This window comes from Symphalangus syndactylus, chromosome 23, assembly GCF_028878055.3.
Source record: "Symphalangus syndactylus isolate Jambi chromosome 23, NHGRI_mSymSyn1-v2.1_pri, whole genome shotgun sequence".
NCBI lineage: Eukaryota > Metazoa > Chordata > Mammalia > Primates > Hylobatidae > Symphalangus > Symphalangus syndactylus.
In genome coordinates this window covers 15,122,584-15,192,873 of record NC_072445.2, presented here as the reverse complement: position 1 = coordinate 15,192,873, position 70,290 = coordinate 15,122,584, and the positions used below count along the sequence as shown (strand labels likewise).

The 70,290-nt window shown below is 45.2% G+C and overlaps 3 protein-coding genes across 6 annotated transcripts; 2 read left to right on the top strand and 1 right to left on the bottom strand.

The window, feature by feature from the left end:
• Positions 1–14,093: 14,093 nt before the first annotated feature.
• Positions 14,094–28,508, bottom strand: NCR2 (natural cytotoxicity triggering receptor 2). Of its 3 annotated transcripts, none has more exons than XM_055263710.2 (5): positions 26,966–28,508; positions 26,468–26,809; positions 21,282–21,417; positions 21,062–21,175; positions 14,094–14,305 (listed from the first exon to the last, which is right to left on the bottom strand). In XM_055263710.2, exons 1-5 carry the CDS (start codon positions 27,015–27,017, stop codon positions 14,119–14,121), a joined length of 831 nt encoding a protein of 276 aa, XP_055119685.1. In that variant the 5' UTR covers positions 27,018–28,508; the 3' UTR covers positions 14,094–14,118. The 3 variants fall into 3 exon arrangements, with proteins under 3 accessions (XP_055119685.1, XP_055119687.1, XP_055119686.1); XM_055263712.2 differs by lacking the exon at positions 14,094–14,305 and adding an exon at positions 20,192–20,297; XM_055263711.2 differs by lacking the exon at positions 14,094–14,305 and adding an exon at positions 20,207–20,297 and having other exon boundaries at positions 21,062–21,211.
• Positions 28,509–38,958: 10,450 nt separating this feature from the next.
• Positions 38,959–50,501, top strand: TREM1 (triggering receptor expressed on myeloid cells 1). Of its 2 annotated transcripts, XM_055263461.2 has the most exons (4): positions 38,959–39,075; positions 42,930–43,286; positions 44,517–44,709; positions 49,560–50,501. In XM_055263461.2, exons 1-4 carry the CDS (start codon positions 39,027–39,029, stop codon positions 49,663–49,665), a joined length of 705 nt encoding a protein of 234 aa, XP_055119436.1. In that variant the 5' UTR covers positions 38,959–39,026; the 3' UTR covers positions 49,666–50,501. The 2 variants fall into 2 exon arrangements, with proteins under 2 accessions (XP_055119436.1, XP_055119437.1); XM_055263462.2 differs by lacking the exon at positions 44,517–44,709 and having other exon boundaries at positions 39,000–39,075.
• A 4,744-nt stretch (positions 50,502–55,245) lies between these two features.
• On the top strand, positions 55,246–64,158 carry TREML4 (triggering receptor expressed on myeloid cells like 4). Its single transcript, XM_063633291.1, has 6 exons — positions 55,246–55,305; positions 55,529–55,856; positions 56,333–56,383; positions 57,691–57,748; positions 63,742–63,873; positions 64,036–64,158. The coding sequence occupies exons 1-5, from the start codon at positions 55,246–55,248 to the stop codon at positions 63,836–63,838; spliced, it is 594 nt and encodes a 197-aa protein (XP_063489361.1). The 3' UTR covers positions 63,839–63,873; positions 64,036–64,158.
• The last annotated feature ends 6,132 nt before the right edge of the window (positions 64,159–70,290 follow it).

Below are 70,290 nucleotides of genomic sequence, written 5' to 3'. Positions count from 1 at the left end.
TATTTTCCAGAGTGGCTTACTATGTACACTCCCACCAGTAGTGTGTGAGTGATCCAGTTGCTCTTCATCATCACCAGTATTTAGTCTCATCACTATTTTTTATTTTAGCCATTCTGACAGATATGCACTAATATCTCATCATGGTCCTACTTTGCATTTCCCTAATGGCTAGTAGTATGGAATATCTTTCTATGTACTTATTTGCCATTGGTGAAAAGTCTTTTCATGTCATTTGCCTATTTTCTAATTGGATTATTTGTTTTTTTTACTGTTGGGTTTTGAGAGTCCTTTATATATTGGGAATATGAGTCCTTTGTTAGATGTGCATTGTGCAAATATTTTCTCCCAGTCTATAGCTTCTCTTTTCATCCTCTTAATAGGGACTTTTGCAGAGTAAAAGTTTTAAACTTTGATTAAGTCCAATTTATTGATTTTTTTTTCCTTTGATGGATCTGCTTTTGGTGTTGTGTCTAAGAGCTTATCACTAAACACTAGGTCCTAAAGATTTTCTCCTATGTTACCTTCTAAACTTTTATAGTTTTATGTTTTACATTTAAATCTGTATTCCTTTTTGAGTTAATTTTTATATAAGGTGTGAGATTTAAATTATAGGTTTTTTTTCTTATGGATATTCAATTACTCCAACATTGTTGGAAAGGCTATCCTTCCTCCATTGAATTGCTTTTGCATGTTTGCCAAAAATGAGTTGGCCAAACCTGTGTGGGGCTATTTCTGGGTTCTCTATTCTGTTCCATTTCCCTCCATCAATACTACACAGCTTTGATTCCTGGTGCCAGGTGATATAGGTCTTGAAACTGGCTGGGTAGATTGATACCTCTCACTCTAATTCTCCTTTTTCAGAATTGTTTTATCTTTTCTTTTATCTTTTTCCTTTGCCTTTCCATGTAAGTTAAAGAATAATCTTGTCTATGTCTGCAAACAAATCTTGCAGGGATTTGATAGGAATGTCATCAAACCTGGCCGGGCACAGTGGCTCACGCCTGTAATCCCAGCACTTTGGGAGCTGAGGCGGGTGGATCACTTGAGGTCAGGAGTTCAAGACCAGCCTGACCAATGAGGTGAAACCCTGTCTCTACTAAAAATACAAAAAAATTAGTTGGGCATGATGGTGCATGCCTGTAGTCCCAGCTACTCCGGAGGCTGAGGCAGGAGAATCACTTGAATCCGGGAGGCAGAGGTTGCAGTGAGTTAAGATCATGCCACTGCACTCCAGCCTGGGCCACAGAGTGAGATTCCATCTCGAAAAAAAAAAAAAAAAGGGAATTGCGTCAAACCTGTATATCAATTTGGGGAGAACTGACATCTTTACTATGTTAAGTCTTCCAATCCATGAGTGCTCCATTTCTTTAAATCTTCTTTAATTTCTTTCATTAGCATTCTGTAATTTTCACATGCTATATATTTGTTGTTAGATTTATACCTAAGTGGTTCATCTTTTGTGAGTGATTGTAAATAGGATTGTATTTTAAGTTTTGGTTTCATGTGCTTATTGCTAGTATGTAGAAATATAATCGATTTTTATATGTTCATCTTATAGTCTATGGCCTTGCTGAACACACTTATTAGTTTTAAAGGGTCTTTTTTTGTAGGTTCTTGAGATTTTTTACATCGAACATCATGTCACCTGCAAATAGGGACATTTAATTTCTTCTTTTCTGATGTGTATGCCTTTTATTTCCTTTTCTTGCTTAATTGCACTGGCTAGAACTTCCAGTGTTATGGTTGAATAGTAGTGATAAGAATGAACAACGTTGGCCAGGTGTGGTGGGTCATGCCTGTAATCCCAGCACTTTGGGAGGCTGAGGCGAGCAGATCACTCGAGGCCAGGAGTTCAAGACAAGCCTGGCCAACACGGTGAAACCCTGTCTCTGCTAAAAATACAAAAATTAGCTGGATGTGGTGGCAGGGGCTCGTAATCCCAGCTACTTGGGAGGCTGAGGCAGGAGAATCACTTGAACCTAGGACGCAGAGATTGCAGTGAGCTGAGATGGCACCACTGCACTCCAGCCTGGGCAACAGAGTGAGACTCCATCTAAAAAGAAAGAGGAATGGACAACCTTGACTTGTTCCTTATCTTAGTGAGAAACATTCAGTTTTTCCCTAAGTATGTTAGTTGTAGATTTTTTACAGATGTTCTATGTTGGGTTGAGGAAATTCCTCTTTATTTCTAGTTTTCTGAGAGGATCATAAATGGGTATTGAATTTGCCAAATGGTTTTTTCTGTACCAATTGATATGATCATGTGATTTTTTCTTCTTTACCCTGTTAATATAGTGGATTACACTGATAGCTTTTCAAATATTGAACCAGCTTTGAATCCAGAATTAACTCTACTTGGTCATAGTATATAACTATTTCTACATATTGTCAAATTATATTTGTTAATATTCAATTAAGAGTGCTTGCATCCATATTTATGAGGAATATCAGTCTGTAGTTTTCTTTTGTTATACTGTCTTTGGTCTCGGTATCAAGGCACTACTGACTTTTTTCTTCTATTTTCTGGAAGAGACTGTGTAGAATTGGTGTTATTTTTATTTATTTATTTAATTTTTTGCTTTGAGACAGGGTCTCGCTCTGTCGCCCAGGCTGGAGTGCAGTGGAGCAATCATGGCTAACTGCAGTCTTGACTTCCCAGGCTCAAGCAATCTTCCGACCTCAGGCTTCCGAGTACTGGGACTACAGGCATGTGCCACCATGCTTGGCTAATTTTTGTATTTTTTGTAGAGACAGGGGTTCACCATGTTGCCCAGGCTGTCCTCAAACTCCTGGTCTCAAGGGATCCTCCTGCCTTGGCCTCCCAAGGAGTTGGTATTACAGGCATGAGCCACTGCAGCTGGCCTGTTGTTAATTCTTTTTTAAAAGTTTGGTACAATTCTCAAGTAAAACCACCTGGGCCTGGAGATTTCTTTTTAATTACATATTTAATTTTCCAAGTAGTTATAGGAGTATTCAAATTATCTACTTCATATTGGATGAGTTGTATTTGGCTATGCTTTTTGAGGGATTAGATTGCATTTTCTCTAAATTTTCAAATTTAGGGTTAGGTTGTTCATAGTATTCCCTTATTATCATTTTGATGTCTGCAGGGACTGTCATGATATCCCTGCCTTTGTTCCTGATATTAGGAAGTTGTGTATTTTCTCTTTTTTTCTATGTCAGAGGCTTGTCAATTTTATCATCTTTTAAAAGAACCAGCTTTTTATTTCATTTGTTTTCTTTATTGTTTTTCCTATTTTCAGTTTCACTGATTTCTGCTTTTATCTTTATTATTTTTTCTTTCTGCTTGCTCTAGGTTTATTTCGCTTTTCTTTTTTCTGTGTTTGACTTAGACTGGGGTACAAGCCTATATTATTGACTTGGAAGTTTTATTTTTAGAAAATGAAAGCATTTTGGTGCTATAAATTTCCCTCTCAATACTGCTTTAACTGCTTCTCACACATTTTGACATGTTATGTTTTAATTTTCATTTGCTTCAAAGTATTTTTAAATTTCCCTTGGAACTTTCTCTTTCACTCATGGCTTATTTAAAGTGTATTGTTTAGTTTCCAAGTATTTGAAGATTTTATGGTCACATTTCTGTTATTGGTTTTTAATTTAATTCCACTGTGGTCAGAAAACATACATTATATGGTTGCAATTTTTAAAAATTTGTTAGAGTTTTACTTTATGGCCCAGGGTATGGGCAATCTTGGTATATGTTCTGCAAATGCTTGAAAAGTTGTGTATTCTGCTGTTATTGGGTTGAGTGTTCTATAAAGATTGGTTGATGTTGTTCTTGAATTCTTCTATAGCCTTGATGGTTTTCTGTCTAGTTGTTCTATAAATTTTTGACAGAGAGTATTGAGGTTTCCAACTATAATTATTGATTTATTGTTTTCTGTTGTCAGTTCTATCAATTTTTGCTTCATGTATTTTTCAGTTCTGTGTTTTTGGTGCATACACATTATGGATTACTATGTCTTCTTGGTAGATTGACCCTTTTATGATTATGTAAATGTATTAGTCCATTCTTGCACTGCTATAAAGAAATACCTGAGACTGGGTAATTTATAAAGAAAAGAGATTTAATTGGCTCACAGTTCTGCAGGCTGTACAGGAAGCATGGCAGCATCTGCTTCTGGGGAGGCCTGGGGGAGCTTTTACTCATTATGGAAGTAGGCGTCTTACATGGCAGGAGCAGGACCAAAAGAGAGCAAGATGGTCTTACAACACCAAGATAATGGTGCTAAAGCATTCATGAGAACTCCTTGCCCATGATCCAGTCACCTCCCACCAGGCCCCATCTTCAACACTAGGGATTGCAATTTGATTTAAGATTAGGTGGGGACACAGATTCAAACTATATCATTCCACCCCTGGCCCTTCCAAATTTCATGTCTTTCTCACATTGCAAAATACAATCATCCCTCTCAACAGTCCCCCAAAGTCTTAACTCATTCCAGCATTAACTAAAAAGTGCAAAGTCCAAAGTCTCATCTGAGACAAGGCAAGTATCTTTCATCTATAAGCCTGTAAAATAAAAAACAAGTTAGTTACTCCCAAGATATAATGGAATATAGGCACTGGGTAATCATTGCCATCCCCACCCCCCACCCCCCCAAAAAAAGAAAGAAATTGGCCAAAAAAAGGGGCTAAAGGGGCTACAGGTTCCGTACAAGTCTGAAACCCAGCAGGGTAGTCATTAAATCTTAAAGCTCCAAAATAATCTCATTTGATGCCATGTCTCACATCCAGGCCACACTGATAAAAAAGATGGGATCCCAAGGCCTTGGGCAACTCTGCCCCTGTGGCTCTGCAGGGTTCAGCCACCTTAGCTGCTCCCAAGGGCCGACATTGAGTGTCTGTGTCTTTTCCAGGTGTAAGGTGTAAGCTGTCAGTGAATCTACCATTCTGAGGTCTGGAGAACGGTGGCCCTCATCTCACAGCTCCTTAAAGCAGTATCCCTGTGGGGACTCTGTGTAGGGGTTCCAACCCTATATTTGCCCTCCACACTGACCTGGAAGAGTTCTCCATGAGGGCTCCACTCCTGCATCAGGCTTTGTACCTGCACATCCAGGCTTTTCCATACATCCTCTGAAATCTAGGCAGAGGCTCCCAAGCCTAAACTCTTGAACTCTGTGCACCCACAGGATTAACACCAAGTGGAAGCCACCAAGGCTTATGGCTTGCACCCTCTGAAGCTACAGCCCAAGATTTACAAGGGGCCCTTTGAGCCAAGGCTGGAGCTGGAGTGGCCAGGTTGCAGGGAGTAGTATCCTGAGGCTATGTACGGCAGCAGGGGTCTGGGTCTGGCCCATGAAACCATTCTGTCTTTCTAGGCCTCTGGGCCTGTGATGGAAGGGACTGTGGTGAAGGTCTCTGAAATGCCTTCAAGGTCTTTTCCCCACTGTCTTGGCTATTAGCAATTGGCTCTTCTTTACTTATGCAAATTTCTGCACCCTGTTTGAATTTCTCCCCTGAAAATGAGCTTTTCTTTTCTACCACATGGCTGGGCTGCAGATTTTTCAAACTTTTACACTCTGCTTTCCTTTTAAATATAAGTTCCAGTTTTATGTCATTTCTTTGCTCAAGTATATGAGCATAGGTTGTTAGAAGCAGCCAGGCCACATCTTGAACACTTTGCTGCTTAGAAATTTCTCTTGCCCAATACCCTACATTGTCACTCTCAAGTTCAAAGTTCCACAGATCCTATGGCAGGGGCATAGTGCCTCCAATCTCTTTGGTGATGCATAAGAAAAGTGACCTTTGCTCCAGTGCCCAATAAGTTTTTTTAAAAAGTTGGTCTGCTGATAACAAATTAGTTTTTTTCTTCATCTGAAGATGTCTTTATTTTCCCCTCATTCCTGAGGAATTTTTAAAACTAAATTTTGGGTTGATAGTTCTTTTCTTTTAGCACTTGAAAAGTGTTGTGTTTTCGATATAGCTTAAGATGGATTTTTGTTTGTTTGTTTGGTTTATCCTGTTTGGGATTCATACACCTTCTAGAATCTGAAGGTTTGTGTCTTTCACTCAATGTTTCTCTGAATACTTTTTCATCCCCACCCTCTTCCCCCTCTCCTGTGTCTCTAGTGACATAAATATTGGATTTTTTGTTATAGTCCCACATGGTTCTGTTCATGTTTTGTTTTTCCATTTATTTTCTCACCATGGTTCAGGATAGGTAACTTCTATTGCATCATATTAAAGTTTACTGATTCTTTTCTCTGTTTTCTCCATTCTGCTGATGAGCTCATCCATTGAATTCATCTCAACTATTGTACACTTTAGAGTTTCTATTTTGTTCTTTTTCGTATCTTTTATTTCTTTTCTGAGACCTTCTCTTTTTTTTTTTGGCTGAGATTTTCTATGTTTTAAATTTGTTTCTAATGTGTTTCTAATTATTTATTGAAGCATTATAATGTGTATGCATCCCAGCATTGGTATCTGTTAAGTATCTTTCCTCATTCATTTTGAGATCTTTCTGGGTTTTGGTATGATGAGTACTTTTCTTATTGAAACCTGGACATTTCAGTATTGTGTTATAACTGTGGATCTTATTTAAATCATGTGTGGTAGCAAGCCTTCTCTGGCACAGATCTTGTGGGTAAAAGTGGGATAACACCTTGTTACTGCCTAGCAGGGGTCCAGGTTGTCCTCCTGGTCTCTGTTGATGCCTATGGGGGTGGGCGGAGTAGGGGGGGATTGCTGAGAAGGTGCTCCTTGTAACTGCTGAATGGAAGTGGCAGTCAGGTCTTCACTGATTCCACCCTGGCTGGAAGGGGAGGGGTGTTTCTACTGCAACTGCTGGGTGGGGTGGCCTTGTTAAAAACTGAACAGTGATGAAAGTTCTGATGCTCTACCAGTCCTCCTTTGACACCACACCAGTGGGGATGGCGAGGGGCACCCTATGACTGCTGGTAGGGGTGGAGTCCAGGCTCCCTGTGTGGTCTCTGCTGACCCTGGGTGGATGAAAGTCCTGGCCTCCCACTTGGCCTTCTCTGGCTCCACCCCAGCATGGGAGTGGGAGTGCCTTACTACAGCCTGGTGGGTAGAAGTCTGGGCTCCCTACTCAGCCTTTGCTGGTATAGGTGAGGTGAGGCTGCAGTTTTTCTGTCGTGTTGGCTAGAGTAGAGCAATTGTATCTAAAAGTTTTCTGTCTTGCCCTGCCTGCTTCTTTCCTGGTCCTTTGGTTAGAGAAAGCAGGCATTTCTTAGGGCTTTTTTTTTTTTTCTGTGTCGGTTGGTGTTTCTGGGTTGCAGTTTTTCCAGTATCCAGTCTAGGATATACAAGGTAAAAAGAAAACCCAGGGAACTCACTGCAGTGTTGTTCCTTGTTGGTCCTCTTTCTTCTCTCCATCTTTTAGAGTCGTCTCATGTTTAATATATATAGTACATAGTAAGAAGAATAGGAAAAAGGACATCTACTCCATCTTCCCAGAAGTAGAAGCTCTCCTACAATTATTTCTTTTTAATTTAATTTTGAATAACTTTACTATTTTCAAAATAAAAACACATCCAAAAAGTGAAAATGTCTATCCCACTTTTCCCCATCTACCTTTTGCTTATCCCAGCAACCATTGTTATTTGTTTATTGTTTTCTCCAGAATTTAAAAAAATGCAGATCAATATTAATCAACAATTTTTATTTTTCTTAAAGCACAAAAGTTAGCATATTATAGACAGAAATTTGTACCTTACAAAATACAAGATGTCGTGCTGATCGGCCCATATCAGTACATAGGGAGCTTCTTCATCCTGTGAAAATGCATAGTATCCCATTGAATGGATGTTCAATAGCTTGGTCATTTAGGTTGTTTTCAGTCTTTTGAAATTACAAACAATGCTCTAACAAATAGCAATCTACAGATGTCATTGCACATGTGTGTTTGTATCTGTAGGATAAATTCCTAGAAGTGGGATTCCTGAACACTGAAGACACATTCGTGCTCTGAGAAAGTTGCACAGGAGGCTGAAAGGTGAACCTTATTAAGGCTGTGTCTGTAGCATGGCAAAGCTGACAGTTAATCTGGAAAAACTAGTCCCCTTTACTGGACACATGGCTTCATGAGCCTGTTCTGGACAAGAAGGTATAAGAAAGGATACAGGGGCAGGTGTTGGAAAGGACATGTTATCCCCCAAATCGGTTTCTGTGTTGTTACCCCATGGCCAGACTGCAGATTTAGATGACTCTAGAGTGCTCAGAATAAGCTGTTCACCGTGATGGCCCCTCTTAGCCTCCCCTGGAATGGTCTCTGAAAGCAGCATGGAGGATGATTAGGAGCACAGAACGTGGATGTGGGCAGGGAGCCCCTTTCCTCTCAGGCCTCAATTTCTTAATCTGTTGAATGAAAGCATGGGGACAAACTTCTGTTGAAAGAGGACCCTTACCCTTCTTCATCAAGAACAGTGTCACTTCAACAGGCACATCTACAATGCATGTATACGATTCCATTTGAAGGAGGTTTCCACTGCTGAAGAGCAAAGAGGAGGCAGAAGAGGAAAGAAGGAATAAAGACAGGAAGAACAGAAGCAAGGAAAGCACTGGCTTGAACAACCTCTGGGTCCAGATCAGATCTCACAGGTGGAGTGGACAGAGATGGTTACAGTTGCATAACCATCAACACAATCCAGACACAGAACCATCTTATCACCACCCCAGATCCCCCTAGTCCCTGAAAACCACTGATCAGTGGTTTCTGTGCTGACAGTTTTGCCTGTTCCAGAATGTCGTACATATGGAATCATGCAGTGTGCAGCCTTCTGAGTCTTGCTTCTTTCCTAATGCATTTGAGATTTATCGGGTTTGTCGTGTGTGGGTACTTTGTTCTTTTGCATTGCTGAGTCACGTTCTGTTGCATGGATGTTCCACAGTCTGTTGATCCTTTCACCAGTTGAAGGACCTGTGGGTTGTTTCTGGTTGGTGGTGATTATGAGTAAGGGCACTGTAAACATTTGTGTATGGGCTCTTGTGGGGGACATAAACATATTTGCTGGGCTGGTATGGTAAGTGGGAAGCCAGGAGCAGGACATGGAGTAGGGCTTCATTGGTAGTGTTAGGTTTGCTAGACTATTGAGAGGATAGAACAAGGGAGTAAAGTGTAATGAAGCCAGACAGGACACACCACAAAGAAGCTGGGTCTCCAGTGAGGACACTGAAAGTAGCCTGTCCCCAGGAGACTGGGTCAGGATGACACACACACACCCTTCAATGGCTGTCTCAGGGGCAGGGCTGCTGTGACTTCTGACTTCCATATTCTTCACTCACTTCAACAGTCATGAAAACATGTCTACTTTTTAAAACACCCAAGTACGTTTTATTGTAAAAACATTCAAACAATATGGTAGAATACAGGGTAAAATGAGAAAGCCCCCCTTCACACTCCCTGTTTCATCCCAGTCACCTGCCCCTACCCAGACATTACCCATGGTAGCATCTTGAGGCAATTCTTGCACATATTCTTTCCTGTTATTACACACACGCATTCACACACATGCATGCATACACACACATGCATGCATACATGCACACATACATTGTGTCTAGGTATATTAGTCCATTCTTGCATTGCTGTAAATACCAGAGACTGGGTAATTTAAAAAGAGGTTTAACTGGCTCATGGTTCTGGAGGCTGTACAGGAAGCATAGCAGCTTCTACTTCTGGGGAGGCCTCAAGAAATTTCCAATCAGGGCAGAAGACAAAGGGGGACTCAATTTTTTTTTAATTATACTTTAAGTTCTAGGGTACATGTGCACAATGTGCAGGTTTGTTACACATCTACACGTGTCATGTTGGTGTGCTGCACCCATTAACTCATCATTTACATTAGGTATATCTCCTAATGCTATCCCTCCCCCCTCCCCTGACCCCATGACAGGCCCCGGTGTGTGATGTTCCCCCACTCTGTGTCCAAGTGTTCTCATTGTTCAATTCCCACCTATGAGTGAGAACAAATGGTTTTAAACAACCAGATCTCATGAGAACTCACTCACTATCTTGAGGACAGTACCAAGGGGATGGTGCTAAACTGTTCATGAGAAATCTACCCCCCTGATCCACTCACCTACCACCAAGCCCCACCTCCAACACTGGGGACTACAATTAGACATGAGATTTGGTGACGACACAGATCCAAACCATATCACTGGGGATATAGCTTTATCTTCAGTTTTGCCGATATAAATGAGGTACTGTGATGTGTGTCACTCAGCAGCTTGATTTTTTGAGCTAAATTGTTTAGTCGATCTGCTGTGTGCATTTAGAACACACATATCTGCCTCCTTTCCAAGCTGCTGTTTAGTGCCCTAGTCTAGAGATGTAGCCTCATTTATTTCCTTCCTTTCCTATTTGTAGCCATTTGATTTGTTTCTAAGTTTCACTATTATATACAATGTTGCAACAAATAACCTTTTACATATGCCTCTTTGTGCACACATGATTTATTCTCTCATGCAGACACTAAAAATGAAATTGTCTGTGGAAAGTGGATATACATCTAATATTTTGATAAGTCTGGACAAATTGATTTCCTAAAAGGATACACTAATTTATATTCCCACCGACATCCCTTGAGATGCCAGTTTTCTCACAACCTCGCCACTGCTGGAAATAACCAATCTTTTAAATTTGTATTAATTTAATAGGTGAAAAATGATCCCTCCATTGTTGTTTTAATTTGCATTTTCCCACTTACTGATAAAATTGATCTTGCCTTCCATGTATTAATTTTCCATGGGGCGTTTCTTTGGATTGCAATTCTATCCTTTTCTGTTTCTTCTATTGAGTTGTTGCCCTTTGCTTATTGATTTCACAAGTTCCTTTTATAGTTTGGATATTAATCTTTGTATAACATATATATTATTTTTAAAGTCTCCCTTTACTTTTTTTTTTTTTGAGATGGAGTCTCACTCTGTCACCAGGCTGGAGTGCTGTGGCATGATCTCAGCTCATTGCAACCTCCGTCTCCCGGGTTCAAGCGATTCTCTTGCCTCAGCCTCCCAAGTAGCTGGGATTACAGGCATGCACCACCACGCCCAGCTAATTTTTGTATTTTTAGTAGAGACAGGGTTTCACTATGTTGGCCAGGTTGGTCTTGAACTCCTGACCTCGTGATCCGCCTGCCTTGGCCTCCCAAAGTGCTGGGATCACAGGCGTGAGCCACTGCGCCCGGCTCCCCTTTACATTTTAAAAAACATTGTTTATAGTATCTTTCATCATACATAGGATTGTTTTTTAGGCAGAAAAATCAGTCAGTCCTCCTTCCTGGCTCTGTATGGGGGAGCTGTTTATATGCAGGGCCCTTCCATCTCTAGGGGGCAGGTGAGGGCAATTTCTCCCAGAAGCTTGCGGAGGCCATTTCCTCAGGGGAGGAGCTCACCTGGGGACACTGGGGACGACTCTGGAAATACTGACAGCTGCAGGGAACACTGTTTCCCACCACTGTGCCTGAGCTCCTTTTCTTGCAGCCCAGTTTGGGGAGGGCAGCAAAGCCAGACCGAAAGGGTGTTGTCCCAGGTCAAATATGGGAAGGACATAGTTAAGCTTTATGCCTGGTCAGGTAACTGGCAGGTCACGGTGATTGGCTGAGACTCTCTCCCTTCCCCACAGAGGCCCTTCCTGTTCCCTTCCCTCAGCTCCTCAGGCTCAGATTTTTCTCCTCAGGAGCCTCAGATCTGGGAGCGCTGCAGGGGTGGGGAAGGGGGAGCGGCCACATGTGTACCCACCCCTGGGATCAGCCTCCTGCTGGTCCTCTGGCTGCAAGGTCACTTCTTCCTGCCCCACTTCCCTCTCCAGCCTTCTTTCTTGTCCTCCTCCCCAGTGCCCCAACTGAAGGTGAGGGCACCAGCAAACTAGGTGCAGGTGCCATTAGCAGCAAGAGGCAGAGGAGAGGGACCTCCCAACCAAGCCACTTCTCCTTGAGCTCTTGGGGTGGGGACCGAGGAATCCTCAGAGAGGGTGCTGGGAGGGAGTAGGATTTGTTCAGGAGGAGGGGAGTCAGGAGGAGGAGAGAGGAAAGCCTCAGCCCTGGAAGCATGGCTGGACAACTCGCTCCTGCTGTCTTACCTACTAATGCTTGAGAAAGTTTGGTTGGGAAAAAAAAAGTAGATACAAGAATCTAACGTATTTCCCTTTATTGAATGTCGGGATTCTTAGAATTGGAAAAATGATGTTTATATATAATATACAAAGAAAAGAGAAAAACACCAGTAAAGCTGGCGTGGTGTGTGCAACTCTAGGTGCAGCTGTTGTGGAGATCTGCTGACCAATGTCAAGTTCAGGGCTGCACCAAGATGTGAGCACCTCACTGAGACTGTGGGCTTTGCTTCGATGGTGGCTGCGTTGGCTGTTATCCCATAACCACAGGAAATCCCTGGGCGTTTGGGCCAGCAGGGTTGGAATTCTACCAGGTATTGGCTAGGGTGCATTTTTGTAATTAGTAGGCCCGGGGCTGGGGGTGGGGGTGTCTGTGCCTTTTTGTGATGTCTCTGCAAGAAGGGTCATTTGTCTAATTTCCGTGGAGGAACAGGATGGGCCTATAGCAGGCCCTGTCATCAGCAGAGCTCAGGGGCAAGGTGCTCCACTCCACTTCTGTATTTTTAACTCACGGTATTTTTTTTTTTTTCATGTGGAAGTATTTTTAAATAAATTGCAGATATCCTGACATTCCACCCTTAAATAATTTATCATATATTTCTAAAGCAAGAGCTCTTGCTGCATAGCAAATTAATATGACCACAGCCAATGCAATTAAAAATAGTTTCTGAATAGACTCTCCTACTCAGTCCATATTCATATTTAGACCCAACAAGTTCAGCACTTTAACCATGTGCAGAAGCTCTGGTCTGCCTGAAACCTTGGCTGTCCCCAGACTTTCTTTTTTCTTTTTTTGAGACAGAGTTTCGCTCTTGTTTCCCAGGCTGGAGTGCAATGGCGCGATCTCGGCTCACTGCAACCTCCACCTCCTGGGTTTAAGCGATTCTGCTGCCTCAGCCTCCCTAGTAGCTGGGATTACAGGCATGTGCCACCACGCCTGGCTAATTTTGCATTTTTAGTAGAGACGGGGTTTCTCCATGTTGGTCAGGCTGGTCTCAAACTCCCGACCTCAGGTGATCCGCCCACCTCAGCCTCCCAAAGTGCTGGGATTACAGGCATGAGCCACCGCGCCCAGCCGGCTGTCCCCAGACTTTCTAGCCCTTGGCTGGCTATGGAGCCTGGTCCCCAGAGGAGCCCAGGAAGGAAGCTGAAAACTGGAAACAGGAAGCCAGAGACTGGGGTTTCCAAGAAAAAGACCACAGACCCTGGGAGCCTAAATTGTCCCTGGATACCAAGATGCTCCCGGAACCTTAGGGGTGAGTAGAGATGGGGCAGGGTTTCGCCTCCTTCCTGGGGCTGTGTGCTCTCTTTCGGACTCATGGAAGGTCATAGCATCCTGACTAACATGACTTCACAGCAAAGTTCCTCATCCTTGTTGGGCTCCTTCCCCCACTGTCTGGTACCCACTAGTGTCCTGCTTTTCTATCCCTCTCCAGCCACGTCTTTTCAGCTTTGCTCCCCCTCCACTGTTCCCTTCCTTCAGCCTGTGCTGGAATCTTGCACAGGGGCCCCTCCACCTATGGACTCACAAGTGTGTTCCCAGGCTGGCTCCTTTTGTTTGTGTCCTGTGGTGCTTGGTCCCTGAGCTGGGCACAGGCAGGTGTTGAGTTCATGCTCATTGACTTACCCTCATGGGGAAGGGGTTTCAGCACTCATCTGCAACCGCTTCATTTTCTAGAGAAAGAAACAGACGTTCAGAGAGGGGCAGTGTCCTATCTGTCCAAGTTCATATAGGGCTGAGCTGAGAAAACAAACCCAGGTCTTGTTTCCAAGCCTTGCTTGCCCACAGCCCTTCTACTCACTGGGCTTGTGTACAGTGCCCTTCCCTGCTTATAACAGCATCTAAGGCAGCTCCCAGACGTACAGGGGACATCAGGTGAACTGAAGATAAGAAAGGGTTATGATGGAGGAAAGAGGGCAAACTAGAGAAGCTGGTCCCCTAGAGAGCAAATGTGCAGATGCAGACAGAGTTTGAAGGAAACTTAGGAAACAACAAGAATAAAACATTCAGATAATTTTATTATTCACAAAGTGTGTTCATCATCATCATCGCTTATCTTAGTCCTTGCAACAGTGTGATATAATATTTCTCTCTCTACAGGTGAGGAAACTGAGGTCCAGGGAAGGTCCGTGACCTGTTGAAGGTGGCAGGTGGCTTTTTTGGTATCCAGGCTCCTGCGCTCCATCAGGGTTTTCCACCATATGTTCCCCCTGCAATCAGAACAGGAAACCAGGAAGGTGGTCAGAGACTGCCACACAACTGCACATTGGTGCAGAGGCAACCCCTTCCCCGTCCCACTACTCACAGGGTTGGTTGCCATACCCCCCTCACAAGGACGAAGTCTGCCCCTGGCCACTGCTGCTAGAAAGGTGTCAGTGAGTATGCGTGGATTTTGAGCCCAGCTTGGTCAGTTTCCTCACCCTGATTTTTTCCTTTATTTTCCTCTACTGTCCACCAAGAAGAGGGGCCTGTTTCCTTCAGGTCTCCAAGTTCACCCTCTGCCCACACACTATTATCTATCTTTCCAGCTGCAGTAAGCTCGGGAAAGGCAGATGGTCTTTGCTGTGTCACAGTTGAGTCCGCTTTCTTCTACACCTCACTCCCTCTAAAACTCAGCCTTTGTTCGGTGTTCTCCTTTTGTCTGGTGCTTTTTGAATATATCACCCTACTTAGAAATCCAAATAGCTTGGTAATGTGGGCGTTATCAGTTCTGTTTTTACCAATAAGGAGACTGGGGATAGAGACCTTAAGAAACTTTTCCAGGGTCATTTAGTTGGTAAAAAGGAAGCGGGTTCTTTGTTACATAATGGCAGAAAGTTCAGCAACACTGTCATCTGCAGTAATGTGGAAAGTAGCAAATGTCCCTCAGGAGCTGGGTTGTGCAGCTAGGATTTCCAGGCAAAGTCTTGGAAGTGCTACCTGGTTTCTTCTTGTGGCTCATTGTAAAATGAGAGAGGTGAGAGGTAAACTCTAGGCAGGATTTTTCAACATGAGGGAGCTGGGATTTGATGACTTAAAAAATCCTCAGCCTCCAGACAGTAAATGATGCTAAAATCAAATCCAGGGCACGTTCAGGAATATGTGGTCTAAAGATGAAACCAAGGCTATGCTGTAAAATCCTTTGTTAAGACCTCAGAAAGGTAGTGTGTTTAGTAGGAAAAACCAAATTGTTTTCAGGTCTGGAAGGGCTTGAGGGTAGGAGCTTCTGGTCTCCGTGGAGCTGGGGTGCACCACCCCTCCCAGCACATGAATGTGTTCACCAACTCAGAAGCTCCTGAACTTTACTTTTGTGATTTTTCCAGAGACTTCATCATGTCAACATGATTGATGATTAATGCAGTCTTCAGCCCCCTCCCCTCCCTGGGGTATGGGAGGTGGAGTGAAAGTTCCAAGCTTTCAATCATGGATTGATCCTTCTGGTGACCAGCCCCCATCCAAGAGCACACGAAGAGTCACCTCTTTAGAGGAAAAGATGCCAGGAAATTCCAAGGGAGGTAGGACCTCTGTGTTAGACACTTCTATCACTCAGGAGATAAGAAAGGTCTTAGGAGCTCTGTGTCAGGAACAGAGGTCAAAGACCAAATATGAGAACAAAAGATTATCTTAGCACTCCAGTTTATAAGGGTCTTAGAAGGTCTGTGTCAGGAACTAGAGTCAAAGACATATATATATATATATATATATATGAAAATTATATATATAATATATAATAATATATAAAATTATAATTTATTTAAAATTATTAATAAAAATTAATATAAATATATAAATAAAATATAAAATATAAAAATATAAAAAATTTATAAAATATATTAAAATAAAAATATAATAAAAAGATAATTTATATAAAATTATAATGATTTCAATAATATATAATTATTATTATTTCACATAGTGTCTCAGGCAAAAGGCCCTTTCATGAATTTAAGGGTGCGTGCTTCATAGATTTTTCAGTCAAACATTAGAGCATCTAAGAAGTATAAGGACATTATCCTCACTGTCTCGGCAGAAGCACATGGTGTGGAAGAGATCTTCTCTTGGAGAAATTTGTGGGTATGGTCTTTGTCTAATGGAGTGAGTCATAATAAGTTTTATAGGAGATCTACTTTTTTTTTTAAGAGAATGACAGTCACAAAACACTGCCAGATTGGACTGAAAGGAACAGAAATAGCATAAAATCTGGGATCTCACTTTGTATCCCCCAAATTAAACTGGCAGGAAGCAGCCTGAGGAAGTTATGAAGCTGTAAATATGGGCTGCCTTTCATGGAAAGAGAAGGGTGGCTCAGAAGACATACTCGAGAACAGAGGAAGGAGCCACAACCACTGAGAATTATTTCTAGGTAGGAGTTGAGCAGTGTCTGAATCAAGGAATTTCCAACATTTGCCCAGCTAGAAGTTCTGATTTTCTAAGGACCAGTGACTTTTTTTTTTTTTTTTTTTTTTTTGCCTCCTCCTTCCACCTCTTTTGAACAAAAATATCTGTAGTGGCTTTCCTATGACTGTACTACATTGGACATTGGGGTTGTGTGTGTGTGGCAGATAACTTGTCTCTGGCTCACAGGTCTTCATACTGAGAATTGTACTTGAGGAAATACACCTGAGGAATTTCCTCCACACCTGGACCTGGTTTAAATGACGAGTTCCTGGACCTCATCCTGATGCCATAATGGGATGAGACTTTGGGAGACCTTTGGTGGGACTGAGTGTATTTTTGCATGTGGGAGGAATGTAAATAATTTGTGGCCAGAGCGAGTACTGTGGTGGTTTTAAAATACAGGCACGAATTCTTTAATATACCTTCCTTCAAGGGATGGAGGTGAATCCCATTGGGCTGGACCCAATGACTGGCTTAAAGAGTAGAATATGGCGGAAGCAACGGTTTGTGATTTCAGAGACTAGGTTATTTATGACTTCCTCCTTCTGCACCCTCTCTTGGATCAGTCACACTTGGGAAGTTAGTTCCCTTGCCATGAAGAAAGGCTCACATGGCAAAGAACTGAGGCCTGTGCGAGCAGCCACATGAGGGTGCACCGTCTTGGGCACGGCCCTCCATCAAGCCTCCCCACCACTGCGCTTCTTGCTGACATCCTGACTGCGACACCGGAGAGGTTCTGAGCCAGGAACACCCAGCTAAGTTGTTCCCAAATTTCTGATCACACCCCCATCCCCCCCAAAAAACCTGTGACCTAATGAATATGTATCATTTGTTGTTTTAAGCTACTACGTTTTGGGGCTAATTTGTTATGCAACATCAAATGAGTCAGGAGAAAGTCACAAGAGTGGGCTTGTGCTGATGACTGCGCACTTCAGGGGCAGGGTGGAAAGGTTATGGGATTTGGGACGAGTGGGAATTGTGTCTAATGTAATGGATTTACAAGGTCTTACTGAGTTGGGAGTCTGGTGATGAGGGAGGACCAGGGCATTCTGGGCATCTTATGGCAACTGGAGTGAACAGGGATATAATAAGGCACCAAGAGGCTGTACTGGAGTCTGAGTGCTGACCTTGGGGGAAGGGGAGGGGGCGAGGAGTCTTTACAGGAGCAAGTGGAGATCTGGGATCTCGCTTGCTCCTGCCCTTGGTGGCGGGTGCTGGGGAGGGGTGTTTTGATGGAAAATCTGGGGTCCCTCCTCACTCTTGCCAAGAAGGTGAAAGCAGCAATAACTGGATAAAAGTGGCATAAACCCATCCTCAAGGATAAACGGAGAGCTCCACACACGTTTTGAAGGTGGGTAAAATCAGATGACTTCACAGATCAGAGAGAGCTGGTGGGAGTGGGGGAATAAGAGGGAAGTCATTTTTACCTTAGAACCCCAGAAAGGTGGAGAAATGGGAGGTGCAGGTATCTCTTAAGGCAACATTGAAGTGGGTGCTGGAAACCAGAGAACAGCTTGGAGCTTTAAGAATCACTTAGACTCCTAGATTCTCTGGCTTCCGTGAGACTGAGAGTAGGTTAGCTGCCCACATCCTCTGTCTTTCCTCTCTCTCAACAACTGCAGAGAGCTTGAGGTAAGTCTCTGATGCGGGTGACACAGAGATGCTCTGCTCAGGGCACAAGGAGCCACAGAGAGAGAGTGTGCAGTGGGGGCTTGGGTGGGAACAGACACTGGGCAGCGAGACCCCTTTGCTCTGCTCCAGTTGGTGTCTAGAACCCTGGGTCTAGACTTATACTCCCAGGGAGGACAGCTAACAGTCCTTTCTGGAGAAACAGAGCTGTGAAAGAGAAAAAATGGAGCCATGCTCCCGCCCAATCAGCCTGGAGCCCACGGCACCCCGCGGCGCCCACGGGGCTTCTGAGAGAGTGGGTGGTCGACAGTGGGTGGCCGAGAAGCGGCAAAGGTTTCTAGAAAGCTCTGAAGAAAGACAGAGGTCAGTGAGAGGAGAAAATAAAAGATATAATGGGCACTTGGAGGACACAGAAAATATGGAAAGCTTCGGAAAAGTTCAAAAGTTAAAACTTTAATATTTCCAGAGAAAATGTGGCTTGCCAAAATAAAACATGCTGTGCTATAAAAAGGAACATTCGGAGAACAAATGGACCGTTTTAGAAATGAAAAATGTGATCATGTACATTGAAAACATTTGAATAGAATGTAACCTTGAGGAACTTTCTCAGAAAGTAGGAATAAAGAAAAATAGATGACAAATGGGAGAGAAAAGATAATCACGTCAGGCTCAGTCCGGTAGGTCCGACATCGGGATTGTAAGTGTCAGAAAGAGAGAACAGCGCTGTGGGGGTGACAGTCCTGGGGCAAGACACAGAGGGATCTTGAATGTGGTGAGTTGAGGCGCCTCTTGACCAGCTTGTGCAGGAGAAAAGAAAGGTTCACTTCACTGTGGAGGCTGCAGCCATGCTGCTGGTGGTAAGGACAGCACAGTGGGGTGCTGTGCTGCAGGGGTGGCTGATGTAGGCAAAGCATTATTGCGACCCCAGTAACGACACTGGACTTCAATTCCTGGGTGGCAGAAATACACAGAGGTATTGTTGGGAAGGGACGTATCAGGGGAACAATCTAGGAGGCGGGGACTGAAGACAGGACCCCCTGTTAGGTGGCTGACACAGTGGTCTGAGTGCCAGTGTGAGGTGAAGGGGCTTGGAAAGGGGGAGGAGGCACAACAGGAGAGGCCTTGGCAGAGTGTGGCTGAGCAAGGGGAGAGGGAGAGGGAAATGTCGGGGTGACCCAGGCGTCTGGATTTGGGGTGTTAAATAAGAGTAATAAGAGGCCATTGGTTTAGACTGAGCTCCTGCACTAGGCCCAACAGCCCAAACCAAAATGGGGTCACTGGTGCTAAGGTTCCACACCGCCAAGCCAAAATCAAGTTGTTTATCTCACCTTCCGAGAAATCAGGAGAGAGAGGTAACAGCCAAATCCCTGAACAGGCCAGTTTTAGCCAGTATGGTAGGGAAGTCCCCTCTGCTTTAGCCTTTTACCAAGAAGGTAACTTTGAAATGACCAATTTCTTTTTGTTCCTTGTTTCCGCTTTCTTCAGTCTTTTTCTGTCTCTACAACTGCCCAGGTTGCACAGCAGAGTTCTCTAAACCTCTTTTGGCTCTGAGGACTGCCCAATTTGCAAATCGTTCTTTGCTCAAACTCTGTTAAATTTATTTTGTCTAAAGTGTTTCTTTTCTTCTTTTCTGTTTTAGAGACAAGGTCTTACTCTGTGGCTCAGGCTGGAGTGCAGTGGCATGATCATGGCTCACTGCAACTGGGAACTCGGCTTCAAGCCATCCTCCATCCTTGGCCTCCCACAGTGGCGGTACTACAGGTGTCAGCCACCAGCGTTACAGGCCTCAAGTTTTTCTTCTATCAGGGGCTATAGATAGGAGGAGGAGGCAGGGAAGAGGGATTGTCATCAGTGACTCAGGTTTGGTAGAAAGATGCTGCAGGTGCTGGGCTTTGCTCCCACAGCCGGGTGCTGGCCGCAGTGCAAACTGAGGGTGAGCAAGTAGAGGGCCTGGGCTCTGCAGCTCTGCAGGGAGGGTGTGGCCAAAGGCCTTGGATCAAGTCCTGGCCTTTTCTTCGCGGATAATGCAGAGGTCAGAAGTCAGGGAGCAGCTCCTGGGAGCCCAGCCTTGTTGGAGACTGGCTGCCCACCTGGGGCCCTGTGGCTCAGTGGGAAGCGTCTATGGGCCTGAGGCCTGGGCTGAGCTGGGTGCAGCAGAGACCTCCCTTGATGCTGCCGTGCCGATTCGTTAAGACCCTTGAAATGCGGGGACAAATACATGAAGTGACTTGAATCCGTTCTCCCACCCTGTCCCTCCCCCCAAGCCTGCCCCTCCTCCAGCAAGCTGGCTTCTGGCCTGACTGAGTTGTCCCCGCACCTTTCACTCAGCCCCACCTATGGTTTTTCCCATGTGTCCCCTTCTCCCTGGGGGCTGTTTCCCTCCTGTGTCTACCCTCTCTCCCTCAGGACTAGAATGAGGTGGAGTCCTGGGATGGTGGCTTCAGGGAGTCCCTGGACTTGGGCTTGCCTGGAAGGGCAGGTGGTGGGAGGGACTTTCCAGCTGTGTAGGTCTGTGTTTCTGATGGAGGGATGGGGGAGGGGAGGGACAGGGGAGAGGGAAGGAGAGAAGGAGAAAGGAAGAAGGAAGAAGAGGAGAGGAGGGAGGGGTAGAGAGACAGGGAGAGAAGAAGTGGGTGGAATGGGAAAGAGGGAGGAGGAGGAATGGAGAGGGAAAGGGAGGAAAAGGGAGTAGGGAGAACAAAGAGAGAGAGGGAGAGAGAGAGGAGAAAACACAGAGACAGAGAAACATGGATGAGATTCCTGCAAGTTTGCAGCTGAAGGACAAAGGTGAGCCTGTGTGACATGTCAGATGGATGGACTCCATGAGGGCTTTAATTTGGAGAGCTCTGCCGATTATAATTTCCACCTCTGTTCTCTGGCCGATTCTCCTCTGACCCTCTATCCTGGGCAGAAGCTGTTCCCTGTTCCATTTTCCCGAGTCCAACCCACACCACACTCACCACCAGACGAGCAGGGCTGACAGCACCAGGCTCTTGGCTATGAGGAGTCCACAGAGCACAGGGACCAGGGCACTGGGGGCTGCAGGGCCAGGGTGGAGCGTGGAGTTCTGTGGCCTTGAAGGCAGAGGGACAGGAAGGGGAGAGGATGGGCTGGGGAGGCAAGTCTCCACCTGCCAGCACCCTCCCAGGCCTGTGTGGCTACAGGCACCCCGAAACTCACTGTGAAGGGACAATGATGGTAGATGGAGACTCAGGGGCTTGTCTGGCTACTCCAGTGGGAGGCACACAGCTCTGGGTCTGGGTCTGTGAAGAGACCAGGTCGCGGGGAGCCCAGGAGGTCTGTGTGGAGGCAGAGGCTGCCAGGGAGGAGAAAGAGCTGTGGTTAGTGAGTGGGAGACCTCACTTGTGCCTGCCGGCAGGAGAGCTCGATGGGGGAGTTGGACCAGACTGGGAACAGAGCCCATGCGCCCAGAGAAGAAAACTGATTTGAGCAGTGGGGACTGAACTGTGAAGTCCTCTGGCTCAGAATTAGACACACCTGTGGCCTGGGCTCTACTGGGCCCCTGCAGTTGTATCCTTGAGTCCAAGAGGAGCCCTGGAAGAGGACTCAGGAGGCACTCGAGTCTTCGGATGGGCGCCCACCTGAGCCTCCTAAGGGTGGACATGGCCATGATGCTTCGGGACCCTCCGGCTCTCTGCCCTCCATTCTCTTTCTCATGCCTCTGGGACTTGGGAAGGGAGCCTCTTGTGGGGAATTTGAAGGGTAATTTTCAGATCCCTGCCCCTCCCAGTTCTGCTGCACAGCCCTGGACCCCAAGCCTCAGCAGCCCAGGGAATGTCTTTCACAGCCGCTCTTGACTCTGGGACTCCGTGAACCGGCTGCGCACCACTCCTGCCGTTCACCTTCCCAGGAAGACCCAGACCCACCTGTGCTTAGAGCCCTTGGTGGAGGTGGGGAATGGCTGTCTCTGGAAAAGTGATGGAGACTGTTGAGGTCAAAAAGCCATTGGCTGTTGGAGGGTGGCGGGGTGGCGAAGGAAAAGAAAGTGGGGTTGGAACCAAGGCTGGGAGAGGAAGTGGGGATTCTCAGCGTCTCGACCTAGCAGACTAGGTCTACATGCCTAACTGGAGTCCAGGAGGTGGGGAGAAGGGGAAAGAAGGGGAAAGGGCTGGGAGGGGCCTGGAGGAGAGGGTGCCTGAGACTGAGTCATTCCTCATCCCAGGGACTGCCCTGGAAGGTCCTCCCTGGAGAAAGTCACAGGACTATGGACCTGTGGACACGATCCTGTCCCATAGGACACTCTCTGAGGCTGTCTACGATGCTGGCCAGGATAACCCTGTGCTCAGCCTGGGAGAGGTGTTTGGGACACTCTGGTAAAATCCTAGACCTGGGCTATTGAATGTGTCACCTGTGGCCTGGTGCTGGTGTACAAATTGTCTGTAACCCTTCCACAACAAGGTAAGTATAAACATTGGGAGTAGGGCTTTCAAAACGTTTATATCAATTTGATACTGCCTCAAGATCCAAGCCTGTGATTAGTTAACTCGTCTCATCTCATTGAACAGGATATAGACCAGCTTGGGTGTTGTCAAATTAGCATGGAGAGTCGAATATGGAGTGAGCTGTGTGCTAGTAACCTACGCCAGAGCCATGTTACAGTGTGTGATACTTTAAAATTAGTTGTTAGTGGCCAGGCGAGGTGGCTCACGCCTGTAATCCTGGCACTTTGGGAGGCCGAGGCAGGTGGATCACTTGAGGTCAGGAGTTTGAGACCAGCCTGGCCAACATGGTGAGACCACATCTCTACTAAAAATACAAAAAATTAGCCAGGTGTGGTAGCAGGCACCTGTAATCCCAGCTACTCAGGAGACTGAGGCAAGAGAAATAGGTTGAACCTGGGAGGCAGAGGTTGCAGTGGGCCGAGATAGCGCCACCGCACTTCAGCCTGGGTGACAGAGCAAGACTCTGTCTCAAAATAAATAAATAAATAAATAAATAAATAAATAAATAAATAAATAAAGTTGTTAGCTATAACCTAAAAGTGTATAAACATCTGGAAAGATGTATAATTTTATAATTTATTATTTTTACAATCATTTTCATTTTTAATCAAACTTTTTTTAAACAAAATTTAGAGTGTAACATGATTAGCTAATTTAGAGTAGAATAGTGATTACCTAATTAGCATTCTAATGAACAGATAGCAAAATAAAAGTCACTGAAAAAACACATCTTTCCTGAATGTGGCAGTGACAGTAAGCCAAATGAAGATGGTAGAACTGATGCCAAAGAAATTTTTTCCTTCTGCAATTATTCCAAAGAGTTTGTGCTGGTTTTGTTTGAAAGCAGAATCTCTCATTGTGGTAGGCAGAATAAGGGTACCCCAAAATGTCTATTCCCTAATCCCAGGTACCTGTGAGGACATTGCCTTCCATGGCAAAGGGAAATTTGCAGATGTGATTAAGGTTAAAGACCTTGAGTTGGGCCAGGTGGGGTGGCTCATGACTGTAATCCCAGCACTTTGGGAGGCCGAGCCAGGCGGATCACCTGAGGTCAGGAGTTCGAAACCAGGCTGACCAATATGGTGAAACCCCATCTCTACTAAAAATACAAAAATTAGCCGGGTGTGGTGGCAGGTGCCCGTAGTCCCAGCTACACCAGAGGCTGAGGCAGGAGAATCACTTGAACCCTGGAGGTGGAGGTTGCAGTGAGCCTCCAGACAGAGCGAGACTCCATCTCAAAATGAAATAAAACAAAACAAAAAACAAATGGCATATACATATAAAACGGAAAAACACAAGTTCACAACAAACTGTTTTTAGGAAAAAAAAGAGTATTGGATTGAAAAGCTCTTGAAAGGAATCCATATTTCACATATAAGCTCTAGACTTTGTGGCTTCTTGTAAAGTAACATTTTGTATTGCAAAGACCAACAATCCAACTACAATTGCCAAAACATTACTGAACAACGTTTGCTTTACGACATTGGGTAATTTATAGCAAAGAAGGGAGCTTGATATCATTTTCCCTTGACATCTTAGGTCAACATATTCAGGAATTGGATAATGAGATGGATGACCACCTCCTAGAACAAATAAAGCTAGCAAAGTATTTTTCATGGCAATTTGAAAAAATGCACAAATATTGCTCTCATAGCTATTCTTTTAGTATATGCAATTTGAACCAATGGTATGAAGGAATTCTATATCTTTTAGCTTAATTGTCACAAACACAACTAGCTCTGAACTGTATAAAACTATGAAGGTTATATTATCAAAATGTGGTTTGGGAGTTAAGTTTTAGGTAAGAGTATGTTCTGATGGCTGCAGTTGCCATGACAGGAAAATGTCATCCAGGTTAAGAAGTCTTGGGCTAGATTTTAAATTAATGCACTGCTTCCTTCATTGAGAGAATTTTGCTATGAAAAATAAAGCAGCTTAACTGAATGTTGTGCTGACCAACATGGACAAAATTGTGAATTTTATAAGGTGAATATATTAAATTTGAAATCACTCTCTTTATTATGTGGTAATATGGAAACAGATTATAAACAGCTACTGTTGCATGCCAAATTTAAAGTTTTGTTGAGAATGTTTCATCTATAGAAAGAATTCCTAATGTTTCTTCAAGACAAGAAGCCAGTTTAGTACAAATGTGAATTGCACCATCAGGCTTGTTTATATTATGGTTCTGATGTTAATATTTCCATGCAAGGAAGTAAAGCAGCATGTTTTTCAATGGCAAATAAAGTCTAAGTGCAAACATAAAAGTCAGAAGAACCATTTCTATGAATTGTTATGACGTGTTCTTAATTTAATAACATTTATCAACAAAATAGGTGATAATATTGATATTGCATATCTTCATAAGTGTTCATGGGAAAACAATAATTTGATGGCATGTTTTGAATTTTGTTTTTTGTCAAAAGAAGATATATGCAAAGGAAATTCATAGATCTAGAATCCATATTTTCCCATCAAAAGATAATTTAAACTATAACGTTTAGGAGAAAGTTTTGGAACTGGCTACTGGTAAAGGGTTGAAGATGCATTTTGAAATTACACCATCGCTTGCTTCCTCTTGCAAAAGTTAAACATAAAACTATTGAGCTTGTCGGAATTGCTTTAAAATTTCTTCTATTTCTGACATTATACCTCCGTGAGACCAGTTTTCTGTCCTTCTACTATGAGTATTATTTAAAAAAAAATCAATACAGTTTCTTTATACATTATCTCCCAAGCGATGTGGTGTCATAAATAGTTCTCAGATTAGTTAAGTTACCAAGTGAGAAAAGTGCTCATTTGTCACATTATAATCCTTAAATACGGATAGACAGGGTGTTTGTTTGAAGGGTGTATATTGGCATTTAATATGGAGAATTGCAATTTCCCTTCTAACTTTGTATTTAGTTTTAACTGAGGAATAAGCAAACGTTATGGGTATACCGTTAAGCCACTACACAAATCACCTTTAGGCACACTTTCAAATGAACAATGTGTACAGTTTTTATAAATTTTTCCCTATGTGATATTTGTTCTGATTGTATTTATTAAAATGTAATTTTATGTTTGTCAAATTTAATGAATTTGGGGCTTGTACTTTGTATGTCTTTTTCTTATTTTTCTAGTCATTTGTTTTTACCGTATTTTACAAAAAAAATTAGTCATGTGAATTACAGATTTTTTTTTTGAAAGGTCCTCTTCCACAGGAACATTGAGTAGCTCTGCTCTGAGCAGGAGGTTGGCACACTTTCTGTAAAGGGTCAGGGATGAGCCATGTGGTCTCTGTCGCAGCTGCTCAATTTTGCTGTCACAGCATGAAAAGGGCCACAGACAATAGGTGAATGAGTGGGCATGGCTGTGTTCCAAAAAATAACTCTACTTATAGACACTGAAATTTGAATTTCCTGTAGGTCACAAAATGCTGTTTTTCTTTTGATTTTTTTTTCACTCATTCTTAGTTTTTTTCACCCGTTCTTAGTCCCTGATCTGGACTATGAGGGATACCCATAGTATCTTGGTATCTAGACTACCCAGATACCACTGGCTCTACGTGGTGGGGGCAGCCAGTGGATGCACCTTTCCCAGGCACCTACTATGTACCAAAGATGCCGAGTGGTCCTGCCCTCCTGTAGCAGGGTCATTATAGGCTGACTGTTCAGCATGCTCACCGGGTCTGTTTCAGCATCTCTCAGGAGGCCCAGGCTGCAGGCTTGGGAGTCATGGAGACTGTGAGATGGCTGCTCTTGTGCACATATGAGTTCCCCCTGCACCTGTTCCCAACAGCCTTCCCAGGAGACTGGGGCATGGGCATGGGTGGCTTCCACGATTAGGAAACCAGGGGTGATGGAGGCACCAAAAGGGGGTGAGGGGCACCCCTCTGAGGAGCCTAGGGAAAGAGCTCACCTGGAGATACCACCAGATAGAATCTGACGGACTTAGAGACAGAGTTGTCAGAAGGGCGGTAGATTCTACACCAGTAATGTCCTGAGTCTTCCTCTCTCAGATCAGTCATGGTGACAGTGAAGAAGCCAGCATCAGGGTCGTCCCAGATTGCGAATCGAGAGGTCCAAGCCACCGTCCTGGGCTTGGAGCTGGTGACTAACCTGATGCACACAAGTGCTGAAGCCTCCTTACACCAGCCTTTCTTCTCGTAGAGCCTGCCCGTGGGTGGGTACTGGCATCTCACGGTTAGCGTCTGCCCTGCCACACTTTGAAGCACCTGAGCCTTGGATCGTGCCTGAGAGCCTGGAGAATGATGAAGTAATGCATAGGTCAAGGCCACGCGCACAACCTGCCTCACAGCAGGCCTCTGGCCACGGGCCACCTGCTCCCTGCCCTGCTGTCCCGACAGTCCCCACCACACCCATCTCCTCTGCTCCCTGGGCTCCTCCTCCCCCTCACCTGGGAACAGCAGCAGCAGCAGCAGCAGTGGGTGTGGGGCTCGCCAGGCCATGTGGTCCTTTTCCTGTGTGCTCGTGGGAGGGGACACCTGGAGAAGACTGGGGAGAGGGAATTGGGAGCTGGGCCTGATTCTGCTGCTCTTCCAGCACCTCTGATAGAAAAATGAGAAAGGCTAAGGCCTGGGTTGGGGAGATGGGAGACTGCAAAGCGCAGATTCTGTGGGCACAGGGAAGTGGGGATCTCCAGCTGTAGGTGAGTCTGGGTCTGGTGGGCTTGGTGCTGTCCAGCACACAGCTTCCCAGGCCTCTGTAGAAGATGCCTGCTCTCCCCTGTGCCCAGCTGCCCCTCCCCACCATGACCTACCCCCGAGGGAGGAGCTGAAAAGGCCAGGAGGAAACTGTGGGCGAGTTATGGACGGCTTCCCCCTTGCTCCCTCTGTGTGCTGCCTCTTCTTTGCGGGGCCCTGGCTTTGCTGCCCTTTCTAGGGAAAGTCAGGCTGAGGCTGAGGGTGGATGACAAGCTCAGGGGCACTTGGAACCCTGATCACAAGCCCCAAGCCTCACTGGTCACAGGATGGCCAGGGACGTCATGCCGAGGACTCCGTGGTGGGTCAGTGATGTGCTTCCACTCTGGGAGGTTTCGTGGGTGCGGGAGAGGAGAGGGGAGAGGAGGTGGAGATTCAAAACCAGCAAGGGAGGCTAGGGAGGGTCCCTGGCAAAGGTAGGGGAGGGGAGGGTCGGGAGAGCACACGGAGCATGGGATGCATCAGTGGGGTGGGGTAGAGGGAGCCCAGGAACCAGGACCTGGCCTCATCTCTGCATCCTGGACCTCCACCACTTAAGGACCCTGGAGAAACTTTGTTTAATTAAAACATAAACAGATGAAAGACTCTAGCATCTTTTTCTTTAGTTAATGTCAGCACTTTGAAGATTTAATTTTAAAATAAGATGCAATTTACAAAGAGAACGAGCTAATATATCTTAGGACTGGCGGAGACACTGTGTGTAATTGCAGTTGCACCACTGGGGGCTCTGCTGGACTGGCGAGCTGCTGCCGGGAGCTCTGCGAACAGAGGTAATAACTGAGATGGGAACTGGAACTTGTCAAGTGGACTTGATTCCAAGTCCACTGCTTTGCCTGCTCCTGGACTCCTGCTCCCCACTCCATCTCAGTACACTGCCCTTCTCCTTACAGTAGGAGTACATAGAGACTGAGAATGGGAAGGGCAGAGGGGCAGGCAAAAGGAGGACACAGTAGGGCTATCAGATGTTGGCGCCCAAGGGCCCAAGGTGGGACAGCAGGCTGGAGCTCTGGAGCTAGAAGACAGCTCAGGGAGCGATGCCCGCCACTCACTCACACAAGCATCATTTACAAAGCGTGCTCACACACACTTTCTCAAGACCCTCAGCAGATTCACGAGGGAGATATTACTTATCTTTTTCACAGATGCGGGACCTGAGGCCCAGATATGGTCAGCCACCTGCTCAGAGTCACACAGGACCAGAACAGGCCTCCTGCCTTTGGTCTGGAGCCTTCCGGCTGATCTGGTTGAAGTGTGACCCACAGACAGGAAAGGAAACCAGGGGCAAGAGAGAGGCTCTCGCTGAATCGCACACGCAGGCAGAGGTGAGCTTGTAGGGGGTTTCCTCGCCGACAGTGGGGCCCAGGTTCTCCCTGAACATAATTACATGCCAAATCAGGGTGAGGGCATCCTCCCGAGGGGGAGGAAGGCGGCCCTGTCCCCAGATGGCACCGAGGCACGTCACCGTGTGTGTGGGGGTCAGCAACTGTGTTCCCATGCTGACTTTCCCCTTCTCTGACCCCTGCTGACTCTAAGTGACAGCTCCTCCTTGTAGCTTACAAGAGCACCCCTTGCTATGTGCCACTAGCTGTGTGTCTCTTCAGCCTGTGGCCAGCTCCGTATCGTTCTCTGCTGTGTCAGAGTGTGTGGTCTCTCCCCAGAGGACAGGAGATCTCGAAGGGGGGAATCCGCCCCTCTCTCTGTGCTGCGGCCTCCCCCAGCCGTGTGAGTGTGGTGGGCACCCTCCACATAGACTTGGGGCCTCGAGCACCCTAGGGGGAGGACCCTGCTGGAACCATCTGCACCCTCAGCTTCCTCTGGCAGCTGGGACCTGGAGGCAGGGAAGCCTGGGCTTAGGCAGCCCCTCATCCAGGCTGGGACTGGCCCTGCTTCCTGGGGATTCACAACAGCCCTTGTCACAAGTTGAATTTCTGCAGGAGGGACTGGGGCAGGTAGCTGTGGTGGGATCTGGGGCCCTTTCAGAAGTCTCTTGAAGAGCTAGGGATAGTGCCTCTCCCTTGGCACGGTCAGAGCAGGGCACAGCAAAGTCCTATCAAAGGGCCTAGGGTTCTGGAGGGTTCTGGGTTCTCTGTCCACCCTCTGAGAAGGTCCCTCAGGGAACTTGGGAACCTCAGCAACCTCCTCTCCCAAGCTCATTGTCACATACACTCACAGGAACCCAGAGAAGCAGCTGGGAAAGCTGGAGACTTCATGTACTTGCTTTTCTAGCGAGGCCCAGTCTAGCCTGCAACAGTGGCTCTAAGCCCAGGTAGGTCTCACGGGAAGGGAGGGCTGGCCTCTGATGCAGAAACAGGGAAACCAGGGAGCCATAGAGGTCTGGAGGTGATCCCCAAAACTCAGCTCAGGGCTAAGCTAGGCTGGGCAGGGGTGAAGGGGTAGCTGTAAATTTCCCCCATGATAGAACCGGAAGTAGCAGGGACAAAAGGGAATTTCTCTCAGTGCTGATTTCACAACTGAGGGAGATGAGGTCCAGAGAAGGGAAGTAGCCTCTCAGCTATTTCAGAGCCAAACCAGGACTAGCACCCAGGCCTCCTCTCTCCTGGCCTGGTGCTCCTCCTGGGCTCAGAGATTCTCCATGGGCACCTCCATAGCCTTCATCCAGGCTCACCTATTGCAGATCCAAGGAGTCTTCTCCCTGAACCCCAACAAGTCTGTTTATACCTCTGACCCCAATGGCTCTCTGCCCCAGCTCCAGCAGGATCCTTCAGTCACCAATTGCCCTGACAGGGTTATTCCTGCTCCCATGACAGTGGTCCCATAAGAATGGCCCTTCCTGGTCCCAGGATGCCAGGTTCAAAGCATCTGGTCTCAAAGCAGCTTTTCCCTGCCAGAGTGGTCAGAGGGACCTGAGTTACTGCCCACACAAGCCTGAAGTCTGGGCTCCCAGCTCCCTCACAGGAAGTTCAGGGTGGGTCAGGCACAGAACCAGGCTTCCACCCTAAGCACCCTGCCGGGAGGCCTGGACTCAGGGAGTGCAGGAAGCAGCCATCACCCCAGCTGGGTTCTCCCTGCTTCTTCTCCTTCCTTACTCCATGGAACCAGCCCCATCCTCCAACCCCCTCACCCCATTCAGCCACCCCCAGGGCCCTGGTCTCTGTGCTGCCTGGTGCTGTCAGCCCTGCACGTGCTCCTGAGCTGCAGGCTGGAGCAGGGGGAGTATGGCTGGGTTTGGCCTGGGGCCAGAGGGTAGGAGCGAAATGGAGCACAATGGGGACAGCTGTGCTGGTAAAGGTGGTCAGCCTCAGAAGATGAGACAAAAATCAGGGGTGGGGTTAGAAAATTATGTTTAACATCGATTTGAATATCCTTTGGCCGTCATCTCTGCTTACTCATTTGCTTGTTACAGGCCAATCAAGATCCTTGCCGTTAAACTCTCAGGCCCTCACCCAAGTGCACCCACACTCACACAGACACTTACTCCCTCCTTCAGCACTCCCTCCTTCAGCAGACCACTCTGCTCCATAGAAACCAGCCCCAAGTCAGCGGGTGACAGAGCTGGAGGAGGGCAGTCCTGGAGAGGAGCAGGGCCAGGCGGTGCACACACTTCACCAACACCGTGGGGGCAGCAGCTCTGGAGGTCTCTGAAGGCTTCAGCTCAGCACAGGCCGAGGGGCGATGCTCAGCTCTTGCCACTCTGGGACAGCTGAGATAATGAGTAAGGAAGGGGCCACCCAGTGCCTGCAGAAGACACCTGCCAGCACCTAAATCCCTGCTGTGGCGGGACCCTTCCACATTGCTGTCCCCAGCCCGTCTGGAACACTCCCCCTGCATCTGACCCAATGCCCCAAACAGAGGAGACCAAACCCATTTCAGCCTTAGAATCTTCCTCCTCCGTGATCTCCCCTCTTGCTTTAATTTCCCTAAATCACTCAGTCACCACCACTGCCAGCTCTGGCTCCCCTCTGTCCCTGCTGTGTTCTCCCAAGTTCAGGCTGCCCAGCTCACACACATATCTGCGCATCTGCCCTGAACTGGCTCCTCCCTTCAGCCTCCACCTTCTCAGGGGCTCCTGCAGACAGCTCCTGGTGAATTCTCCCTGTGCAGAGTCTTGACAGGTCCCCAGCCCTTACTCTCTCTGAAGCCTACTGGAGATCACTCTGTAGGGAATGCATTGCAGGTTCCTCAAAGCCTGGCCTGGTGTGGCATCCCATCTCTGCCACCTCCATTTCAAATGCACCTCTGCAAGTCAAGAGAAGGCCCTACTGTCTGGAAAAGGCAGGTCTCATGTACTCCCTCTGTGCTTAGATTCTAATGGGGAACATGGAGGGAAGAAAGGGTCAGTGTGGCCCGCTGGACCCCCTGGCATTCTCTTTTCTAGCCCCCATCTTTGTAAATGGAAGAAAATAAATAAATAAAAAAAAGATAAATCCAAGTTAAACAAGAAAAGTGGCCACTGATATGTTTGATTTCTGAGGGTTAAAAACAAAATAAGAAAAATTAGAATGTCAGGAGTAGAAGCCTCAACAGCTCAAAATACCAACATGAGAATATTCCCTCAATTCATCCATGCATTAATACTATTTGACAATCAAGTATCTCATACATTTGAGAAAAATTAATAGCATGAAGGTAAAGCATCAATACAAGCACACAGAACACCCGAATTTAGAATTAATGTCAATAATTCATGAAATGGATGAGCAACTTTCAATAATTGAAATCAACATTCTCAGAGATATTTGCAAGAATGTCTTATCTCCTTATTCATCAGATATTTAGAGATTAAAACAAATTGCAATATTATTTTTATTCATTAATTTGACAAATATTTTAAAAGCTTGTCCTGCTCTCTTGGTGAGGGTGTGGAGAAGTGGGTGTTATGTTCAAAGTGGGAATAGAAACTGTTCAGCATTTCTGAATGCAAATAATAAGGATCTAAGATGTTTAACGTGTGCATTCTTTGACTTGTCAATTCCATTTCAATGATTCACCCATCCTTGAGAAATACACACACACAGGCACAAAAGGAGATTTACAAAGACGTTCATCACTGATTGTTTATAATAATGATCTCCACAGGGGAATTAATAACATAACTTCTGGTCCACATCTTCTATACAGCACCACGTAAAGGTTAGAAACGAATACAGCTTGTGTGCAAACCTAGCTAGATCTCCAAACATCTTGTTAAATTTAATAATTGCTGCAGAATGACATGTACGGTACAATCCCACTTATATACAGTAAACTGAACTCAAAATGGTTTCTCTCTGCACATAAACCTGTTATCTGTACAAACACAGAAATTTTCTGTTTGTGAAAAGCTATACATCAAACTAATAATAGCAGTCTTTTGGGGCAATGACTATAATGAATGTTGGGGAAGAAGTGGTGAAGGGAACTTTGTTTGTAGTCTGTTGCAATGTTTGTTTCTTTATCCAGCTTTAGTAAGGTATAATTGACCAATAAAAATTGCATATTTTTAGTGTATTACAAGATGCTTGGATGTATGTATACACTGTGGAATGATTAAATCACGCTGATTAACATATCCATTGCCTCACATACTTATCATTTTTTTGTGGTGTAAACATTTAAGATCTACTCTCTTAGTACTTTTTTTTTTTTGAGACGGAGTCTCACTCTGTCGCTCAGGCTGGAGTGCAGTGGCGTGATCTTGGCTCACTGCAAGCCTTGCCTCCCAGGTTCATGCCATTCTCCCGCCTCAGCCTCCTGAGTAGCTGGGACTACAGGTGCCCACGACCACGCCCGGCTAATTTTGTTTTTGTATTTTTAGCAGTTTTGTTTTTGTATTTTTAGTAGAAACGGGGTTTCACTGTGTTAGCCAGGAGGGTCTCGATCTCCTGACCTCATGATCCGCCCGCCTCGGCCTCCAAAAATGCTGGGATTACAGGCATGAGCCACCGCGCCTGGCCCTCTCTTAGTACTTTTCAAGTACACAATATATTAACTGTAGTCACCATGCTTTATAATAGATCTCCAGAACTTATTCATCCTGTCTAACTGAAACTTTGCACCCTTCGACCAATATCTGCAATGTTTGTTTTTAATAAAAAGTCTTTATATATATATATATAGATTGTGTAATGAATATAATATTTAAAATATTATATTAAAAAGTGTTTTATTTTTATTTTTTGAGATGGAGTCTTGCTCTGTTGCCCAGGTGGGAGTTCAGTGACACGATCTCGGTTCACTACAACCTCTGCCTCCTGGGTTCAAATGATTCTCCTGCTTCAGCCTCCCGAGTAGCTGGGATTACAGACACCCGCCAACGCACCTGGCTAATTTTTATATTTTTAGTAGAGACGGGGTTTCACCATGTTGGCCAGACTGGTCTTGAACTCCTGACCTCAAGTGATCTGCCCGCCTTGGCCTCCCAAAGTGCTGAGATTACAGACGTGAGCCACTGCGCCTGGCCAAAAAGGGAGGTGGAATGAAAAAATGGGCAAAGAAGAGGACCTAGTGACTTTGGATCCTGGGGCCAGCATTGGTAGGGCACGTGGGTGGTGGCCCCAGGACAGGTCATGAACCATGGCTTTCCTGTGCCTAAGGTAAGGGGTTTCTCTGAAAGACTCTGAGGCAACACAGTTGGAAATGAAGGTGTAAGGCAACAAGTGAGAACACAATACACAGGAGATGAGCCTGCAGAGAGGGTAATTAAACAAACTTGCCACCAGGCAATGTGGGCAGGAGAAGAGCTGCTGAAGACTGCTAGGGGAGCTAGTAAAGGAGTGATCAACAGTCTGTTGGGTTCTGGCACAGCCAAGGTCCTGGGGCTGCAGACGAGTCTGCAGAAAGGGTCCCATAGTGGAGCAGAAGGGGCATTGCCAGGCTCTGTTCAGCCCTGGGGACATCTCCCCAAGACGCTCTAGGGCCACTGACCTGAGTCTGGGCTTGTCCAGCTGCCTTCAGACGCATCCTGTGCTTTCCGGCGGCCCTTGTCATTGCTGTTTGTGGGGTCCAAGGTGGGGGCTGCCTCCACGCACTTGTCATGGGGACTCCAGGGCAGACCAGTGCCAGTGTGGCAAGGTACATTCATCTTAGGCCAATTCATCCAGCCTATCTACCCAGAGCAATTAGGAGTGCACCTAGGACGCAGGCCGAAGTGAGTCTCAATCCCATCATCTGCAATATGGAGACACAGCATCTGTCCCACAAAATCCTTGTGAGCCTTACGTGAGATATGGTATGTAAAAGCTTGGTGCTTAATAAACATGAATTAGTATTGCTAAAAGTAAAAGAATCCTAGCTTATTTTTATTGTAAAAATATTTCTTTCAGCACTGTATAGATCTATTAAGACAGCTACAATATCTTTAATGTGATTTATCCTTAAAGGGGTCTTGACAATTGAAAAATAAAATCTAGGCAGCAAGTGGGACATGTCAGACTCATATTTCTTCTGGTTCCTGAAATTGTTCCCACAGCAGAAGAGGAAGGTCTGTTCTTTAGTGGAGTATCAGCCATACACGTGCACACCCTGAGTTGCAGATTTCAAGGCATCTAACTCATAAACTAGTGCTGTAAAGACCTTGGACTCTTGAGATACACACCCTGTTTGGGTTCCTGCTCTGCCTCTTTGGGGCTCTGACATTTTTGAGCAAACTGCTAAACCTCTAAAAGTCTCAGTTTCCTTCTTTCTTGAATGGGTATTAGTGAACCCCTAATATAATTGTTCTGGGAATAAATGAGTAAACACTTCACAACATTTATAGAAGTACCTTTTATATGGTATCTCCCCAATTAATCTCTGTCATTAATAATCAACATCCACAAAATCAAGTTTGCTTGACTTTTGATTATACATATGTATACATAAAATAGCAGTACACAGAAGTTCTGAAAGAAAAGTAAAATTTATATAATTTTTTGGTGGAATAGAACTTTCTATTTATGATCCCAATGCCACAAACTATACAGGGAAAAATAATAGATCATACTATATGCAAACTAAAACTTGGATGTTATAGAATAATACAATAAGTGAAATTTAAAAGCAAATCACAACTGTGAATGTTTTCTCCCTATTTGGCATATAAAGGGTTATTAAATTTCATATAAAGACAAGCAAGTCCTTTAAACAATAAAAGAAAATGAACATTTCAATAGAAAAAGGGGATGAGTCTAGGAACAGGCACTTTTCTTTTTTTTTTTTTTTTTTTTTGAGACGGAGTCGTGCTCTATCGCCCAGGCTGGAGTGCAGTGGCGTGATCTCGGCTCACTGCAAGCTCCGCCTCCCGGGTTCACGCCATTCTCCTGCCTCAGCCTCTCCGAGTAGCTGGGACTACAGGCGCCCGCCACCACGCCCGGCTAATTTTTTGTATTTTTAGTAGAGACGGGGTTTCACCGTGGTCTCGATCTCCTGACCTCGTGATCCGCCCGCCTCGGCCTCCCAAAGTGCTGGGATTACAAGCGTGAGCCACCGCGCCCAGCCGGAACAGGCACTTTTCTATAGAAGAAATATTAATGAAAATGTTAAATTGTATTCAAAGAGGATATTATTAAAATAAGTGCAAAACCACTCTTCTCATCAGATTGACAAAAGTTGAAATAAATGATGAAAACCAGAGTTGGGAGATTTTAGGGAAAAGGTGATTGCATATTCTGCTGGGTAAAAGCAATTGATACCACCTTTCTGAAAGACAGTGTGGAGAGATGAATCAAAATCCATTTTAGAAAAGAAATCAACTCTGGGCCGGGCGCGGTGGCTCACGCTTGTAATCCCAGCACTTTGGGAGGCCGAGGCGGGCGGATCACAAGGTCAGGAGATCGAGACCACGGTGAAACCCCGTCTCTACTAAAAATACAAAAAAAAATTAGCCGGGCGTGGTGGCGGGCGCCTGTAGTCCCAGCTACTCGGAGAAGCTGAGACAGGAGAATGGCGTGAACCCGGGAGGCGGAGCTTGCAGTGAGCTGAGATTGAGCCACTGCACTCCAGCCTGGGCAACAGAGTGAGACTCCGTCTCAAAAAAAAAAAAAAAAAAAAGAAATCAACTGTGACTAAGAAGTTCTAGGAATTAAAAAAGTGTATATTGGCCATCGCTGCAGTATTCTTTCAAGTTTTAACATCTCATCAAAATAATGCAGATACACATCTTCAAAAATTGTATGCTGTAAGTGCATATTAACAAAAATGCAGCAGTTCTATGCTTCAACACTACATCCCAATTCCCTTTTCTTAGAGGCAATTTGAAGTATTTTTCATTTGTATCCTTATGTTGATACTTGTTTGTTTTACAGCTTTAGCTATTCTCCATTAGACACATAATATGGGAGGTGAGGCTTGTTCCTCTTTCATGACACTCACACCTGTGCCTTTTCCCCTACCTTTAGCCTCCCAATACAGTCAGATACAGTTACCAGTACAATTAATACTTAGATTTAATATTTCATGACAATGTAAATATTTTTCTTAGTCATGTGGTTTATTATGATCACATTTTCTTTTCGATACTACTTTTTATTTCTGTGAAGTTACAAATGCCTACAGTGTTGAAGACTGCAACATACTGTGCACGCTTGCAGCCTGGGAATATGCTTTACTTTGATTTATGTTCAAGTATCATTCTCCCTTAGATTTTGTGAGGTTGAAAGGTAATTGTGTAAACCGGATGTGAATGAAGAGGGGGCCTCCGGAGAGCAAAGGACCCTCTGTTCCCCTTCCTAATATTAATAGGCTATACCCTACAGCCTAGGTGTGCAGTAGGCTGTGCCATCTTAAGTTTGTGTAAGTGCACTCTATGATGTTCCTGCAACACAAAATCACCTAACAACACATTTCTCAGAATGTATCTGTCATGAAATGACACATGACTATTTACACTGTTGACCTCAAGCACACGAATAGATCAGACAAGTGGAGAAAGACCTCATCCTACTTCATTCTAATTTAAATGCAGGTGCCGTCTGTAGTTAGGAAAATGTGAAGGAGCAATCAGCCTCTAGTGATATTCAAGTCTAATTAAAAATTCTTCTTGGACTGTTTAGTTCAAAGCCCCCTCTTAATCTTCCAGGAACTTAATCCTCCACACAAAGTATATGAAGACACAAAAATGTACAAAGTATGTGAAATAGCTATTAAGTGTGGAATATTAATTTTGTTGTAAGAAGGGGATTTATTCACTGAAATAAACTTTATTAATCTGACTCATCACCACAGAAGTCACGTAGGCTCCTCTCTGAGTCAGAAAATGTCAAGACCTTTCTGTCTATTTTTCCTCTTTAGGGACTGCTTGAGTACAGCAAAAGGAGGGGCCAGCAGATTTCAGTTCAAGCATGTTTGAAGCCTGTTTTCTGACATTATTTGTAAAACAAAAAATAAACATAGTAAAATCTCCACTACAAATGATCTCTATAAAGTGTAATAACATGATTTAAGTTTATGTAGTATTTTCTGTATTTTATAAATTGCTGCATTGAACAGCTTTAACAAAAAAAATTAAAGTTAGCCTTGAAAATTTTTTTGGTTGTTGTTTGTTTTAATTTGCAGACATGATAGTACCTTTTAGCTGTTCCTATACTTGAGTAGCAATCAATTTGGGTGTAAAATATTAGGGTCATAATGTTCTTTATACCTCATCCCACTCTCTCATGGTATTTGTTACTCAGAGAAGAAATCTAAGTCCTGATTCTTTCAATTCCTTTGAAGAAACCAAGTTACTTTTTTGTTTATTTAGCAGTAGGAGTCTTTTTATTTAAATTAAAAAATTTTCACCTGGAAACTTCCTATTCTAGGTCTCACTTTATGAATTTTTTCTATGCCCATGTTGAACTCTCAACCTCCAATTTTAGATTTCTTCTCAGACCTGGAAAGCATATTTTTGAAGATAAAATTTTTAATCTTGCTTGTGATCCACCATTCCATTTTATGCTTTAAGGGCATCTCTAATTTGTAGATTGGAGTTCTATGATTTGTCTTCCCTTAAATTTCTGAGCTCTTCTAAATGTCTTTATTCATTTCACATTTGGGAATATTTCTGAAGTGAATCCTCTCCATTATTGATTTCATTTTCACACTGTCAAATCTATCTTTTCTTGCTTCTAGTACAAAACCTGCTGGATTTTTTCTTCTTTCTTCAGTGTCTTGAACAAAGTTTCCTTTTTAAATCTAAGTCTGTTCTTGTTGGGTGGTGGCAGTGTCCTCTCAAATTGTTTCTGGGGTCCCTACACCCCCGTGAGCTCCCAGGCCATGTCTGTGGCAATGCTGAAGGACAAATGCAGGGTGTGGCCCTCCTGGTGGTGAAGAGGAGGTGCACCCCAGGTCACCAGAAGCCAAGAGAACCGGCAGGGCTGAGCAGGGCAGGATGTAGAAACATGTTCTCACAAAGACCCTGAAGATGAGATACGATTGTCGCAGCCTGCCCTATGTGGGCCTGACTCTCTTCACTACACTAAACTGGATGCGAATGGAGAGGGGACCTCTGAAGAGCAAAGGGTCCTCCGTTCCCCTTCCTAATATTAATGCCTTACTTTGATTTACATTCAAGTATCATTCTCCCTTAGATTTTGTAAGGTTGAAAGGTAATTGTCATTATTACCACAGAAAGGAAAACTAGAGTTCAAAGAAACTTAACTGAGAAGTGAGTCCTGGTCTCTGAATTCTTGTGTTGATGTCAGGAGTCAGAGCAACTGGTGATGAAACAGAGCACAAACTCAGTGACTCCCAGGAATGGCCTCACATCCTGTTGTGCAACTTTCCGAAGCCTCTAGGTCATTGCGGTGCCTTGTAGCTGTCCCGGGAGCCCTCAGCAGCAGTTGGAGCGGGTGCACAGGAAGGATGAGGAAGACCAGGCTCTGGGGGCTGCTGTGGATGCTCTTTGTCTCAGGTAAGACAAGGAAGAGGAGTGAGCAGGGGAGGCGTTTGGTCCAGGATCTCGGGGAGCCCTTTTCTGTTGAAGCTTCAGAGCACAAGGCCATCCAAGATAGAGCCAACCAGTAGTTATGGCAGACCGTGGTGCTCTACCCAGAATTGGGAGAACGTGCAGTGCCTGCGCACAAAAGTAAAAGCAGGAGAGAGTCAGGGAAAAAAGATGTCTGTGCATGTCGATGCTGTCAGAGACATGCAAAGCCTAGTATGGGACTAATGATAGAGTAGATCTCATCATGGCATGATCTACAATAAGTTTATTTGATGTTGAAATTTTTTTCTTATATTCCATCATGATGTGTTTGATGTTGACAGTCTGTTAAACCCAAAAGACAGAATTGATTTAACAAATATTTCCCAGGGGTCTACTATGGGCCAGCAAATATACTACTGCTGAGGATGCAGATGTGACCAGAAGAGGCTGGTGCTCATTTTGGTGGAGGTGATCATCCCAGCTCTCCATGGCACGCTGGGGTTGGAGGGCACAGTCGCTGAGGCTCAGCAGAGCCGGCGCATGCCCCACCTCTTCCTTGCGTCTCCTCTTACGATCTGCACAGCTCACATCTGCACCCAAACCAGAAGCATGAGGGGCTTTATTCACTCCTCCTCCTAATCCTTATGAATAACAGGAGGAAAGTGTCAATATGAGTTAAAAGCGAGGCTCGCCTTGGGAAGGCGTGAAAAATTGGGGAGAAGTATTCTCCTGGGCTCTCTACTTTGAGCAAGGTCTTGGACAACTGCCTTGAAGAGCCTGTGCTCAGACATTGCTCTGGGTCTTCTTGGAGCTGGGGTGATAATCTAGATGGGCAGAAGGGAGTGAGCTCCTCATGGACAGGTGCATTTCCTTGTGTTTGATTCATGTTTTTCTGAAGGAGAACTGGGAGATGGCAGAGGGCTGAAGGTTATGTACCTGTGTGAGAGAAAACCAGTGGTATATATTTCATTGTGCCCTGTGGGGATAGGTTAGGGGTTAACCTGAATGCTCCTTGCAACTGGATGCTTATTCACACTTGGGCCAGGACTGCTCTAATACCTATCAGACTGTGTTGGACCATGTAGCTCAGTGCTTTAGATGGAGCCAGAGTCCTTGGGTTTGAATCCTGGCTCTAGTACTTAACTATGGTGAGACTTTGGGCAAATCACTTAATCTGTCTGTGCCTCAGTTTCCTTGTCTATAAAATGGGGAGAATAATGGTGTCAACTTTTCACTTTATAAAGATTAAATAAGATAGTCTTTAAAAACCCTTAGCACATAATACTTACTAGGTAGTATTTGCTAGCCCTTTAATTAACATATTCAAAGGAATTCCCTTCTTGCAATTGTGCACAGACAGCTCAGCAGCCTTCGTTTCTTATTGTCTCCTTGCTTCTGTGAGAGACAGGCAAGTTTGCAAACTCAGTCACCTGTAACTCCCACCTTCCCCTGGGGAGCTGGCAAATAAAAGAGATTTATCTGTAACATTAACTTCAGAGGTTAGGGCTTCAGTGGTGGCAACTTGAGGATGGAGTCTGTGTGTCTTCCAAATTGCCCAGCACAGTGCCTATGATAGAGAAGTCTCCCAGCCTCAGTCTGATGAGTGAGTGAACAAATGAGGGAACCAGGCTTGGTTTCAGACAACACTCGGCCTCTGGTCAGCAGTCCCTTGGAGGCGCATCCCTGACCGGAGTGTGTGGGAGTTGCCCAGGAGGTCTGTTTGCAAGGTTTCCTTAGAAATTGGAGTCTGCTCCCAGAAGAACTGGCTTTCAAGCCTGGTTTCACCTTTAAAATCCTTGTGGGTCCCTGAGTTGAGTCTTCCTAAGGCCAGGCAGATCTGTTGGCCTATCCTGGGGTGGGCATGCCAGGGGGCTCCATGAAAGGGGCAGCGCTTGTCATTTTTCACCAGGCCTGCAAGGACCTAAGTGTGTGGTATTAATAACAGCAGTACTAGTGTTACCTTGACCCACACAGTAGACCCAACAGCACTGTCTAGCCTGTTATTTGGTGCTCCATGGGGGAAGGTACCCCAGGCCTGAGTGGGTAAGCTACAGTCTCTCAGCAAACTTAGAGAGCCCCGTGTGTCCAGCTGAAAACACGGACCTTGGTCTTCTCACTTCCGCTCTGCTTGGCCTCCCATCACCAAGGCTCCCTCGGACAAGGCCAGATGAGCATTCCCAATTCTAGATAGTTAACCCAGTCCGGCCTCCAAGAACGTGATGGAAACTATTGTCACTGTAACCCAGGGGTTCTCAAACCTGGCACTATTGACATTTGGGGTGGGATGATTCTTTGTTGTGGGGGCTGTCCTGTGTACTGTAGATTGCTTAGCCTGGTGTCCATTAGACGTTAGTAGCATCCACCCCTCTCCCTGGTTATCACAACCAAAAATGTCTAGATATTGTCCAGTGTTTCAGGGAGAGTTGTGGCGGGGAGCAAAAATTGCTCCCCAGTGGAGAACCACTGCTGTGACTCCGTGAACTCAAAAGTACGAGGGGGCATTTCTTGGCTCAGGTAACTGGGAAGTACAAGGGGTGCTCCTTTGGCGCACAGCTGAGTCCATGACTCAGATAACGTGGGGTTTTTTCTCTCTTTCTCTCTCTCCCTTCCACTCTCCCCCACTCCCTTCCTCCCACTCACTTTCTGCCTGTTTAGCCATTCTCAGGCAGCCTATTCCTACATGGTAGAAAGTTTCACATAAGAAAGTTTCACATCTCATTGACCTGTGAATCCCAGCAAGAAGCATTTCTCTTAATGGCTACAGCGGTCTCAGGGAGGACTCTGATTGGTCCAGCTCAGCCATGTGCTCCTTCCTGAACCAATCAGCCTGGCAGGGAGATGGGGTACTTTGTGTGTGTGTGTGTGTGTGTGTGTTAACAGAGTCTTGCCCTGTGGCCCAGGCTGGAGTGCGGTGTTGTGATCTTGGCTCACTGTAACCTCCTCCTCCCGGGTTCAAGTGATTCTCCCACCTCAGCCTCCCATGTATCTGGTACCACCGGTGTGTACCACCATGCCTGGCTAATTTTTTTGTATTTTTAGTAGAGGCAAGGTTTCACCATTTTGGCCAGGCTGGTCTCGAACTCCCGACCTCAGGTGATCCGACCTCCTCATCCTCCCAAAGTGTGGGATTACATGCGTGAGCCACTGTGCCTGGCCCCGAGATGGGGTACTTGGATTGGCAAAGCCTGTGTCCTGTGCCCATCCTTGAGAATGTGGGCTGACCCAACAGTAGAGCCACGCAGGATCGTTCCCTTGGAAAGCCGTGCTCTGCTACCCAAGGAAGGGAAAAAGGAGTGCCAGGCAGTCAGATATCCATGCTCATCATGCCCTCCAGATGGCTTCCTCACTGTTTGTCCAAAGGTCTTTTGAACTGATCTCCTTGCCCTGACTTAGATGAAGTTCCTCAAGCTGTCCTTGGAGCCACTCTCTGCTAGCACCGTGTCTTTGCATTCACTTTTTATGTCGTACGCCCTTGTAATCATTCCCTCCCACCATGCTGCAGCCACTGGTGGTCTTAGCACAATATCCCATGTTCTTTCTCCAGTCAGGCAGTTTCTTCCTCTCAAAGTCAGTCTTCCTGTCCTGATCATTTATGAAATTTGATCCTCATGCACCATATGCAGTCTCACTTTTATAGTAAAAAACCTACTCACAGTGGAAAGATCTGAGGTCTAGTGCTGCCTTGCAGGGCAAGTTGTATTTTCTCTGGAGGCCTCAAGAACCTCGTCTGAAATATGGGTGGTTGGACAAGAAAAACAGGGGGCTCCTCTCCTTTTTCCCCACCCAGAGAGAGAAAAATAATTCCTCACAGAACCCAATTTTCTTATCCCTGCTTATAGAACTCCGAGCTGCAACTAAATTAACTGAGGAAAAGTATGAACTGAAAGAGGGGCAGACCCTGGATGTGAAATGTGACTACACGCTAGAGAAGTTTGCCAGCAGCCGGAAAGCTTGGCAGATAATAAGGGACGGAGAGAAGCCCAAGACCCTGGCATGCACAGAGAGGCCTTCAGAGAATTCCCATCCAGTCCAAGTGGGGAGGATAATAATAGAAGACTACCATGATCATGGTTTACTGCACGTCCGAATGACCAACCTTCTAGTGGAAGACTCTGGACTGTATCAGTGTGTGATCTACCAGCCTCCCAAGGAACCTCACATGCTGTTCCATCGCATCCGCTTGGTGGTGACCAAGGGTGAGTGGCCTGGTATTGCGGGGGAAAGGAAGGCCAGATGAGGAAAGGGGCAGTGGTGGTAGCATCGGCAGAGCTGGGGTTCAGGATTCCCAGCAGTCTGTCTTCCTCCCAGGACCTCCTTATCTCTCATCTAAGGTCCAGTAGTAAGTAGAACCTTCCATGCATGAGATTCTCCTTGGATAGCACAGCCTAATTTGGGGTGCTGTGGTAGGAGTTGGGGTACAATTAAGGTGAGTGGTAGATTTGGGATAATTTAGTCCCATTCTTTGTTCTCCACTTAGAAGTCATGTCCTGACTCCCCCTCCCAAGGACGTGTTTGGTGGCATGCCTGTGTGCTTCTGAAGCAGCCCCTCTCAGATCTTTCTGTGGGCACAGACTACCTGGGGATCTTATTTCAAATGCAGACTCCAACTGAATGGGTACAGGGTGGGACCCAAGAGTCTGCATCTCTATTGATCTCCCAGGTGATGCCAATGCTGATGGTCCATGGCTCCCATTTTGGGGGAGCAAGTCTCCAGAGCTCATTTTGTGTCCCCTTGTACACAACTCTATCTCACTGGATAGGATTTACTTATCTGTCCCCTATTCATTTCGGAACTGCTTGAGGGATGGGCTCTGAACCCTTAGCAAATAATGGAGTTTCTGACACAAAGTAGGCCCTCAGGAGATGTTGCATTAAGGAATGAATTATGGAAGACAGAGGAAAGGGAGGCAGGTTCAAGTTCCTAGCACCTGGGGAATTCTAAGCCTGAGGAAGACAAGGTGCACACACAATATATTAATAAAAGATAACTTTTAAAGCAATATGCCATAAGCCAGGTGAATGAAAGGCAGAGTGAATCAAGTAAGCCTGGAATTATTCTTGGAGAATGTGGGGGCGCATGAATTGGTGAAGAACAGAAGGCAAGTGCATTTCCAACAGTACGAATGGCAAAAAATTCCTTTCCTCTTCTCTCTTTCTGCTCTCCCTCACTTCCTGCCCTTTTTTTCTTCTTTCCTTTTTTCGATTTCTGACTCAGGTTTACTCCACAGTATTTATTTGGCTTTAGCAAAAGAAAACTTTGCATTTGGGCCATGCTCATTTCCCTCCTCAGCTTCGTTTACCGTACCACCTACCCGTCCATCAACTCATCCACCTTTTCATCCATACATCCATACATCCATTCACCCACCCATCCACCCCTTCATCATCCATCTGTCCATCCATCCATCCAATGTGTTTTCTTGCAGGTTCTTCAGGTACTCCTGGCTCCAATGAGAATTCTACCCAGAATGTGTATAAGATTCCTCCTACTACCACTAAGGCCTTGCGCCCACTCTATACCAGGCCCAGAACTGTGACCCAAGCTCCACCCAAGTCAACTACCGATGTCTCCACTCCTGACTCTGAAATCAACCTTACAAATGTGACAGATATTATCAGGTATGGTTTCCAGGTCCCTGGGCCCCTGGTTTGGACACTGAGCCCTTTGTTCCCCAGTCTGTGTGCTGAGAGGATGTGAAAGTGAGGGAAAGGGGAGGGTGGGGCAGGAGCAGACTTGAGTCACATTAGTCTGGGTAGAAATGTCCAGGGGAAGAAGGAGGTGGTGATGGAGAATAGCGGAGGCTCTCAGCCAGGCTGTCATTCTCCCCAGTTCACCTTCTTTGTTTCCTTGCAACCTGAGTAATAAAGAGAGGGACATGGCGTCTTCCCCAAATTCCAGTGGAGCTCATCCAACCCCAGGGGCCTGAAGGGCAGTGGGAAAGCACTGTGAGTGAGGGTCCATGGGAGCCATGGACCATCAGCATTGGCATCACCTGGGAGATCAATAGAGATGCAGACTCTTGGGTCCCACCCTGTACCCATTCAGATACATTCTTGGATCTAGTGTTGGCCTGACTAACCGACTGTGACTTTGGGTGAGTCAGGAACCCTCTCTGGCTTTAGCTTCCTTGACAATTCAGTAGGCATGGTAGAAACTCAAAGCTGGAAGACATTGTCTACCTAACAACTCTCAGCAGGAGCTGGAGCTGGGGCTAAATGCAGTATTGGTTTTTGCCTTATTGTTTTTTAAATAATATTGCTGCATGTGCCCAATTATAGATAAATAGAATCAGAATTTTTGCAGATGAGGTGCTCTCAGTATTTTTAATAAGATCTTTAGGAGATTTCTAATGTGTAGGCAAACTTAAGAACCACTAACTTAGCAATTTCACACCTCTTTACAGTTATTAAATGTTGATTTATATTAGAATGTGTTTATCATGAAATATTGAATTATCAGGGAGGGAAATACTTTTCCACATCACCACTAGTCTAACATGTCTCTTTTCTCATATTCTCTTCTAGTCTTTATTCATGTTTATACATATTTTAATATGGCAGTAAGTCTAATTATACATGTTTTTATTCTTTTCCCTGCTGAAATTATTCTTTGCTGCTGCTACCTAAATTTCACAAATATAATTTCAGTGAGTGCATATTTTTCTATCAATTGGGAAAGCCATAACTTACCTAATCACTGGCCTGTTCTTAGGCATTGATATAGTGATAACTCTGAGATAAACATATTCTTGCAGATATATTTTCTTCTTTTAAATAATTAACTCAAATGAAATTTCCGTGAGTGAGATAATTTAAACACTGATATCATTTTGTATACAAATAGCATCTACCAATGGTGTTCCAAAAGATTGGAAACAATTTGCAGTGTGATCCATTATGCATAAATAAAGCAGTGTCACTGCAGGCTTACAGACATGGATTTAGTCTTTTAAATCATTAAATAGTGTGAGTTAAATCACATTCCTGCTAAAACGAATGTGAACTGTTGCCTGCCCTAATTTCTCTATGAGTGTAGACTCTACCTCCATACGGGTAGTGGCAGTGCCTTTTTCCCCATTACGTTGTTTGGGGAACAAAGTGCTCATCAAACTTTTGTGGAATAAATCAAACGAATGATCTACTAAGAGTCAATTTTTTTTCGTCTACTTTCATTTTGCAATACATAAGTTAAGAGTACATAACCTTTGCCTATATTCCTACTTTTACCGGAAGGAGGGCCTTAAGTGTAAGCGGTCCGGGTTCTGGGCCTTTTAAACAAAGTATTGGACAAGACGCACAAAGTAACAAAGGAATGAAGCAGTGAAAGCAGGAATTTATTTAAGCGAGAAAGCGCTCCCCAGGGTAGAAGTGGCCCCAAGCAAGTGGCTCAAGGGCCCCGTTACAAAGTTTTCTGGGTTTGAAGTACTCCACGTGAAGTTCGTCTCAGTTACCCCTTATCTGGATGAAGCATTTGGTTTGTGGCTAAAGGCTGAGGTGAATTGGCGCCCTCTGTGGGTAAAGGGATGGTCGTCTCTGCTTGGCTCAGGGCCAATCTAAGGCACTCTCCCTTTCCATCTGAGACGTGGTGGAAGGGGGAGGACTGTAGGGAGAGTAGCCTTTGATCCTTTGCTGCTGGGGCATGGGGAGATGGGGTTTCTCCTTTTCGTTTAGCTTTAGAAAGTTTATGTTAATTGGCCTTAGGTTCCCTGACCCCAGCCCCAGGAGTTTTCCTTTTGATCCAGCTTTGGGAAGTCAGCACGAATCCGTCCTAGATTCCTTGCCCCCAGACCTTGGTGTTACTCCATGATTCAGCATGAATTGGCCTTATGCTCCTGCCTTCAGACCCTATTCTCCTGCCTCGCTACTGGAGACTGCATCTCTCTTTCATCTGTTAAACTTTATCTATCATCTAATATGAACTATCCTTTCAGCCAAAGTCCAGTCTGGAAAGTGGAATCCACAATAGCTGTTTGAAAAGAAGCAGCTTTTTTTCTTTTTCTTTTTCTTTTCTTTTCTTTCTTTCTTTCTTTTTTTTTTGAGACAGGGTCTCACTCTGTCAACCAGGCTGGAGTGGAGTGGCACAATCATGGCTCACTGTAGCCTCAACCTCTTCCCACCTTTGCCTCCCAAGTAGCTGGGACCACAGGTGCATACCACCAGGACAGCTAATACTTTTTATTATTTTTGTAGAGATGGGGGTCTCCCTGTGTTGCCCAGGCTGATCTCGAATTCTTGGGATCAAGTGATCCTCCCACCTCGGCCTCCCAAAGTGCTGGGATTACAAGTGTGAGCCACCACATCCAGCCATGGAAAGAAGGAATTTAATGCAGGGAATTGTTTGCCCAGGTGATGGAAGAGCTGAGACGCTAACCTGGGGATGGAGAGGCACTGCAGAGGTAGCCACTATCACCCTATCTCTAGGTAGTTTCCCCAGAAGCAAGCTGTAAAGTCTTGTTAAAATGTTTTAGGACTAGGTGTGGTGGCTCACACATGTAATCCCAGCACTTTGGCAGGCTGAGGTGAGAGAATCACTTGAGCCCAGGAATTTGGGATTAGCCTGGGCAACATAACAAGACCCCGTCTTTACAAAAAAATAAAAAAATTAGCAGGGCATGGTGGCATGCACCCATGGTCCCAGCTACTCGGGAGGCTGAGGCAGGAGGGTCACTTGAGCCCAGGAGATCAAGACTTCAGTGAGCCGTGATCAAGCCACTGTACTCCAGCCTGGGCAACAGAGCAAGATCCCGCTCTCTCTCTCTAAAAAAAAAAAAAAAAAAAAAAAAAAAAAAAAGACAAAAAGAAAAATGTTTTAGGAAGTGATTTCTGGCAAAGCCATTGAGGAAGTGGGACCAGGAAGGGAAGGAAGCCAAGCAAGCGTGTCATAACCAAGGGGTATCTCACAGGATAACTCTGGCTCAGTCTTGTTAAGGGGCTCTGGGGACTCCTGGGTCACATTTGGAGTTGTCCCTGTAAGGGGCAGTAACTGAGCAAGGGCAGCTCTAACCAAGGCCAAGCACATGAATTCCTGGCCCTTCAGGGGGTTGGTAGCTTGTGTGCAGCCTCAAAAAAAATGCAGGTGGTGGCCTGTTGGTAGTGGACATGCCCCAGGAGTTCAGCATAGGAAAATGGTAAAGCACTCAGAGTGGATCATGCAGAGCACTGGCAGGAGAGACTTGGGGAGGAGGTGCACGGAGCAGAGCCCAGAAGCCAGGACATTCAGGTTGCAGCACTGGAATCCGGGCAGATGCTGAGGAGGATGAGTGCGCCACAACCATGTGAGGGGTGAGAGAGATGCTGGCTCCCTGCCCCTCGCTGCCTGTCTCTCTGCCCCATCCCTGCCCCTGTCTCTGCCCCCTGTCCCCCACCAGTTGCTGAACTCGACCAGGCAGCCTTGGGAATGTAGTCCCCTGTCCTACAAGTCAGGGCCCTTGACTGGGGGTGGATTTCAGGCAAATAGGCAGTTTTCTGCTTTCTAGCTCCTTTATGCCGTTTCCCTCTTCGCTAGTTTGTGCATATGGTTTTAAGTTTTGTATAGGTGGGTGTGTTGATTTTAAATCAATTGCTTTGCTTTATTCCTTAATGTGTTTGATTCTATTTCCTGGTGACTTTTCTTGGGTTTTTATTTTATCTTATTTAAATGTTTAGTCCAGGGGGAAGATTTATTCTGGTACATGCTATAAACTATAGAAAAGGCTACACCGTTATCATGTTGCTGTCCAGATACTGCAAGACTATTTACTAAATGATCCTCCTGCCTCTCCAAGTAGCTGGGACCATGGGTGCAGGCTACCACGTCCGGCTTATCCCCTGGACCTCTGATTTCCTTAGAGATTACATTCCTGCATAGCACTGGCTCTGCATCTGGCCTTTTTGTTCCATTGCCATCTGTCTGTCCCTGTGTCTCACCATGCCATATCCTTGTGCTCTCATCTGCTTGCATGTCTGCTGATGGAACTGGCCAAGTGCCCTCACTCCTTTACATCTTTTTATTATGACACCTATTGATGTTTACCCAGAATGCTTAGAATCATTTCACCAAAATCTATAAAGTTCGTCATGAGATTTTCACTACAGGTGGATTCTTCTCGGTTTATAGGTGAGGAAACTGAGCTAAAGAGGTGAGATGACCATCCCAGCAGGCAGGGTACAGTACTGAGAATAGAGAGTGGGTTTCCTGGTCAGGGTCCTCTCTCCCTACCACATCACAGGGAGGAGGATGGGCTGAGCAGCCTGACTGTCTCCCTCCAGTGCCTCTCCTGGACAGGGACCTATACTCTCCACTGAATTGTTTCTAATCAGTAGTTTTTGGCAATGAGACAGACCGAAAAGCACAGGGTCAGGCAGTGCAGGAAAGGTGGAGCAAGGACCTAAGCAGGGGAGAGTGGGACATGAAGGCATTTTCTAGAGGGAACATGTGCGTGTGGGGGAGCCTTTGCCAGCAGTAGCGTTCAGCCTCTTCTCTCCCACAGGGTTCCTGTGTTCAACATTGTCATTCTCGTGGCTGGTGGATTCCTGAGTAAGAGCCTGGTCTTCTCTGTCCTGTTTGCTGTCACGCTGAGGTCATTTGTACCCTAGGCCCACGAACCCACAAGAATGTCCTCTGACTTCTAGCCACATCCATCTGGCAGTTGCGCCAAGGGAGGAGGGAGGAGGTAAAAGGCAGGGAGTTAATAACATGAATTAAACCTGTAATCACAGGCTATTTCTAAAGTCAGCGTCTCACCTTCCTGTCCACTGCCCTCATTTCTCTAACAACCTTGGGTGGGCATTTGTGCCTCAGAAAAGAAGTTACAGCCCCAAACATGCCTGGTCCTTCATTCCACCAGTCACTTGGGGTTTGCATGAAATACAGACAGTTCAATGCTTTTCACCGTAATTCTCTTGCGGGGGCTGTGACATGCAGAAGGCACTCCTGATACTTCTCCTGCTCAGTTTTGCCCTGGACCATACAATTTTGGCCTGACCTGGACAGAGCTCCCACTACAGAAGCATCCTGCTGTCCCCATGCTGGGACTTCCTCTTTCTAGCATCAGACACTTGGATTTCATGCTTATATGTGGTTCTTTCCAACACTCCCAGAAAAGGGTGTTGAAGATTGTGGAACATGGAGAAATAAGACATCATGGTGAGAAAGTGCATCCTTCTCAGAGAAGAGTTAAACTGAGTATCTTGTCCTGGGGAAATACTGGCAGGCCGAGATGGGATCCATAGGAGAGCAACAACAGACAATGGTCAGACATCCTGTGTGCATTTATCGCTGGATCCTGAAAATAGCCCCGTGAAGGCAGAAATGTATGTGACTAGAACGAGGCCACATGAATAAGTCACTGCCCACTGGCAGGAGTGAAAACTGAAGAGCTCTTTACCTGAAGGACCCCAAAATCATACAGAATAGAATAACCAGGAGTTCCGCCTGTGTCTAAATGCCTCTTTTCCTGTATCACACAAGGGTCGGGGTGGTGGGATAAAAGCCCTCCCCCCAGGAAGCTTCTGGAGGCTGTCCCCATGTGCTCGTCTAGTTCCCCACTCTGCCCTCCTCCTCCTCTCTCAGTCTGCTCCTGGAACACCCGCCTCAGTTTCCATGCTGTCTCCAGCGCCCTCCCCTGTGAAGCAGGTACGTGTTCAGGCCACCGCAGAGACAATCTCTGTGGGAGATTGTCTTGCAATCTCCCACAGATTTCAATCAGGATTTTATTATTTCCCACTTTGAGCTTTAAAGGGAAACGGGCCTCATGGGTGGGGAAAGGATGGTGGGTCCTTCCAGCCCAACTTAGTGATGTCCAGGGCAGATATTATCCTCAATTCCCAAGAGCAATCATACTTTTCCACACATACAGTGTGTCTCATGTTCGGTAAATGTATTTTTACAATGAGCATCACTTCTGTGGAAAAAATTCCCTGCACGAGGAGGTCCAGCTTCCAGCCTGCTCCATCACATAAGGACTTCCCCATTCCTCTGAACGCTGCTCTGTCACAATGTGCCCAGGTAATGGTAATGACCCTAGAGAGATGATTTCTGAACCCCAATTTTGAGCCCATTAGAAGATGTGTGGTGGGCATTTATTTCATCCTGATGCTCTGGTGAGAATCTTCGCAGACGCACTACATCCAGAAGCTGTTAATCTCAGTGCATTTATTTTCCTACCTAAAAGAACCAAGCAGCTCAGAGGCAGTGACTGTACAGGATGCAGTGTTTATATGCTGAGCTTGCTGGTCTGGAACCCGCACTTTAGCAATCCCAGCGTTGCTCCTGTTTGTGAAGTTGACAAAGTGACCAGGGCAAGGGGGTATTATTAAATGCACTCTAGGAGAGGCAGAACACACAAGGGCGATGTTTCTCAGAGGTCTTTAGGCCACCTGCATCAGATTCTCCTGGAGCATAAAGCAAATGCTTTATGAGTCCAGGGCCCCTGCAGACCTACTGTATACTAGTATACAGCTCCCTCTAAGTGGATCCAAAGCTTGTTTCCAAGAAGTCATTACACTCCTTACCAAAGCCCATGACACATTCATAGAGATTCATCCAGACATAACCTACTGCATGGTCCAGTGCATGCTTGTGTGCTTAACTTATTATAGATCAAGTGTTATTTAAGTCCAACATATTAAACATGCCTGAAATATTATATGCACTAAATCGGAAGACAAATGGCCATGTTGGATACTCTCCCATTTGCACTTACAGGCCACGCCACGCTCCATCCTCCCCATCCTGCCTGGGAACCTGATCAATGTGGCTAAACCAGCAGGCTCCCTGGCTGCCAGCTTCTGGCTGGTTGAGCCAAGGGGAAGCATGAGAGGAGAGCCGAGGGTGGGGAGACAGTCAGATCAGGGTTTCTGTCCTGAGGGCTCCCTCCCTGGGAGGTGGTGGCAGGAGTGGCTGCATTCCCCTCTGAAGGCTCCTTCAAGCCCCTCACCAAACAGCTCCCATCTCCAAGTCCAGCCACCTGTTCCATCCTCTCATCTGTAGGCCCAGCAGTGGGAATGACCCACCACTATTGCCAGCCTCAGCATACTGAAGCACCCCTTACTGGATTCCCTAAATTCTATGCACATGTTTATTAAATGCTCCTCAATTACCCAGTTTCAATGAGCCACCGGTGTCTTGCTGTTATCTTGAATGATACAATAGTGTTGTGTGGTTAATGACACAGGTCTTGGAGGAAAACCATGTATGGGTTCAAATCCCAGCTCTGCATCCTTGCAGAGTGTCTGATCCTGGGTGACGCAGTTAACCTTCTGGGCCTCAATCTTCCTCCTTGCCTTGATGGGCATGATAGTGCCTAACCATACCAGTGATGATTTTGGATGCTAACAACAGAATCCAACTCTGGCTATCTAAAACAGCAAGGGAATTCTGGGGGATATCAGTAACTCAGAGTTGATGAGAGGCTGGGGGATTGGGTTTAGAAAATGGGCAGAAGCCAAGAGAGAACGGACAGCAGAGGCCACATGAGACAGTCTGGACATGTTGCCATCAATGCCACTGCTCTGGATACTGGAGGCCACCGTGCTATTCCTAGACTCTGAATCCTTAAATTGCCTCTGAGTAAGTCATCTGCAACTGGCCCTGCATTTGTGCCTCATCTGCAGATCTGGGGTCCTGGGCAGAATCACGCATGTGGCCAGGCTTAGGTCAAGTCACGTGCCTGCAGCATAGCTGCCAGGAGAAGGGTGGGAGGAATAGGTGCCTCCATCCTCAATAGAAGAGGAAGCAGAGCTCTACATCTGGGTGAAACTCACACACTGGGGCCTGTCCTCCCAAAAGAAAAAGGCATTTGGTGCTGGAGAGTCAAAAGATGACACACCTCCATTATACGATGACACACCTCCATTATACGACACACCTCCATTATACGATCCCAGTGTTGACAGGATCCAAGAAGAGGCCTGAGTAGAGCACCTGGCACACAGTAGGACTTCAATCCATGGTGGTTACGGCTATTACTGTTATAACTGTGGTCTCCATGCCTGTGCCTGGACAGGGTAGCTCAGGGAAGCCCATACCTGGTACTCAGGCAAAGCCCCTGAGCCACCGAGTCGTGCTACAGGGCCCATCTTACCTATATGCAGCTCTTGCAGACGTGGTCAACTCGGACTCCTTGCCTCAGAACCACCTAAGCTGTTGCTAAAATACAGATTCCTGGGTCCCTTCCCAGATCTGCCAAGTCAGAATGTCTGGGGACGGAGCCTGGGTGTGCATGTGTGCCACACTTCCTGAGTGAAGCCACGTGCCTGTCCTTGGGAACCACGGTGCGGGGTGATATTAAAGAGGGAGGGATCAGCAGAAAGGCTTGAACCCGGCCTTGGGGGGTGAACAATATTTGTTTGCGCAGCACCATTTCACAGGGAGACTTGGGTGTAGGCTGGTGGGTTGTAGGGGTCAGTGGTCAGTGATGAGGAGGTTGGTGGCCTGAAGGGGTGAGTGACACAGTGGGGACCTCAGGTGGGTGGGTCTAGACTCACCATGGTGCAGAAAGGGAAGCAATTGAGTGTTCCCATCAGGACTGTGACATCATGATGGCAGGAAGGAAGCTGTCACAAGGGTGGCCAGCCTGCCTCTCTTCTTCTGCATCTTGCTGAGCTGTTCCCCCAGTCACATTTCCCGAAGGTTTCTCAATTGTAAAGTAACCGCCCAGCCTCGTGGGGAGATGGTGACCGCGTATGTGGGGCAACATCCTGCAGCAACTACAAGAGGCCCTGGGCCAGCCAGCAGACAGCACATCTGGGTGGCAGATAGAGTGGAGGGGGCAGGGCTCTGGGGGTGGCCCTGGCTGCTGCTGCTGCTGCTCCTGCTGCTGCAGGTAAGGAGAGTGGGTAAGCAGGCTGGGGAAGAGGGGACCAGGGAGAGGGATGTAGACAACCCAGAAGTGCCCACTAGTGGGAGTTTCCTCTCATATCTTTGGGATGGACTGGAATGGGATCAGGTAATGTGGTACAAATGGGAAAGGGAAAGGAAGGCAATGCATGCAGACTGTGCTTGTCCAGCCTGACCCGGGAGGGACTGCGCGATGAAACAGAAGCTGGAGGTTCCTCTACTGCATCTTGAAGTTGAGAGAATTAGGTGGATTCAGCAAAGCAATCCCCCAGGTCTGTGCTGATATCTTGGGAGATGTAAAGAAAAGTGAGACAAAGTCTCCCCTTAAAAAAGCATTCACTCACTGTGCAGAGGAGGCATTAGTAGAGCAAAAGGTAAATAACAGCAAAAAGACAGGCAGTAACATGAAAACAAAACTTCTGTGGAAGTCACTCTAGCAGGGCACAGAAGGGAATGTGGAGAAGAGGACAAGAGTTCTGGAATCAGACAGGGCTGGGGCAAATCCCATCTCAGCCACACTCCATGTATGTGACCTTGAGTAAGGTTTCTAACTTCTATTAGGCTCAGTTTCCTCACTGTAAATGGAACTGACTCACAGGTATCAGAGGATTGTCTTAAGAATTAAACAGTGGATGTATGGAAAGCCCTTGGCTCAGTATTTAGGGCCTAATAAGTGCTTAATAAATGTTATGATGGCAGATGATGATGATGGAACCAGGTGTAGGGTGATCCGTGATATTGAGGGTGAAGAGGAGATAGAGACAAGTGCCAGCTGCAACTGTTCAGGTTGACTCCCCTCTGGGACCAAATGGGAATATCCATGCCATTTGGGAGAATAGAGAGAAGAATGGGAAGAGCATCTGTCTTGGGGACACCAGGAGCTAATACAAAGAACTGTGTGAGGCCAAGTGCTATGGCTCACACCTGTAATCCCCACACTTTGGGAGGCTGAGGTGAGAGGATGGCTTGAGCCCAGGAGTTCGAGACCAGTCTTGACCAGCAGTATGACTGGCTGGAAGGCATAAAGCAGCAGACATACGGAGAAGTTCAGCGAAAGGCAGCAGAGCAACACAGGAGGGCTGAGGTGCCCAGGCCCAGAGACAGACTCTGTAGCTGGTGGCCCCTTCCAAGGCCTGGCTGCCCCTCCTCCCCTGGTCTGCAGAGCCCACCCTCCCAGGCCGACCATTTCCCCAGCAAGGCATTGACCTTCCACAGTTTTCCCAGCTGAGAGACACTGGAAACCTGGGGCAGAATCAGACCCAGTGTCTGACTCCCTTTCCTGAGAGGGCTCCCCTTTTTCTCCTCTCCTCTGCTGTCAGAAACAGATTTGGGCTAGAATGGCCTGGGGGGTCCACATCTGCTGCTTCCACCTGTGCTGGTGCTGCTCCTGGCCTCAGGTGACATGGAGGGAAAGAGGGCAGAGGGTGTAAGGAGTGGGATGAAGAATGAGTGCGGCAGGGAGCAGCATGGCTCTGTGACCATAGGACAGAATTTAGGGGCCCTCTTCCATGTGTGGGCATCAGAAGTAGTTCCCGCTCCCCTCCCCCAGCCTGTGAAAGGAAAGGTTGCATCTCTCCAGAGCTCTGACCTGGCTCTCTTTCTGCAGGTTCCTGGGTAAAGGGCGCTGTGCCTGAAAAACTTCACAAACACTCAGGACAGACGCTCTTCCTGCAACGCCAGTACTCACCCAAGAGAGGGCCCTATCAGCCCAAATCCTGGCGTCAGCAGGCATCTCCAAATTGGTGTGCCTTACTTGTCACCAGCTCCAAGCCCCAGACAGCAGTTCAGAAGTCTCGTTACACAATCTGGGACAAGCCAAATGCTAGCGTCTTCAAAATCACCATGATTCAGCTGAAGGAGGACTCGGGATCCTACTGGTGTGGAATCTACAACACTTCCAAAAACTTCAACACTGTTCTCAGAGATGTCAGCCTGGTGGTGTTTGCAGGTGAGCTCTTTTCTTAAGGAAATACCACTGTGCCACCCCCAAGGGACCTGAAGGAAATGTCACTTACCCCCTCCCATGCCTCTATCATCCCCCATCCTGCCAGGTCTTCTGCTTTGGTCCAAGGGGAACAAAGAACCTGTCCCCAGACATGGACTCTCACCTCTCCTCCACCCAGCACATCCTGGCCTCAACTGTTGGGAAGATACCCCCAGAGGTCCCTGGACAGAGACGCAGTCTCTCTGTCACTCTGCGTCTCTCTCTGTCTTACACAGGCACACCCACAACTCTTCTTTTCACACACACACTAATACACATACACCAACAGCTCTGTCGTGCAGATCTTAGGCACAGGACACTCCTGGCTTAAGACATCATGAGGGTCTGGCTCTGGGTCCCTACCTCCTCTCATGTATGGGGTAGACCCTGCTCACTTCTGGGACCCTGGACAGTCATTGTTTGCTGTCTTTTTTCTTTAGTCCCAGCCATGTCTCCTATGTGGACCCTCCCCTGGCTCCCAACGAACACAGGTAGGTTGGAGGCCTCGGTGAGGGGAGATTAGAGGAGTCACCAGGCAGCTTGGGAGCCTCAGATTCAAGGAAAGGGAAACCAGGGAGGCCTGCCTCTGAGGACTTATCTCTTGGGGCCTGGACTGGTGGGAAGATACCTTCAGGGCCCACTGTCTCCTAGAGAGAGAAACATGCACTATCGGATGTGATCAGAAGATCGCCATGTTGTCACGATGATGGGCGGGTGTCCCCAGAAGGGAGTCCATAGGGAACACCTTGCACACGTGTGTCCCAGCCCTCCTGCCCCTGGCCTCCCGCCAGCATGGAGAGGACAGTGCCAGACTTAACTTTAGCTGGATATGGAGATCTCAGGCCTCAGTTCAGGGGTTTTAACACTGGGAGGGAGGTCTTGGGAAGGGGGGGACTGATTAGCTCCTGAACCCTGAAATCAGGTCCAGGGCACCCAGGGATCCTTCTCTGGTGGGTTGGGGCATAGGTTACAGCCGTGGAGCCCCCAGGCCATGACTCAAAGTTTGGTAGTGAGGAAAGGGGAAGAAGATGCAGGTTGTTAATTGTGGAGGAACCATGGAAAAGACAGTTCAACATGGATTTCTGCAATGAGACAAAATGGAACCCAGAAAATGTGGAAACAGGAGACCATATTGGTGTGTTGAAGGGTGAGTGTGAGTAGAGTGACTGCAGCGTGGGGCGGATGGTGGCTGGAGATGTCAGCCAGAGAAAGATGAGAGGAATACTCTTGAATTCTGCTCCTATCTTGTAGTAATGAGTTTTGAGGCCGTGATGGCCTCCCCTTCGCCGTAGGAATAGGCTGCAATAGACTAGGTCACAGGTGCCCTGGGGGACCATGGAGCCCAGCAAAAGCCATGAGCTATTGATGGAAACAGACAACAAACTGCCAGAGCATTTGTTCCCTAGCCCTCTCCTCCTGCAAACTCCAGCGCGAGTGGATTACAAACAGACTATCTCTCAGGGAGTTTGAAGGTGAAACCCTAACCAGAGGATAAGCATGGCAGTTAATGGGGGTCCCTGGGGTCTTGTGATCTAGGGTAGTGTTCCCCAAGCCTGTTAGAGACTGAGCCGCAGAGCAGGAGGTGAGTGGCGAGCCAGTGAACTTCATCTGAATTATAGCCTCTTTTCATAGCTTGCATTACCGCCTGAGTTCCGCCTCCTGTCAGATCAGTGGCAGCATTAGATTCTCATAGTAGCATGACCCCTGTTGTGAACTGCGCATGCGAGGGTTCTAGATTGCATGCTCCTTATGATAATTGAATGGCTAATAATCTGTCACTGTCTCCCATCACTCCTAGATGGGGCCATCCAGTTGCAGGAAAACAAGCTCAGGGATTCCACAGATTCTGCGTTATGGTGAGTTGTATAATTATTTCATTATATATTACAATGCAATAATAATAGAAAGAAAGTGCACTATAAATATAATGTGTTTCAATCATCCTGAAACCACCCCTCACATTCTGGTCAGTGGAAACATTGTCTTCCACAAAACAGGTCCCAGGTGCCAAAAAGGTTGGGGACTGCTGCTCTAGGGCTTTTCCCCTCTCACTTTTAACCCTCAACAGGCAGAGGATTTAGACTCTGTTCTTCCCCATTACCAGATTCATATCTAATATGCCTAGGTGAATCTGAATTCACAAGCCAAAATACCTAGGCTTCTTGGTAGAAGAACTACCTTAGAAGAATGACAACACACCCAACAATAGAAACTGTGAAGCAGAACTATGGGAACTTCCCATTCCCCAGGAACTGTAAGTACCTGGGATCAGTCTGGCTAAAGGGTTGAGGGGAGACATGAACTACGTGGATTGTTAAATATAGTGAACCCCAAGTTTCTCTTCTAAGAATCAGTACGTCAGTATGTTCAGCTCTCTTATTCTTTGATTCTCCATTTTAAGGTTGAACTTCCTGGTTCTGTTCGGCCCCTTGCTTCTAGTTTCAGTAAACAACTTTCCTGTCTGTCCTAATCAATAGTTCACCTCTGTTCCGCTGGTCACCTGCTCCATCCTGACTCATCCTGGTCACTTGCTTTGACTTGAGTCACCTTTGGTCACCTGCTCCATCCTGACTCATCCTGTTCACCTGCTCTGACCTAAGTCACCTTTAGTTACCTGTTCCTAACCGTCCTTCCTGCCAAACTACTCACCCCACCACTCTGGCTCATACCCCTGCCCTCTCCATAGCCAATCGGAATTAGCTTAGGCTGTGTGGTCCAACCCTAGCCACTAGGGGAATGACACAGCAGTAGGGGCTACCTGCATCAGGAATAAGAAGTGCTGCCCCTCCCCTGTCCAGATGTGCTCTCGCTGTTGTTTCATCTGTGAGGAGCACCCTTTCTGCAGAAAGTAAAAATTGCCTGGTTGAGAAAATTAATGTTCGAAGCTTTTCTTGCAGCACAGGGGAACAAGCATTTTGCATTTCTAACATGGATCATAAGGAAGATCCATCGAATAAAAGAGCCAAATGGCAATCATAGTTGTGAAAAATATTATAGACCATAATGTATGTGATGAAGGATGGCTGTGGCTGGACAGTGAGCAGGAAGAGGAGTGAGGAATTTTCGTGGAAGGTCCTGGAAAGAACTGGAGATTTAAAAATCAAAGACAAGTTAGGAGATATGAAGGAGAAAAGTAGATGTACTAATGTATGGATATCAAGAACCCCTGTGGGAGATAAAGGATGAAAGAAAGAAATATTTGAAGAAAGAATCTAAGGAAGCTTTTCAAAACTATAGAAGAAGAAAAGACCTTACACTGAAAAGATTCATAAATTGCCAAAGAGGGGAAAACAGCAAACACACACACACACAAAACACCAGTAGACCCATTATGTAAAAGGGAAGAACATCAAAAACGGAGGGAAAAGTCTGAAGGCTTTCAGATCACCTACAAGGCAACAAGATTAGATTTCCCTCTGAGTTCTTAAGAGGAACACTAGAGGTAAGAAGACAATTGAGTAATATTTCTAAAATACTAAAGGAAAACTTTGTATATAGTGTTTTGTATTCAGCCAAATTGTCACTCCAATGTGAAATCATAAAACCTCTGGATTCTCAAGGCCTCAGAATGTTTGCCACATGCAAACATCCCCACTGAAAACACTCCTGGAGGAAGGAAGCCAGGATGAAAAACAAACCCTGGGGATGCTGCAAGAGGTGAGGGAGTAAGTGTGCCCAGCATCTTGGGAATGTTTATTTTTATATTTTTTGATTCATATAAAATGCAGGTAGGAGCTAAATGAAGAATAAGAGAAAATACATTCATGATCATTGAAAAATAACATTCTAGACCAGTGATCCCCAACCTTTATGGCACCAGGGACTGGTTTTGTGGAAGACAAGTTCTCCGTGACTAAGACAGGGGATGATTTCAGGATGATTCAAGTGCATTATTATTATTGTGTACTTTACTTCTATTATTATTACATTGTAATATATAATAATTATACAACTCATCATAATGTAGAATCTGTGGGAGCCCTGAGCTTGTTTTCCTGCAACTAGACAGACAGTCCCATCTGGGGGTGATGGGAGACAGTGACAGATCATCAGGCATTTGATTTTCATAAGGAGCATGCAAACTAGATCCCTGGTATGCGCAGTTCACAATAGGGTTTGTGCTACTATGAGAATCTAATGTCACCACTGCTCTGACAGAAGGTGGAGATGAGGCGGTGATGCAAGTGATGGGGAGAAGCTGTAAATACAGACGAAGTTTCTCTCGCTTGCCCACCACTCAGCTCCTGCTGTGTGGCCCTATTCCTAACAGGCTAGGAACTGGTACGGTCTGTAGCTCAGGGGTTGGGGACCCTTGCTCTAGACAATAACAACACGGGGTGAAAAGGAGATACTAGAAGCCCATGGAAGGATGGTTGGGTACTTGTCTCATGAGACAAGCTCAATGTAGCAATTGTACTAAATCAATGTAGATATGAGTCTTCAGGTTACATAAAGAGAATGTATACCCTTTCATCCAGCAAAATAAAACTCTAGCCAAAGGAAAGTTAGATATGAATTTAAAAAAATAAAGCACAGTAAGTGGAAATATAAAATAAAAAGGTAGATCTAAGTCCTAACATACATGCAATTCCAATAAATTTAAGTGGATTAAATTCACAAAATAAGGACAGAGACACTCTGAGTTTTAAAAATTCCAATGTTATATTACCTATAAGAGATAGATACACTTACAAAAACATCTTAAAAAGTTCAAAAAGTTATAAAACTATATTTGACTATTAGGAAACAAAATAAACTGTTCTGGCATTCTTAATATTGAACAAAATAGAATTTAAGGTAAAATATCATGTCTATAAATTTGTCTATAAAATAGACAAAGATACATTATATATACTAATGAAAGGTACGCTTGAATGTGAAAATAGAGCCATCATAAGCATGTCTGCCTAAATTTTGGCCATGAAATATATGAAACAACACTATCAGAAATGCAAGGAGAAATAAATATTAGCTATTGTAGTTGGAGGCTCACATACCTCTCAGAGGAACAAAGACCAATCAGACCAAAACTAAATAAAGGGATCTAAGTTCTAAGCCAAATAACTAATAATTCCAGGTACTATGCCATCATATATTTATAAATGTGTTATATATGTTATGAGATATGTATAAGAATATAGGATGAATATGTAATAAATTATACTTTTTAAAAAATATTTTCAAATATATAAATATGTAGTTTCAGATTGAAACTGTTCTAAACTATATAAATGTATTATGTATGTTTTATAAAATACAGTATTCATAATATATATTATGTGAACCTTGTATAAGTAGGCATACCTATGTTTATAACCCTCTACATAATTAAAAACAGATAGTATACATTCTTTCAAATACAAGGAATGTATTTACAAAAGGACACCTTGTATGAGGACATATAAGAAGCATGAAGAAATTCCAAAGAATCAGTATGACACAGAATATATTCTCCAAACCCAATGCAATGACATAAAGAATGCATAAGAGAAGTAAAGATAAAATAGCACTTTTCAAACTAATTATTAATACATTCATATGTGAATTATTAAGTATGTAATAAAATATATTCTGATAATATGACCACTACATGTCAAAAAGTATGGGGCATAGTTAATATTGGAGAGTAATTAGTAGCTTTGAATATATTTGTTGGAAAACATGAAAGCTTTCAAATTAATGAGCTAAGGAAGCATCTTAAGAAGATGGAACATGAGCATCAGGGCAAGCCCAAAGAATCATAAAGGAGGGAAAGAATCATGGTAAGCGCTGAAATAAACTGAATGATTGAAAATGAAGATCAAGGTAAGTCATAATTCATTCTTTGAAAGTTTAAAAAGATAGCCATATTCTTGTCAAGACAAATGAAGATAAAAGAAGATGATAACCACAAATTGAAGAAAAAGAAGAAAATAACCATGCACTCTTTCTATAGAGATTTTAAAATAAATAAGTCCTGAACAAAATCTTGTTGTTTTAAACCTTAGAAGTGCACAAATTCCTTAAAAAAAATGTGAACTGAGAAGATTAACACAAGAAGAAATAGATTTCAATAGATAAATAAATAGGAAAACTGAAATGGTAGATAAGCCCCACTCTCAGAGAAAATTCAAGACTCACGTGGTTTTGCCAGTAACTCAATCTTTTAAGAAACATTTGATTTATATTTCATACAAGATGTTGCAGAAAATAGAAAAGAAGCAAGAACAGCCCAGGTTATTTGAAGGGGGTAGTGTCATCAAAATCACAAAACCAGTTACAGGGGATATAAGAAAACTAAATTATAGGTTTATTTCTCTGATGCCCGTGGAGTCAATTCCCAAATTACCATTAGCTAACTGAATTCAAGAGTGCATCAAAAAGAAGATTGTATTATGATCGAGTAGAATTTTATCACAAAACAGAAAGGATTGTTCAACTTCAGAAAAATCTATTAATATAAGTGAACCAAATTCATAAACTACAGGGAAAAAAGTCAACTGCTGCACAAAAAGCATTTGGGAACCTTGAGCACATTAATGTTATATGAAAGAGCTCTTAAAAATGAAAACAAGAACAGATAACTTGGTAAATATTGTACACCAATGATTACGATAAACATTATTTAGTGGAGAAAGCATAAACTCAAATTCAGGATTTCTGCAGCTACCATTAACGTCTTCTATAATATTAGAGGTTCTGATCAATGCTTGAAGGAAAGGAAAACAAGTTACAAGAAAGAAGATTAGACAAGAAGAGAAAAAACTGTCATGACTTGCAGATGATGGGATCATCTATCCAGAAAAAGAATGAGAAACAACAAACTATTAAATCTCACAAGAGAATTTAGCAAGGCTGCCAGATACAAAATCAACCAACATACATCACAAGTAGATCTCTATGAAAAATAATCATTTAGAAAAATAAGATAGTTTTCATTACAGTGACAAAATCATCAAGTTTCTAGAAAGAATTAATTTAAGCAAGACCTATTTGGAGAAAACTACAAAATGTTAAAAAATGACAGGTGATCTGAATAAAGAGAAATAATCCATGATTTTGGAAGAGGCAATAACATTGTAAAGATGTCAATTTCCCCCAAATTGAAAAGTCTTTGAATGTAATCCCAAACACAACTTCAGTTTATTTTGTAAAGAACTTGAAAAGTTTACTCTAAAATTATATGAAAAAAAGATGATGCATGACTAGCTAAATCAACCATGAAAAAGTGAAAATAAAAAGAACTCACTGGCTTTACCAAATATTAAGTAATACTGAAGCAGGAAACTACTGAGGCCACAAGGGAAAAGCAGATTTGCTGGGACAGCGTCGTCCCAGAATCAGAGATAGGCAGGCCAGGAGTAGGTGCCACACAGAGGGGACCTGGGAGGACCCCTGGCACCTGTAGACAGGACATCTAGGTCTGTGCTCTGCCACTGCTTCTAAGGGTTTAGTCAGGTCCTGTGCAGTGTCTGGGCCTCATTCCTTCAGGTGTGATATCTTGGCTGGTCTTAAAGATGCCCTTGGCTCTGATTCCTAAGAGGCTCCTGATAGTCCTGTCCTACCTGACCTAGTTAGGAAGAGTTCCTACTGCCCCGGCTCTATCCTTCCCCTTCCCTGAACTCCAATCCCTTGTTCTTCCCCTGGCCAGCTTTTTCCTCCATTCAAGACTTTGAGGTTCCTTCTGACTAGGTCTCCTCTCAGTCCCAGAGCCCTCTGTGGCTCCTGCCCCATACCCCTGTGTCATAGTCAGTTCAGGGTGGGCCTCTAGACAAACAGCTCCAGCCACAAGGGGCCTGGCTAAGGGACACAGCAGCAGCAGGTGACATTCTGGCCCAAGTCCATCCTCCTTTCTCCTTCCTCACTGCAGGAAATCAAGTGCCCCCATCTGCCTTGGCTCAGCTGGCCCCAAACTCCTGATCTCTGTGTTGTGTGGACTCCTCCTGGCCAAGGGCCTGATGCTGTGAGTCCTGTTTGTGTTCCTGACCTGCAGGTGCCACAGGTGAGTGGGGCCTGGGTTTGGCCTGGGGGGCAATGGAGCTGGGGCCAGACTCTGTTCCTAGAAAGACGGCTACGAAAAAGAAGCCAGATCACACAGGCAGGAGAAATGACAGCTGAGTCCAATTTAAATATGTGTTTCCTTGCAATCTCTGCCTTCCTGCAGACACAAATCTTAGAAAAAGACAGAGGCTTTCTAGGAGTCCCATTCCAGGACGCTGCCTCTGTCTTTGTCCTGAGAGGAACAAGGCCAGAGTACAAAGCTGAGAGTGCCTGGGTAGAAGATTTAGGAGACAGGAAGGGGCAGGTAAGGAAGCAGGTGACAGGGAGAAGGGAGGGAAAGAGGAGGAACAGGTAACAGGGACAGGGTGAGACAAAGAGGCAGAAAAGAGGGTCGGGAAAACATTTCCATTCATGACTTTCCTTCTCTTGCCACATCTCAGGACAGCAGTGATGGAGGTTTCTGATTGTATCAGCCCAGCCTTGCCCCAGGACCCTCGGGTGCTTGAGTCACAGCGTGGATCCAGGATGAATCCCAGTTCTTCCCCTGCCCAGCTATTGGGAGCCGCCCTAAGCATTGCGCCCCACTGCCCCGTGAGGAAAGGCCAGCGCTAAGCCTATTGGAGAGAACTTTCAGCCCCTGATCTTCCCGGTGGTGACCCCTCACCCCTGCACTGACCCCTCTTAGATCTACTTCCCCTGCCCTGACTTTCGCCATTGGGAAGACCTGGGGCGGGGGTTTCTGCATCCGGGTCAGTGCCCAGCTCAGCATCTTCAGCTGTGCGCGGGCTCCTCTCCAGCACTCTGGTTCTCTCAGCCCCACCGCAGCAGGTCTCCAGGATGCCTCACATTTTCCCTGATTGTTAGTGGTCTACCCGAGAGTCCTATCAATTTCCTCTTGTGCTTAATAAAATTCAACCTCTGAACTGAAATGTGTCAGGGGCAACTGAGCAAGAAAGTAGATGTATCCCCTCACCCTCCTCCCCTCCCACCCTAAACAAGAGAGAAATGACTTAAAAATAAATAATAAAATTGAAACTAAGAAAGACTGTAATCAGCAGACTGGAAACTGAGGAAGTCCTAGAAGTAAAAGAAAAAATCAGATGCCTTAAAATGACGAGAGCAGTGGATTCAGCCCTCTAAAACAGGACCCAGAACATTCAATGGAATCTCATCATCAGGGGTCAAAATTCTGTTTGTTTAACGTGTGAGGAGATTCATAGCTTAAAAGAGAAAATCGAGTTGAACTAACAATATTTGATGGTGGATGAAAGATAAATGTTTTGGGGAACAGAAGAGGAGCACACATCTGTGAAGCAAGAAAAGGCACAGTCATTTTCCAACCAGGTAACATCCCGGTCAACTGGGATTGACTACTCAAAATGGGGCTCCACCATGAACAACCAATTTGGGGTACCACTGCATAGCAGCTGAATGCCAGCCCTGAAAAAGGCCACCATAAACAGAGTACCATTTTCTGGCCAGCCGCAGCGGTTCAAGTCTGTAATCCCAGCACTTTGGGAGGCCACGGTGGGTGGATCACCTGAGGTCAGGATTTCGAGACCAGCCTGACCAACATAGAGAAACCCCGTCTCTACTACAAATACAAAATTAGCTGGGCGTGGTGGCACGTGCCTGTAATCCCAGCTACTCGGGAGGCTGAGGCAGGAGAATTGCTTGAACCTGGGAGGCAGAGGTTGCGGTGAGCCGAGATCACGCCATTGCACACCAGCCTGGGCGACAAGAGCGAAACTCCGTCTCCAAAAAAAAAAGAGAGAGAGAGAGTACCATTTTCTTTTGCTCTTTCTGGGGAGGGGCATTGTGTCCCCACCCAAGTCTCATCTTGAATTGTAGCTCCCATAATCCCCATGTGTTGTGGGAGGGACCTGGTGGGAAGTAATTGAATCGTGGAGGCGAGTTTTCCCTTCCTGTTCTCCTGATAATGATTAAGTCTCATAAGATCTGATGGTTTTATAAAGGCCAGTTACCCTGCACATACTCTCTGCCACGATGTAAGATGTGCCTTTGCTCCTTCTTCACCTTCTGCCATGATTGTGAGGCCTCCCTAGCTATGTGGAACTGTGAGGCCTCCCTAGCTATGTGGAACTGTGAGTCCATCAAACCTCTTTTTCTTTATAAATTACCCAGTATCAGGTATTTCTTCATGGCAGTATGAAAAGGGACTAATATAGGCATCAAACAGAAGTCTCTTCATGTATATCTCAGCTCCTGCCACATGACCATCACCTATCTGTGAGAGGCACCACTTTTGCTTTCTTTATTTTTTTAATCCTCATTCCTTATTTCCACTTGCCTTCCCCTCCAAGGCAACCACTCTAATGCGTGTGATATGTAACCTTAAATTTGAATATATTCTTGTAAAGCCTGCAGCTTTTTTTTCTGTCACTGTATTTTAACTTACATATAAGAAATTGTGATAGACCTTTTTCACATATTCGTTTTTCTCCTTCCTGGGTACATATACACAGCCCACTTCTTTCCAGTGCTTATTCCGTTGTGTACATATCCCACAGTGTATCATTCCGAACCCAGGGTGCATGTGCTGTTTTGCCTTCACTTCTCCATATTGCAAACAATGCTGTGAGGAATATTGTCCATCATGTTCTCTGGTGGAATCAGGTGAGACTTCCTTTAGGACTTATACCCAGGTGGCATCAGCTGGGTTTTACGATCTCAGATGTCTAAGTAATGCTGTCATCTTGTGTTGCCCGAAACACGAATCTAGACACTAGAGATTATTTTCTGTGAGCCTATGTGAAGTACACAGCACAACCTATGGAATGGTATTGCCAAAAAACAAAATGAAAGGCGAGAATAAATGTAGCTGAGTGATGCTACATGGGGGCTAGATGTACGATTATCTTTAAAAAAAATTTTTTTTGAGTCCGAGTTTTGCTGTTGTTGTCCAGGCTGGAGTGCAGTGGTGTGATCTTGGCTCTGCCTCCCGGGTTCAAGCGATTCTCCTGCCTCAGCCTCTGGAGTACCTGGGATTAAAGGTGCCCGCCACCACGCCCGGCTAACCTTTTGTATTTTTAGTAGAGATGGGGTTTCATCATGTTGGTCAGGCTGGTCTGGAACTCCTGACCTCAGGTGATCCACCTGCCTCAGCCTCCCAAAGTGCAGGGATTACAGGCATGGGCCACTGTGCCCAGCCGATTATCTCTTTTTTGTGAGATAGTTTTGTGCATGCTTGGGAATTGTCATAATTAAAATGATACCTAAAAATAAACAGTTGTGTGTTGAAGCCACTGCTATCTGGTTTTCAGTCATATGTGGCTGAATCCAATCCTTTCTCGATTTACTGAACTTATGCAACTGCAGCAGACTGGGACATGTTCACTTACAGTATGGAAATATTGAGCTTCACTTAAAGAACATTGGTAGTGGGATAAAAGTGGACTAAACAAAAATAGGTCTTCCTCAATCAGATGCTAAGAGCTAGCATTTAGTTATAACTTTTAAATATTTTATCTTAACATCCTTGGCCTCAAAATTGTCATAATTCCCTTAACCACAATTTTCAAGTGGGTGGCAAATTTTATGTCATAAATTAACATGTAAAAGACGTATCCTTCTTCAAAATTTTGAACATATTTCATTGTTTTCTTACCTTCCCAGTGTTGCTATGGAAATGTCTGATAACAGTCTGATGGTTATTCATCTTTACTGACCTATTTTATCTCTGGAACATTTTTAGAATTTTCTCTTTGAATTTTTATTATAATATGTTTAATATGGGCTATTTAAGTATCCATTCTATTTGGAACTCTCTGAATACATTCAATCTGATGTCTTAGATATTTGTCTAATTCTGAAAAATCCTCGGTACCACTTTTTCATGTATTAATAGTTCTTCTGCTCCATTTACTCTTTTTTCTTCTTCTGGGAACAGAATGACAATAGAATACGTGGGAACTAAAAACGACAATAACCAAAATTAAAAGCTGACTACGTGGGCTCCATAGGACAGTGGAGATGACAGAGGATGTAATTAGTTAACTGGAAGGCACGCTGAGAAAACTTACTCAGTCTGATCAGAGAGAAAACAGACTGAAAATAAATGAACAGAACGTCAGCTGTCTGCGTTCTGTTAACATAAGAGCTAACCTTTGCATCATCAGAGTCCCAGAAAGAAAGGATAAAAAATGTGAGACTGAAAATGTATTCAAAGAAACGTCCAAAATAATCAAATCTGCCTAAAGACCTAAAGTTACAAATACAAGAATCTGATTTTATCCCAAATATAATAAGCCCAAAGAAATACACACCAAGACACAGCATAGATAGCCTTCTGAGAGGTAAAGACAAAGAAAATATCTGAAAAATGGCCAGAGAGAAATAATTATCTATAAAGGAATACCGATTCTAATTGTAGTGAATTTCTCATCTGAAACAATTGAAGCCAGAAAAATGTGGCACAACACTGTTCAAATGCTATAAAAGACAAACAACACAATTGAATAAATATTTTTCCAAGGGTATACAGATGAGCAAATTGTGCATGCTCGAGATGAAGATGTCCAATATCATTAGTCATTAGGTAACTACAATTCAAAACTTAAGTACATTCACTGGATGGCTATAAACAGAAAGCCAATACAAGTATTGGAGAGATTGTAGAGAAATGAGAACACTCATACATTGCTGGAGAGGGTGTAAAATTTGCAGCCACTTTGGAAAACTATTTGGTAGTTCCTGAAAATGTTAAACGTAGAGTTGCCATATGACCCAGTAGTTCTACTATTGGTTACGTACTCAAGAGAAATGAAAACGTACGTCCACACAAAAACTTGTACATGAATAGTCATAGTAACACTGCTTATAATAGTTGAACAGTGGAAACAAATAAAATATTTGTCAACTGATAAATGGTAAACATAGATATCCATTCAGTGGAATATTATTCAGCCTTTAAAAGGAATGATGTATTAATACAACGTATAGCACAAGTACAGCTACAACATGGACAAGCCTGGAAAACATTATGCTAAATGAAAGAATCCAGTCACAAGAAACACATATTGTTCAATTATGTTTTTATGACATATCCAGAATTGATAAAGACATTTTTGATTGAAGATATTTTTGTCCAGAAAGACAAAAATATTAGTGGTTGCCTGGGACTGTAGGAATGGGACTGTGGTAAGCTGATAAATGGCCTCTTAAAGGATATCTGTGTCCTAATCCCTGGAACCTGTGATTGTTACCCTTATATGGCAAAAAAAATAAAGGATCTTTGCTGATATGAGTGAGTTAAACATCTTGAGATGGGGAGATTATCCTGGATTACGTAGATGGGAAGTAAATGCAATCACATGTATCCTTATGTAAGACAGCCAGAGTGGGATTTGAACACAAAGAGGAGAAAGTGATGCGAAGATGGAGCAGAGGGAGATTGAAGATGCTGGCCTTGAAGATTGGAGTAAAACAGCCCCAAACCAAAGAATGCTGGCAGCTACCTGAAGCTGGAAAGGCAAGGAACAAATTCTTCCCTAGAGTCTCTGGAGAGACTGCAGCCCTGTCGACATCTTCACCTCAATACAGTGTGAACTGACTTCAGACTTCTGCCTTCAGAATGGCGAGACAATAACTTAATACTGTTTTAAGCCACCAAGTCTGCGGTAAACGGATCCAGGGAGTGCCTGCTAACGGGCATGGGGTTTCTTTGCGGGGGGACATGAAAATGCTGTAAAATTGGTGTTAGTTGAATATATTGAAAACCACTGAATTGTATGCTTTAGATGGGTCAGTTTTATATTATGTGAATTATAGCTCACAGAATTGTTGAAAAAAGTCGTGACCTTGGGTTAAGCAAAGATTTATTAGATATGACATAAAAATACAATCCATAAAAATTATATATTGGACTTCACCAATGTAAGTCAACATAAAGTGCTTCATACTGTACTATTTCCATTCTGGAAAGAGAGAAACAACAGGAAAAATCCCCACCAGATCAGTGTTTGTCCGGGACTGAAGGACTAACAAGGAGCGGGGAAAGCTTTTTTTTTTTTTTTTTTTGAGACGGAGTCTCGCTCTGTCACCCAGGCTGGAGTTCAGTGGCGCGATCTCGGCTCACTGCAAGCTCCGCCTCCCGGGTTCACGCCATTCTCCTGCCTCAGCCTCTCCGAGTAGCTGGGACTACAGGCCCCCGCCACTACGCCCGGCTAATTTTTTTGTATTTTTTTAGTATAGACGGGGTTTTCACCGTGGTCTCGATCTCCTGACCTTGTGATCCGCCCGCCTCGGCCTCCCAAAGTGCTGGGATTACAAGCGTGAGCCACCGCGCCCGGCCAAGGGGAAAGCTTTTGGGGATGATGGCACTCTTCTCTGTCTCCATTATGGCATTAGATACAAGTCTCTAGAACTCCCAGAACTGTTCACTGAAAAGGGTGAATAG

Coding starts and splice junctions, on each gene's coding strand:
- NCR2 (XM_055263710.2), bottom strand. CDS start 27,017: ATGGCCTGGCGAGCCCCACACCCACTGCTGCTGCTGCTGCTGCTGTTC. Junction 21,176..21,281: donor ACCATCATTGTCCCTTCACA/GTGAGTTTCGGG, acceptor TCTGCCTTCAAG/GCCACAGAACTCCACGCTCC. Junction 14,306..21,061: donor TCAGCCCTGCTCGTCTGGTG/GTGAGTGTGGTG, acceptor TTCTGATTGCAG/GGGGAACATATGGTGGAAAA.
- TREM1 (XM_055263461.2), top strand. CDS start 39,027: ATGAGGAAGACCAGGCTCTGGGGGCTGCTGTGGATGCTCTTTGTCTCA. Junction 39,076..42,929: donor GTGGATGCTCTTTGTCTCAG/GTAAGACAAGGA, acceptor CCCTGCTTATAG/AACTCCGAGCTGCAACTAAA. Junction 44,710..49,559: donor AATGTGACAGATATTATCAG/GTATGGTTTCCA, acceptor TCTCTCCCACAG/GGTTCCTGTGTTCAACATTG.
- TREML4 (XM_063633291.1), top strand. CDS start 55,246: ATGGCCTGGGGGGTCCACATCTGCTGCTTCCACCTGTGCTGGTGCTGC. Junction 55,857..56,332: donor CAGCCTGGTGGTGTTTGCAG/GTGAGCTCTTTT, acceptor TTTTTTCTTTAG/TCCCAGCCATGTCTCCTATG. Junction 57,749..63,741: donor TCCACAGATTCTGCGTTATG/GTGAGTTGTATA, acceptor TCCTCACTGCAG/GAAATCAAGTGCCCCCATCT.